This window comes from Mustela erminea, chromosome 17 (genome assembly GCF_009829155.1).
Source record: "Mustela erminea isolate mMusErm1 chromosome 17, mMusErm1.Pri, whole genome shotgun sequence".
NCBI lineage: Eukaryota > Metazoa > Chordata > Mammalia > Carnivora > Mustelidae > Mustela > Mustela erminea.
The window spans coordinates 35,693,795-35,764,520 of record NC_045630.1 but is presented as its reverse complement, the minus strand read 5'-3'; the positions used below and the strand labels follow the sequence as shown (position 1 = coordinate 35,764,520).

Genomic DNA, 70,726 nt, shown 5'->3' with positions numbered 1-70,726 from the left:
GGATCTGCTATTTAAAAATCCCCTGAAGGGCTCTGGCACCAGTCCTACAACTCTCTAGCATGAGGTGTGTTCTGGGCCCTTCCCTTCCGTTCGCCCTGCCATGATTCCTTCTCTTTGTCTCGCAGCTTTAGCAAAAGTGCAGCTACCGCCTTTCAAGACTGCCATGTTCAGCACAGCCTGGAAGCCTCGAAGTCAAAACTCCATCCTCATACCCTAATACCCTGCAGCTCGTTCTTCAGCTGCTGCTTGCGAACTTCCTTTTGTTTTTTGAAGATTATTTATTTATTTATTTATTTATTTATTTTATTTTTTATTTATTTGACACAGAGAGAGATCACAAGTAGGCAGAGAGGCGGGGTGGGGAGGGGAGAAGGCTCCCCTCTGAGCAGAGAGCCCAATGTGGGGCTCCATCCCAAGACCCTGAGATCATGACCTGAGCTGAAGGCAGAGGCTTAACCGACTGAGCCACCCAGGCACCCCTGCTTGCAAACTTCTGTTGACACTTAGATCAAAGGAAGAGAAAAGCATGCAATGATCCTTTGGAACGACCAAACTAATGCACTAAAAACTGTGTTCTGCTGTGAAGTTTTAAAACACTACCCAAACTACATTGCTAATACAGTTGAAATCTGGAAAACCTACTTCCCTTTCTAGCCTTGCTTCAGATTCACACCCTCTGTGTCCTGGCACCACCTGGCCTTCCCTGTCCTCTTTACACTCTGAGAGAGGCATCATCTCTCTGTTCCCTCCCTGTGGATGATACGGCAGAAGCCTTTATAGCAGCTCTTCTTCTGAAATAATAGCATGTACATGTTTTCACTCCCTTCTTATGAGTGTCTCAACATAGGGTAGAAGAGGCAGAATGTTACCTATACCCTCTTAGGGTCTCTGGCTAGACCCAAGAATTAAGTTGATATAGGACAGACGAACAGGAGAAAGGCATACAACTGGTATTATTTTTACATATATGAGACTTCACAGGAAAATGAAGACCCAAAAAGCAGTTAGGTCTAAGTGTTTATGTACTAGATTAAACTAAGAGTAGTAATTGTGGCAAAGTAACAAAAATATATGGGAAGGGTACAGGAAGATAAGGTTTTGAAAAGTTCCGTTGCACAGATTTCTCTTGGCTTCAACTCCCCATCTCTGGTGATAAGAATGTTCTTCTCCTTCTCCTATAGGGAAGGCAGCTTCCACATGCACACTTGATTTCCTGCTTTCAGAAAGGGAAGGGGAAGTCAGAGCACTCTCTTCCTGTGTCAGTTATTGTTGTTGTTTTAAAGATTTTATTCATTTGAGAGAGAGAGGAAGAGAGAGCACAGTCTGGAGGACAGGGAGAGGCAGGCTCCCCGCTAAGCAGAAAGCCTGACACCATGCAGGACTTTATCCCAGGATCCTGGAATCATGACCTGAGCCGAAGGCAGCTGCTTAACCAACTGAGCCACCCCGGTGCCCCGTGTCTATTGGTTTTTTTAAAAAACTCTTCTGGCTCAATATAATCAATACACAAAAGTGGCATTCTCTGCTACTCTCTGGAGCATACATTACATACTTAAGTAATTGTTCAACGTTTGTTGAATGAATTTCTCACCTTGTGCCCCTCTAACACTTATCTGGCTTCCAGTTACTCATGCTAATGCAGGGACAGGGGCTCAGGCTGAAACAGAATAACTGACAGTTCTGTAATTCCAAGTCCCTGATTCGAAAGGCTTTATATTCTCAGTAATGCAGTCACATACCCAGAACATAAGAGCACTGGCGTGGCGGACCTCGCTCAGCCAGACGCCTTTACATCACATTCCCTGTGGTCACCTGTCTCATGGTCACAGCTGCAGGCCAGCTGCTTCACTCCATTAAAACTTCGGGCGATGACTTACATCCTCCACGCCTTGAGACCGGTGTAAGCCTGGGAGGCAGAAGAAAGCAGAGGGAAGAAGAAAGCTGACCTTGCTTACCAGGAGGATCTTGAATGCCACATTCAGGAATCTGAGCTCGAGGAGCCAGGGACGGGGTTGGAGCAAGAAAGCCACACAAGATGTGGCTCCGTGAGGATCCTTGGACAGCCATGTGAAGGACGTGGGAAGCAGGGAAAGGCTACCGGGGAAGGGGTGAGCAGAACAAATGAAGAAGGAAATCTCTGAATGGAGGTAGAACGCATCTTCTATTAGAGCAGGAAGGGAAAAATGAAGAGTTGGTGGTAAATAAACGCAGTAAAAACCCCCTCAACTTTAACTTCTTTGTGGATGAACCTTCTGAGTTTTGCCAACTTGTTCTGCAAAGTTTTCTGCCAACTTCTTTTCTCACAATCTTCTGTAAATGTAGTAAACCCTTGAGGCTTTGCAGGTGATACGGTCTGTCAAAACTTCTCAACTCTGCTATTGCAGCGTGAAAGCGGCCGTGACGACTGGTAATGAGTGGGCATAGCGATGTTCCAATAAAACTCTATTGACAAAAAATAAAAACCAAACACCGTTGATGAGCAAGGACAGCCAACTGAAGCGAGGCCAGGGAAGCAGCTCATCTTAGACGGCCTGCCGTTTCTCCGGTAAGAGGGAAACCTGAGGAGAGGAGCCCAAGGGTTCGTCTTTGGGGGAGGAGTTTGGTTGGAAACCGATGTGGTGGGGAATCTGAGTGAGGGGCTCTTTATCCTGCAAGACTGGTACCTCACTAGCGCACCTGAGAGGCCGCTGCTTTGGAGAGAAAGGGAAAGAAGACAACGAGCAAGTCTCTGGGACCGGACAGGACAGCTGTAGGCATCTCTGCTGTACTTCATGAATGGCCTCTTTGTTTTTCTCGGTCTCTTTTCTGCTTTCAGTGACTCAGCAAGGACCGAACAAGTCCTAAAGTCAACCTTTATTCATTCAGTTCGTGTTTACAGGGACAGTGCCTGATATGCACTCTTCACTGTTCAAGGGGCCAGAGACAAAGAGTGAACGAGTCCCGTGAGTGAATGAATCCCGAATGGAACTTACACCACGTTCTCTTGGCGGGGACAAGCAACTGAGGAGGAAGAACAATAGAATCATTCTACTCGTTACTTAGTGCTCTGGAGAAAATAAATCAGGGCAATAGGACAGGTTTGGAGGAGGCACTGTTTGAGCTGGTGGTCAGGGAAGGCCTCTCGGAGAAACTAGAACTGAGCCAGTGTCTGGGACAAGAGGCTCCAGCATATGAAGACCCGGGGCAAGGTCCTTCTGGGCAGAGGGGACGAGTGCAGTGGCTCTGAGATGGGAATGAAGATGGAGAGCCAAGAGCTTGCCCTTTAGGGCTCTTCAGCTGGGCTGTTCTCCCCACTGTAAATACAACATAACATTCTCTGCCTACCTCCCAATGTCTGCTTATGTTTTCTGTTTTCTGCCTGTGCTCGTCTATTCTTTAAGCTCCAGATTAAACCCCGCTTTGCTCATAAAGCCTCCTTTGATCTGCATCTTCATTAAGTCCAAAACAGATTATTCCTCTCCGTTTATGAGTAATCACCTGCTATTCATTGTTTCCCTTTGTACACAGCTTAATCTTCCCAATGTCATTCTAACCTCTTAAAGGTGGTATTATTAGTCAGGGATCTCCAGAGAAAGAGAAGCAATAGGATATGTGTGTGTAGATACAGATATACATATAGTTACGGATATATAAATATAGATACATGGAAAGAGATTTATTTTAAAGAACTGGCTCACGGAATTTGTAGGGCTAACAAGTCTCAGTTCTTCAGGGCCAACTCTGCAGAGTTGATATTATAGTCTCGCTCTTTCTGTCTCTTTATGTTGTAGTGTTGAGTCTGAAGGCAGCCTGGCAACAGAACTTTGTCTTCCTTTGGGGACTCCTGTCTTTTCTCCTAAGGCCTCCAGCTGATTAGATGAGACCCACGCATGTCATGCAGAGTAATCTGCTTTTCTCAGTCTTTTTTGATTCAAATGCTCATCACATCTAAAAAATACTTTCAGCAACCTTTTAGAACAGTGTTTGACTAACAACTAGGCACCGAAGCTTGGCTAAGTTGGCACATAATATCAATCATAGAAGATGGAGTTTTATGAGTCTTTGTATTCTTCACTGAACTTAGCACAAATGTATTGTGTGCAGTAAGCATCTGATAAAGAATTAACTAAAGGGCTCTGATTAGTGCTTTATATGCATCCATTCAGCAAACTCTATATTTAATGAGGACCTACTTTGTGCGGCTGCTATTGTAAGGGCTGGGGAAATACCAATGAGCTAACCAATAATAATTAAATATGACTCTTTTTCATGCGTATGTTTAGCTATCTTGTAGACCCAGTTACAAGAGAGGGTTTTTTTTTTAAATAAAGATTTTATTTATTTATTTTGACAGACAGAGATCACAAGCAGGCAGAGAGGCAGGCAGAGAGAGAGGAAGGGAAGCAGGCTCCTCGTTGAGCAGAGAGCCCGATGCGGGGCTCGATCCCAGGACCCTGGGATCATGACCTGAGCCGAAGGCAGAGGCTTTAACCCACTGAGCCACCCAGGCGCCCCAAGAGAGGGTTTTTTTGATTGTAGTTTTGTTTTGTTTTGTTTTTAATTGGCTGGTTCTATAAAGTTATAGTAAGTATAATTCCTTGGTAGGTCTAGTCATCAAAGCTCTCAGAGTAGGATTCTAAAAAACCTCAGGCCTCTGGAGGTTAAGTAACTTGCTTAATTGTGTTAGAATATGTGGTAGACAAAACTCTAAAAAGGGCTCCTCAAGATTCTTGCCTCCTGGTTATTCATTCAAATACTAATTTTGGTAGTGCTGAGAAAGAATTTTGCAGATGTAATTAAAATCCCCAAGTCAGTTGACCTTGACATATGAAGGTTATCTAGGTGGGTCTGACCCAAAAGATGAAGCCAAGAGTTTTCTCTAGCTAGCTGCAAAAGAAGAGACCAGAGATTCAGAACATAAAGAGGATTTGACATACCATTGCTGGCTTGAAGAAGGAAAGGTCCATCTGTCAAGGATGTGGACAACATTAGGGAACTAAGAGCTTCTCCTCACCAACAGACAGCAAGGAAATTGGACCCAAGTCTTGCAACAATGAGAACCAAATCCTGCCAACAACCTAAAGAGCTTAGAAGCAGATTCTTGCCCAGGTCCCTTGATTTTGGCCTTGTTGTGTGGAAAAACCTGTAGAGATCACACAGACCCTCACCTACAGAAGGAGGAGCTAATAACAGGATCGTTGCTTTGAGTGATTTTTGTGGTAGTTTGTTACACAGCAACGTTAGAAGACTAAGACAGAGAATACAGCTAAATAGTGATATGGCCTGATTTCAGCTCTTGTTTTTTAAGGAGCTGAGACAGTAAAACTTTCTCATTTCAATTGTCCTTGACACATATTTGGATGAAAGAATTTTTTTGTTATGTGGTCAGTGGTACCTATCTATGAAAAATACTGCAAATCTGAGACATATCTGTTCTGTTTGGGTGAAAAAAGGTCTATGGTAAAGTATTAAGCTATTAATGCTAAAAGCAAAAGAAATTAATGAGGATCCATAAGCCATATCCACTCTCATTTGTGTAAAATATTTAGTATCATCTTTATCACGTGTTATGAGGATAAGTGATAATATGGTCAAACTCCTAGTGTTAAATACCCCAAGGACTAACAAACTTATGAAGGAAATGAATAATTTGTTAATGCTTTGGAAATGAGGGCTTTAGGCAAGCAGAGATGAGTTTCCTGTTCTTAATAAGTGTAGATGGATGTGTTTCATGATAATTTAATATGCCTGGAATAAACTCCCATTTTGCATCTGGCAAGTTTCTCCCTTTTTATTTATTAGATTTTTCCTCTAAACTCACTCATTCCCCCCAAACCTCTCAGAACCCACAATACACCCTGAAGGCAACCCAGGCCCAAATACTAACTATATGTAGAATGTGGGAGAAGGAAGGGCGTCAGAAAATGGTCTGGATTAGAACACCCACTATTCAGATGAGGAAATTGAGGCCCAGAAGAAGACATTGTCCAAGTTGCAGGACTTCGGTGGTGGGGTTGGGGCTAAAACTTTATATTTAAGATGGTGAATAGAGATATAAGGAAAAATGCCTAGATTGACTTTTGTCAGAATTAACTTGGTTAATGTGTATGAGCTATTTCTGACAAAATTAGAATAAGCAGTTTCAGTTTTGAATTCTGGACTCTTAAGCAAATATCACCATCTCTTACTCCTTGTCAACTGTAAAATGAATAAGCTTCCAGTGACAGGCCATCTTCTGTAGGTTGTAAAATGGTATTTGTGTACATAGCTTAAAAGCCCTGAGGAGTCCTGCAGGTTAGTTGATCTTTGAAAATAAGGTTAGCTTTGATGGAGAACAAAGAAGCAGAAAGTGATGCAGAAAGCCCCTGACCTAGTAATGGAGCCAGTGCTCTCGCCCTAAAATGACCCTTTTTCTCCTTCTGGATTCTGACCGTTAAATAATATATACTTATAAGAACCTCTAGGCAAAAGGGAACAAAAATATCAACTTTATTAGTGGCTTGGCAAGAGTGAGGATCTATGGTACAACTTAGAAAAGAGAAATCTGTTGAGACCTGATGTCAGAGTGGGGGCCTCTCACCTCCACGCTGGAATCTGGGCCTCAGGACGAGCCATCCCAGGGATAGGATGGGGACTTGGGTCTGAAGGGCGCTCACTCAACAAACTGCTACAGGGTTGAACCCTGGAGATCACACACACCATCATGACCAGGGTAAACCCGGTTCTCCTCACCACGCAGACAAGGGAAATGCAATGGGCTCTCCCTCACCCAGAAGGAAGAAAGATGTGGAACCGACGCCATATGACCTAGTGCGCCTATTCCTCTTTTTGAAGCCCGTAACCCTGCTCCTCACGAAAAGTCAGGAATTAATCATTTTTCCTTCACTGGGAAGGGATTAGCAGAAAGAAAAGACTCGGACAGGTGGTGGATGTCCTCCTCTAGGAGCAGATGAGAACGTAAGGAGAGTCAAACGAACTTCCCCTCCAACAGAAAAGGTTGTTTTCTCTTTAGACAGGATTTGAAACAATGTTGGTTTCAAAATTTCTGAGAACTCTGAACCCAGAAGAAGTAATGATAGAACTTCTGGGAAATTGATAGTCCCAGTCATGGTTCCTCAGCCTGGCCTAGTATTTAGGACGCCTCCCCAGCAGAACCCTGAGCAAGAGGAAAGGGTGTTATTTGGAGGAGGACTCCACTGTTCACAGGCTGTGTTCCCCTTGGAAGCTACTACCTTCTCTGTTTCTTCACTGATAAAATGCAAATCAGCTGTCTTCCTTAGAGATTTATTGGGAGAGTGATGGCAAACAGGGGCACCAGAGGGGCTTAGTTAGTTAAACTCTTGATGTCCGCTTGAGGTCTCAGGTCACAACTCAGGATCGTGAGTTCACTTATAACGTGTTGCGTTCCAAGTTGGGTGTGGCGCCTACTTAAAAAAAAAAGACGATAGCAAATAGTAGGCACTTGACAAAGGGCATTACTAATGTCTCTTGATTTTTCTATAGGTATGGATACTAAAAGAAAAAAACATATTCAAACTAACAGGGGAAGAAAAAATTCTGGCTAAAGAATGAAACTGTACACCCTCTGTCCAGAAAAATGAAGATTCTTAGTTGGAACCTATAGCTTTCTCTAGCCATATGCACAGGTATGTGCAGGAGTGTAGCTGCTCTAATAGTCCTCTAATTGTTCTAAGGCTACATACCAAACATACCAAAGTATTTAATGTGCCAGGCCCTCTGGTAAATATATGGATATTACTTTCTTTCTCCTAAGAACCTGGCAAATAGTGAAGACTCAGTAAAATGTTTATTCATGAAATGAATAAATGATGCTCTTAGGAACATGATAAGGTATGGTTTATCTCTATTTTGCAAGTGAAGAAAAGAAGATATGCAAAATAAGTCGTCCAAGGTCCATAGCTATCAAGGGTGAGAGCTAGGGTAGGAAACCAGTCCTGTATGATTTCAAAACCCTACTGTGCACACACGCACGTGCACACGCACATGTGAAGCTGTTCATATGACACCCACTCCTGATGTACACGTGCTTCTTTTATGAATCTGTGTTGTCATAGGGACTCTCTTCGTGCTGCTATGGTATGCTAGGTTTTTTTTTTTTTTTAAACCACTGTCAAATTTAATTTGATAAATAAGTAGATAGAAGTCCTACAAAGGATAAATAAGTAGACGGTTAATGTCATTTATGTGGCCTATATATGCCAGATAAATATTTATTGTACTAGGCCCCATGGAAAACACAAAGATAAATCAACCTGTGCATATTGGGCCTTTAAGGAGCCTCCAGTCTGGTGACGGAAATAAATTAAGTACACAGATATTTATGATGCAAGGTGGAAAGATATAAGCGCCTACATAGATATAAATACAGTGTTACAGGAGCTCAGAGATGAGACAGAGAGAGATCGAACACACATTAACCAGGAGGGTGAGATTTGACTTCATGAAGGAAGTGAAGCATGTCTTGAAGGACGGGTTGAAGTAAGATTTATGCGGATTTAGGAAGGGAGTCCCAGGGAGATGAAGAGCTGGAGCCAAGGGCGGAGACGGAAAAGCACAGGATGTGGACAAGAAATTGCATTTTAGTTTAAAAAGGGACAAGAAGCAACATGTAGAATGAAGATTAGGAAGATAGACAGGGGAGGAGGGGGGCTGGGTAGTGGGGAGCAGGGAGAGAGGGTGACACTTAGTTTAGATTTTGTGATGGGGACTAGTGAGGGATTCAAGAGTGACTTGAGCCCTGGGTCGAGTGCTGTTTGAGGACAAGAATGTGACATTGATGTGTACAGTGATGGGCCTGGGGAGAGCCTGGAGCCTGCTGGTCCAAGGAGAAGCCTCTCCCGGTGTCCTAGGTGGGCAGTGCTGAGGGCTGGCCAGGAATGGGGAAGTAGTAAGAGAGTCAGGGCAGTGACCACCACAGCACTTTCGGGTTCTACCAGGAGGTTTAGTTTAAGGCAGGGAGGACTGACGGTCTGAAGTCAGGCCGTTGTAGATGAAGCCATTTAGAGAGCCCAAAGTTTTTTCAGTAGATTGGTTTTCAAAAGCAAAAAATAATAGCTAATATTTACTGAGCACATACTAGGTGCTAAATAGTTCTGTAAGTACTTTATATATATTAACATAGTTATTCCTCCCAACCATCCTTTTAGGTAGAAACTAAGAAGTTTACAGAGCAAAAACGCAGGCAATACACAGCAAACAACACAGGCAGTCTCACCCCTAACCCCACTCTTAAATACCTCACTATAGCAAAGATGACACTCCTGTTTCGCCCATTTCTTTAATAGTTTTCCCAACAGAGGTCTCCATACTTTCTCATCAAGGCTGGCTTTTCTTAAGCTACTAATGATTTTACCAGGACTAGATAGATGGGCTATACTTCCATGGTCCTAAAATAGAGATGCTTCTGTTGCAAAGCTAATGGACTGCTAAAGGATCTCATTTGGCCTCATTAGTAAGATAACTGCTCTGTGCCTCAGTTTCTTTATCTGCAGAATGGAGGCATTAACTGCATCATAGGATTTTTATGAGGGCTAAATGAAGTAATACAACTCCTCAGTATATGGTTCGTAAATGTCAGGCTGTGAAAGTTTGTTACTGGTCCATGGGGAGACAAGTAGAGCAATTAAGAAAAATCATTTAGAAGCTTTTATGGCCATTTCCTAGAGTCATTTTAAATCTGTTAACCCTAACAGGAAAAACAAAACAAAACAAAAAGCAAACCAAAAGTTTAAAAAAAAAAAAAATCAAACACCTGACCTTGAATTTTGCTTTTATTTTTGAAATTTAACTTTTCTAGTAATTAATTTTTATTGATTTTTACAAAAGCATTTGTCCATGACAGATAGGAAATTTAAAAACATACCGACACGTCATCACAGACAATATGGGAAGAACTTAAAAAAGCTAGTAAATGCTTAATAAATGTCAGCTAATAGCAATAATAGTGAGTGCTGTAGTCTAACAAAATGAGCTATCTATCCCAAAGACATATGTTCCTGAGATTTATCTTCCATGTCATTTTAAAGTTCATCCTCAATTCTGTTATTTCTTTCCTATAGTGGGAGCCATTAAGGGAAGTGCTACTGTACTTCTTGTTCATTCATCATATATATCCGACACTGAATAGTTTAACAGCCAGTGTCTGCCATTGGTCCCAATGGGAGTATGACTAGCAACGTCCACAGCCATTCTGGTTCTAATTCTGCCACAAAAGGTGACACAGTCTTACATCAGGCCCCAGCTGCCGAGGGACCAGTCCCCCTGACTCATCGTCAGGCCGTGAGGAAAACCAGAGCTGAACAGTGGTCCAGTTCAAGTGGTCCAGACAGAGTTTATTCAGGATTGTTACAAAAAGAGAAAGGGACCTCCGTACAGGACCAGGCTCAATTCCAAATACAGCAGAGGCAAGTGGGAAATTTAGGATCAGGGTCAGAGTGGGTGGATGGAAAATTACTAACAGAAACATCAGGGTTGGGGGATTCTGACCGAATGACCTTACAGGTTTCCTGCTGAAGAAAGCCCCCCAGTGATCGGACTTCGCCTGGGGCATGGATGTTAGAGGATGAGGAACCTGATCAGATAACAAGGGTCAGGGGTTCTTGCTAAAACTGAATGTTACCAGGAAGTGCACAGATGGGCCTTGGAGAAGGTCCAGGAGCCTGACTAAATTTGATCAGAAAAGAATCATTGTGAGAGGGAGACCACCTCCTCACCCTTCCTTCACCACCCTTCTAGGTGCCCATGGCCCTTTCCTAAGGAATGGCGCTGTGTCATAGTCCGGACATCATTCCATCACTCTCCTTCAGGATCTGCGACCCCCTCCCTGACATTTCGGACGGCCTGTAAGTTTGCATATAGTGGCTACATGAAGTAAGAAGAAATTAACAAGTAAAAAGAAAAATTCACTCCATGCAAGTGGTCCCGCACATCTGAGCAGAGCCCGCTGCCTTCCCAGAACTGCCTGTTTCCTCCCTCCTTCTAACCTACTCTGTGCAGCCTCTCCTCCTTCCTCTCTTGAACCCCGAGACTCACGGCGCCTTGGTTTCTGAAACCCCCTTGTTTCCACAGGGTCCGACTCTAGCCCGCCTGCTTGTTCTTCCGAATGAGTGCTCTACGCCTTCTGACTCACGAAGCTCTGGAGGATGTCAGGATGCCCTTGAGGCTAACCAAAGCCACAACGAAGTATTGGAATCACAACACACAGGCCCAGGGCATATTTCCTAAAAACACTTGCTTGGCTCACCAGGCCGGGGACCAAACTGAAACTTCCCGTGGAACAGTATGCGCTGTGGGTCCTTTTCTCCAAGAGTTTTTCATCTGGAACAGGAGCCCTCAGAGTGCTAGGACACAGGGCTCACACATTTTTTCTCGAAGTGCCGAGGGAGGGCGCCTTACCCGCTTCATCATTCACATCATAATAAAATCTCTTTGCCCCGGAGGAATGCGGCTAGATTTCTTTTGTTAAAATCTCATTAAAGACTGCCTCAGCCGATAATAATTTGTTAAAAGATGGCAGTACTCTTTGGCTGCTGTTGGGTTTTTGTTCATTTCTTCTCGGGTCTCGTCACTGTTGCCTGATCTCCAAGGCATTTGGTTGTCACTGAAGTGTGAGAGTCGCTGTGTAGCCACTGCACACCACTCGGCAAGCAGCCCACAGTATCCGTGAGCAAAGAGATGTCTCATTAGTTCCTTTCCTTCCTTTTTCTACTTTTTACAATTCTTTCTATTCAGCTAAAAATGATGGCTTTTCTTATAAAGTCAGGTCAAATTCCCAGGTGTGGTCCTTGCTACTGGTTTGAGTTAATCCTCTCTGCCCATGGTCTCTCTCTCCAGCTGCATCTACACAAAATCACCAAAGCAATTATTTTCAATTTAAAAAGCTGTTTAATGAGTGTCCGTCCAGATGGTCACAAAGTGCCTCTCCAGATGCGCGTGACAGAGCCTGTGTGTGGGTGGGGACGGGTCACTGTGAGAAGCACACAAGATAGTGTCGGGGAGGGGGGAGCTTTAGAAACTGTAGCCCCCAGGGGCGCCTGGGTGGCCCTGTCAGTAGAGCATTCAACTCTTGGTTTTGGCTCAAGTTGTGATCTAAGGGTAATAAGATCAGGCCCCTCGTGGGGCTCTGCGCTCAGTGTGGAGTCTCCTTGAGGTTCTCTCTTCCTCTTCCCCCTCCTCCTCTGCCCCCCCAAACCAAATAAATAAAACTTAGAAAAGAAAAGAAACTGTAGCCCACAGGGATGGAGGGCCATGGAGTGATTGGCAGTACCATGGATTCTGGCTGAACTGTGGAAGGTTCTGGTGGCTTAAGCCCAAGCAGAGGCAAGAAGTGCTTTTACCCAGTGTCAGGTTTAGGAGGCCATGATTTCCCTTCATCAGACAGAAAGGAGGGTGGGGTGAGGAGGAATGGATTGTGTGTTTTCATTGGCACTGTGGTAACTGTCACCAGTCGGAAAACAAACACAACTGCCACCAGTCGGAAAACAAACACAACTGCTGAGTCACACAGGCTTCCCATACTCTTTCCAACGGTGATGGTCCTAAAATCCACGGAATGCTATAAATATTACTACTACTGCTGCTGCTAGTAACAACATCCACAGCTAAGATTCAGCAAGTGCCTACTCTCTGCCAGGCACTGTTCTAAGATCTAAGATTTTTACTTGTATTAATTTCTTTACTCTGACAATAACCTTCTGAGATAAAGTGTTGTTACTATTCTCCTTTTGAAGATGAGGAAGTTAAGGGTTAAGTGGTGAGCATTAGAACTCAAGCATTCTGACTCCAGAGACCACCTCTTTATCTATATAAGCTCTTCATATTAGCTCAGTTAAAGTGTATTTCCATTTATACTAGAAATCCAGGGTTGGTCCACCTTCATGATCTCAAGCCACTATAATGGACCTTAGCTGGAGAAAGTAGTTGAATTGTTCTGAGTTCTTGGACAGCTACATCACAATGACTGTTCTGCCTAATTTCAGACGTACCTGCTGGAGAGGGAGGCCCTCTTGTAAAAAAAAAAAAGACTTAGTAACACTGGGGTCAGTGAGTGGCAGAGGGTACATCATAAATAAGGCACAGGAGCATGAAGAAGTGTGGTTGGCCTGGAACATGGCAAGGGGGACTTGGGATGAGGCAAGGAGGGGTCTTTAGCGGAGATAAAGTTGGCGTGTTAAGCAGAGAAACTTTGGGAGCTACCTCACAGGCCATCCTAAGAAGCTTGGATTGTGTGCTGAGGATTTTATTTTTATTTTTTAAGTTTCTTTCTTTATTTAATTATTTAGTTAGTTTAGTAATCTCTACACCCGACGTGGGTCTTGAACTCATAACCTAGAGATTAAGAGTTGCGTGCTCTTCTGACTGAGACAGCCAGGCACCCCTGTATGGTGAGGATTTTAATCAGGAGGGTAACATGATCACATCAGTGGTAACATTGCCAAAAAAAATACCGGATCAAGGGCAACTCTTACTGTCAGCGCAATGCAAGAGAAAAATGATGAAAGCCTAACTAGGGTGGGAATGGGGAGCAGTAGTAGAGAAGAAGGGAGGGGTCAGGCACAGAGATGGTAAGAAGGTGTAAGATTTTGTGGGTACATATGGGGGCACACAGCAGAAGGAGAAGAAGCTGTCTGAGAAGTTTCTCAGGTTTGGGGTTTAAGGGATTAGGTGGCTGCTGAAGCCCGTTCAAAGTAACTCGGGCAGAAGAGCAGACTCTTGGGGAAGTCTTAATGCATCCTGTTTGGGACACGCTGAGTGGGTCCTGGACGGAGAACACTGCCGTGAGACTGCTGATCTGGCAGATGGATGTGGGGATTTCATGCTCAGAGAAAGAGTTGATTCCAGAGACGGAGACTTGGAAGGTCCAGCTAAAGATGGCTGATGGAGGGCGCCTGTGTGGCTCAGTTGGTTAAGTGACTGTCTTCAGCTCAGGTCATGGTCCTGGAGTCCCGGGATCGAGTCCCAACTCCATAGGGAGTCCGCTTCTCCCTCTGACCTTCTCCTGTCTCATGCTCTCTCTCACTCTCTCTCTCAAATAAATAAATAAAATCTTAAAAAAAAAAAAACAACAAAAAAAAAGATGGCTGATGAAGTGATATCGTGTGATTGTCCAGATCTAAAAAGAAAAAGAGGGCCAAGGCCTGAGCAGTAACAGGAGGGATAAGTTGGAGACTGTGGTATGGGACAGGGACCAGAAGCATGAGTAAAATTCTGGGGCCTTGGTGTTTACCCCATGTTTGTAACATCTTTGCAACCTGGCTGTTTCTTCCTGGTAGCAACTGGTTAAAAAAAGCGGGGGTGGCCTCTGGGTTTATCTTTGAGGATAGCAAAGGAGAGGGTAGCTGATGAGCTACTAAGCTAATCAGAACCTAGTCTTGAGGAGAAAAGAGGCCTGAGAAGTTGAATAGGCACGAGGGAAAACTGTGAAGGTGAATGAGGGCGAGCTGATCCCTGAAGGAGCATCTGGGAAATGCCAGAAGGGGAACCAGGGCCACCGGAGCGGGGCTGAGGGAAGTGCTTGCCTGGCAATAGACCTCTGTATTTTCTGAGCTGAAGGAATTGCCTTATCATCTTCCAGGGAATTTGAATATTTCATGAGATCACACAAAACTGACTGCTATAAAAGCCCAGTTGCTGTTAAGGGGGTCTTCTTCCTGTGCTAGACAGGCTATGGCTTGATAGGCTCATGGAGGAACAGGGACTCATTAGTATCACCTCCCCCAGGACTGCCTCAGGACCTCTGTATTGGGAAAGAAGAGGTGGGTTTGTCTCACCTCAGAATCTTCCCTTCATTTCTCCTTTTTCCTTCCGAGCTGGAGAAAAATACACCATGAAGACACTTCAAAGCCTGGCGCTTTGGCTTCACATTGGATGTCTAGGCTGCGTGAGATGTACTTTACAAAGTGTCCTAGATTTGTAAGCTCCCTAATGACAGAGATTGGGACCTCTACTTACTAAATTTTCTTTTGCAAGCCTCGAAATAGGCAAAACTTGCCTTCAAATCCACTTTTTCTTACCTTTCTGGAACTACTACTTACTATCTACCTTGCCTATAATTGCTTTCCTCTCTACCAGGTCCTCCTAAAGCCTACCAGTTTTGCACTGTGTGATTCCAAGAAGAATTGTATGGCATTGCCTAGTGAGATCTTTGACTGTCTGAGGACACAGCTCAAGTCAAGGAATGACCCTGAAATGGCAGGATTTTGGTCATCAGGGAAGCAAAAGAAAGATGTCTGAGCAGGACTGAAGGAACCTTCACCCAGTCCCTGCAATCCAGTAGGCAGCAGCATCTCCCAGTGGCCTAGATGGCTCTCTTGCTCCCAGTGTAACCTTACAGGCCATTAAAGTCGACCCTTGGCCACCGTTTAAAAAAAAAAAAAATTGGCCTTATTTTGAAAGACAGCATGTCAGCCATTTGCCCTGGGTTGCTCTCTCTGCAGACCTATAGCTATCCCCTCAACTAAGGTTAACTTTCCCATAGAGATTTTTTATATAAGGCAGAGTCATTTGTGCTCGTTGTGCTTGTGGGATTTTTCTACTTCTCAAGTAAATACGTTTGGTGAAATAGGTCCAGCTCTTTGGAATACAAATCCTTAGCTCGAGGTTGTTTGAGTGGAAATTTTTAACAAGCAGCTCCCTCAGCCACAGAGCCATGCAAAATGTGATTTCCTTAATGTGTGTGTTCCCACAGAAGCTAATAAATGGACATTACTCTGGTATGGACACATCCTATTACTCAGCTTGATCCTAATATCACTGGCAAAAAACCCATTTGCTGCTCTAGCAAACAGCTGAATTCATTATGTCCAGCTACATGAATAATCCCCAGACAAATTCTTGTTGACACAGACAGAACGCCAGTCTCTGAGGGACGACAGGGCTGCCAGGCAGAGCGGCCAGTGTTGCCGTGGTTCCTCCTGCTGCTCCCGTGGTAACCCACTAATCAGAAGTCACCACTTGCTGTTGATAGGGTGATGCATGGTAGACTCATGACATCTCGTTATTTCTGAGACAAAGAAAAAGAAAGGACACCAGGAAGGAAGGAATAATCTCTAGGTGTGGGGGGCGGGGGGGATGGCGATACACAGCAGAAGATGAAAGACTGCTGCCTTAACCACACCTGCCATCACTCAGGGAGCTGAAAAATAGGTCATCGTTATGCAGCCACTTGCCCTTGACAATCCAGGATTCTCAGGCTAAATGGGCTCCCGGGAAGGACATTTGGTGTCCTCCTTGCCTTGGGGCTGAATCATTCCCACCCACACCCACACCCTTCTGGGTTAGGAAGACTTTCTTGGAAGAACTTCATGGTTACTCCTGTCCCTCCTTCTGGGTAGGTACAACCCCATAGGACAAATTTCGGGAGGGTTCCTGGGTTCAAGGAATGACAAGCTTTCAGAAAGATAGTACCTGTCATCCCCTGTGAGAATTCCAGTGACCAGTGGAGATTTTGCTGAGAGGCTTTGTCCTGTGGAGCATGATGGGACCTATCAGGGCGGGACCCTGGCAATCCCTTCTTGCCCTGAAGCTACCTCCATTTTCCTGACAATTCCCAGACTGGTCAGAAAGAAGGTAAAATCATCCTACCTACCCACATATGTGCACATCTGAGGGTTCATTGTGACAGTGCTCATTCTTACCACGTGTTGTTGTTCCAGCTGGTTACGTTCCCTATGTTTTCAGCAAAGTTACTTTCCTCCCCAGTTGTCCTTGAGCTCCAAGCAAACAGTCCACTCTTTGTTGAAACCTTCTCCACAAGCTCTTTCTAGACCAAATCTTTCAACTTAATGTAGTTTTCTCCTCTTTTGTACTCTTAGAGCATTTGTATCCTATTATCATTCCATTCATTCTTTCATTCATTCAGTTAGTATCTATTGAGCACCTACTGTATGTAGACTAGGCATCATTTTGGGCAAGGATGACAGTTAAGGACAAGACAGGTAGTGTCCTAACCTCGTGGAGCTTACAGTCTAGCAGGAGAAGCTAGCCAGTAAACAAGTTCCACTATTGTTGCTCAGAGTAGGCTCCAAGATTTTTACAGCTGAAGAAATAAAACTTAGAATCCCTCCAGATTCTCTGATTCAGCCTGGCTTAAATTATAAGTATGGGTCACAGAAACGACCGACAAACCTAGGGTGGAAAGAATCTCTATCCTGATGAACTGTATCCTTACGCTTTTCAAAGTGCTTTCCTGAAGTTGCCCACCTCCAAACTTGTTGTATGATCCCCAATTCCCTACTTCTACTTCTCCAACCAGCATCTTCATTCTTATAGAGCAGTTGCTCAACAGCTGCTTAATGTACGAGGAAGGAAAGCATTTCTATTGAGTTAATTCATAAAGTGTGAACAATTAATCCACACACAATCTTCACTGTGTTTTTTGCTTCTTGTAAGAGACTCTTTACTAACCCTAAATAATATTTAGACTTTTCAGTCCTCAATATAAATTGGAAAAAAAGGCAAAACAAGAAGTTTCTATTAGGTTGGGAACTGTTGGTTCCTCGAGGATAGAGACCGGCTCATTTCTGGGTACTCAGTTACCTAGCCTGATCAGTTGGGTACCTAATCAACACGTATTGAATTGAGAAGAATTCAACATACAGAGAGAGGAAAGGAGGAGGGGGGTCAGGTGGAGGAAGGCTAGGAGGAGAGAGGTGGGAGGGAGAAATGGGAGAGCAGGGGAAGTGAAGGGAGAGAAAAGGTAAGAGGGAAAGAAGGAAAGAGGAAAGGGAAGAAGAGAGCAAGGAAATCACATGAGAGAGAAAGAGAACTAAACAGAGCCCAGACTGTGGCACAGTGTCTGATTCTCTTGCAGTCAAGGCCCTCACAGAAACAGTAGCAAGGAGGAATTTGTTCCAGTAGAAAGGGGGAAAACGTTGCTGCTTCCGAGTGCCAACAAGAGAATGGAGCCAGGAGATGCTGAGCCCTGAGGAATGTTATTGATCAAAACCATAAGTTTCTATTTTCCAGCACGACAGAAATGATTCATGACAGATGACTGGCCTCCATCAATTAGCCTCCCTGAGGGACCCCTGGCCCAGAGGAATGGGGCCATGATCATCTAACAGTCACAGGAAATCGGACTAACCCTGTTAGAGTTATAAAAATTGATCTCTGTAGAATCAATATAATTAACAAGGCTGCGTTCATCCATAGAAGGCTGCAGTGGAATTTTCCACTGAAACCAAACTAAAATGGAAACTTGAGAGAGAAGTGGAGATCAGAAGGCAGGGAGCCAGGACCACCAATTTTCTTCTGGGTCTCAGGAAATAAGAGAAGAAACTTTTTTAGATACTAAAGTAGCAGAGGCTGGCTACAGGAAACACAAGAGACCAAATGCTCCGGAATTTAGAGAGAAAGGGACTCGGGCATTCTGAGCAATGGAATCCTTGGGCAAGATTGGCCCAAGAACCAATGGGAATTGACATCATTTTTGCCAAGATATACCTTAGGGGTATAATCTGTATACTCTGTGATTAGAATGCCCTAGATAAGTATATCAGAAATGGTTCTGCTCAGTCCAGGGCCAATAAAATTGTATGCATTCTTTTTTTTTTTTGGAAGATTTTATTATTTGACAGACAGAGATCACAAGTAGGCAGAGAGACAGGCAGAGGGAGTTGGAGAAGCAGGCTCCCTGCTGGGCAGAGAGCCCAATGTGGGGCTCGATCCCAGGACTTTGGGATCATAATCTGAGCCAAAGGCAGATGCGCCCCTGCATTTTTTTTCTTTAAAGATTTATTTATATATTTGAGAAAGAAAGAGTGCACGTGGGATCTCAAGCAGACTCCCCACTGAGCACAGAGCCTAAAATGGGGCTCAACCCCAAGGCCCTGAGACCATGACCCGAGCTGAAATCAAGAGTGGGACACTTAACCAACTTAGCCAGCTAAGGGCCACAAAATTGTATGCATTTAAATGCTTGCTTCCATCTGTACCAACAATGCAACTGCTTTGCTGGATTTAGGGTCAAACAGACTCCTGACCTTACCATTCACTGGGTTGATGACCTTGGTCAAGCTACTTAATCTCTTCAATCCTCTGTTTCCTCATCTGTAAAGTGGAAAATACTTTCTCTCTTCCTCTCTCTCTCTTTACTGTTTCGTGAGTGTTTTCTATTGCCAGACACTACGCACTCTACATAGAAGATCTTTACTCTTCACCAGCACCCCAAGAAGTAGGTATTCTTACTGTCTTTTGACAGGTGAGAAAAATGAGGCTTAAACATGTTGCCACAATTTGTCCAAGGTCACTTAGCTGGGAAGTGTTAGAACTGGAACAGACACTCGGTGTACCTTCAAGAGCCCACAGTCTCAAAATGGGCGGCTTTGCCCCTCCAACTGTTCTAAACCATGGAGCTGAATGAAGGTGGAGAAACTCCATCCTTCTGTCCCAACAGGATGGAAAGAGCACCCTCCTTCCCCATCACAACCAGATCTGCAAAAAGGAAGCTCTCTCTTCCTCCCTTCCTTCTCTTGCTTATTTTTCAGTTACCAAATGGCAAAGGAGATTTCCTTGTTTTTTTTTTTTTGTTTGTTTGTTTTGGTTTTTTTCTGCCTTAGTGGTATCGAATGATCCTGAACCTACAGACTGGGAAACACAAATCTCAGCCCCCAGATCTCGAGTGAGCAGCTTTCGTATAAGGAACTGTCATTTACCAGTTTGCCTCGCTCGGTACCCTCCCCAGGGTGAGGGCATTGCCAAAACATGGTCCCTGTTTCTGTGGACTATCAGCTGCTGCAACCTTGGAATTCAACCTCTCTGGCTTATTAGAACAACAAATTACCCAACATGAAAACTGCAGTGAGCATTCAGATGGAAAACGGTCTCTTTTTTATGAAGTGATTTAATTAGGAGCCATTTTTGCATCAGCTCAGTTGTCAGAGCAAGGCTGGGGCAGCCCCTGAGAAGAGCGTTTGGCCTCTGCCTTCCTGGCTCCCTTCTATCTGCTGCTGCCTTTTGGAAGAGGAGGAAACGGAAACCCCGCTAGGAAGGAGCCGTTGAAGCAGGGAAAGGAGACAGATCAGGCCCGAGGGCCATTTTTTAAGATCTTCAGTGAGTCCACCCACGGTCTCGGTCTCAGGCTGTGATTCCTCAATTTGTAGCCTGAGTCTCCAGTACAAGGATTTTTTTAAAAAAAAACCTTTTGCTTCTTGTGCTTCTTCCTTCTGCTCCTTGCCCCTAGCTATGACCTCCTGCAGCCCCAGTGGTTAAGAACACAAAATGAATTTCAAAGGTATCCTCGCTGGGAGTGAAGGACTCTGAAGGGTGTTTTGTGGTGGAGGGCTAGCAGGAGGCTGAATCCAGCTGGGGCTGTGCTGTTCAGGGCTGAAGAGTTTCTAAAATTGCACTGGAAATCTAATTATTTATATTTTTTTAAAAGCCTGGGTCCCATTCTGGAGCAGCTTGATTTTGACATTTTGGTTGCAATCCTATTTTTAGCATTCAGATAAACAGAATTTTGATCTGTATGGATAACATGTCATTCTACACCATACATATGAGCTTCCATCCCCACTCCTAGATTTGGGACTATCATGGCAAGAGTCCCCCAGGTACCAATAAGAATTTTTTTCCTGGGGTGCCTGGGTGGCTCAATGGGTTAAAGCCTCTGCCTTCGGCTCAGGTCATGATCCCAGGGTCCTGGGATGGAGCCCCACATCTGGCTCTCTGCTCCACGGGGAGTCTGCTTCATCCTCTCTCTCTGCCTGCTTCTCTGCCTACTTGTGATCTGCATCTGTCAAATAAATAAGTAAAATCTTTAAAAAAAAAAAAAAAGAATGTTTTCCCTATTTTCCGAGAAGGAAAGGGGTAAGGATGAGGTTTATGATTAGCAATGGAATATATTGCAAAAATGCATATCCGCATTGAGAGGATCAGAGCTCGATGAGTTGAGACTAGAAAGAATTCATGGAGAAAGTGAGTTCTGAACATGGTTTGAAAATATTTGACAGATTTGTAACTCCCCTAATGCATATTTAAATTTTTTTCTTTTGCCCAAGAAAACCAAATAAATAGCTATAAATTCTTTCATGAAAAGTGGCACAGAAATGTAATCTTTCAAAGGGAAATATTTGTTCACATTGTTGTAAGAAAGCATTTCTGCCCATTTGGTGTATGGTTATGAAGGCAGATGAGTAACACTGTCCCCTTAAAGCAGTGTGTATCACAAACTGAGGTGGGCTGGAATCTGGAGTGGGTTGTGAAGTCAATTGAATGGGCCATGACCAGCACTTCAAACAGCTATAATTGAATAGAAGAGTAAAGAACAGAAAACGCCTGTTTGTGATTGTAGGTGTGCTTTTGCACACACACTGAACCACAATGTAAAAGGTGGTCCTTACTGCGGCTCACAGAGCTCTAACTTCGGCCTCAGAAGACCTCGGTTCTAATTTGCATTCTCCCATGAACTATGTAACCTTAAGTTCTTAATGTCTCTTTCCTAAACTTTCCTTTCATGGCATCTGTAAAATGAAGGGGCCTGGTAAAATCCCAAGCTTCTGTGATTCCACAAAATAAGAAAAATAAAAATTTACTCTTGCAAAACTGTACTATGTCCCAAATCAACTAGAAATGGGTTGAGAGTGTTTTGAATTAACTGCATCCACGTAGCTATTCGAAATTTGACTGAGAAAATCCTCTCCATCCACTAGCCATATGGTCAAGAGGACTTCGTGTTTACTGTAGGTTTTATGGAAAGGGTAGATCAAGACATGATGACATTTTAGAAATAAATATGTCAAAGACCAGAAGCTAGGCACAAGGACTTGCTGGTGGTAAAGTATCTCCTCCACCAATCTCCTCATCCTCCTGAAAAAAGAAATATAACAAGAAATACAAAGCTTTGTGGAGCTTGGGGCCATGCGTGTGAATGTTACAACACGGCTCTCCCTGGCGTTTCCCGTTCACATGGAATGTCCTGTGCCACGTTCCAGAACCAACGCTCTCTTCACCAGCTCTGCTCCACAAGCTACTCCTCACTTCTTTGCATGGGAACAAAAATCTGACTTTATAAAAAATGGCCACCCCTCCATCCTCAAGTGCACTCTGTCACAGCATTGCTCCGTGGACCAGCCCCCGTCTGAGTCAGAACTTCTCTGAGGGGTCACAGCCATCACTCCTCATAGAAATGCACTTTCCGTTGGCTCGCCCAGTGTTCTGTATAGACTACACATGTTACCCCGCAATGTCCTTGACCCTGGTGCTCTCTTGCACTTGAAATGGGGATGTAATGGGACTTAAATCTTAATAATTGATTATGGCACGATTATAGCAGCTATTGTAATGTTTTTGTAATTATGTCATTATTTGCATGCCTCTTTCACTACACCGCGAATGACCTGAGGTGTATGATTTAGTCATGAGTATTGTCAGATTCCCCAGTGGTATGGGTACCACCTGGCATATTCTAGGCCCTCTGTAGATGCTGAAGCTAAATATATCACTGGAGAAGAGAGAAGAAGTGTATTATCTAAAATAATGACTTAACTACCAGTGTTATAATATTTGGGATTTTCTATTTAAAGGTACTGTATGTGTACTATCAAAGAAATTCACTTCTAACCTAAGGAAATTATTGAGACTTTATGGGACTTTGGAGATCATCTAGACCTGGGGTCACAAACTATGGTTTATGGGCCAAATCCAGTCCACTGCCTATTTTTATAAATCAAGCTTTACAGAAACACAGCAATGTATTTTCTATAGCTGCTTCCATGCTACGACGGTAGAGTTGAGTAGTTGTGACACAGACCATATGACCCCACAGAGCCTAAAATATTCACTCTCTGGCCCTTGACAGAAGAGGTTTGCTGACCTCTGATCTAGAGAGAGCACCACTCTGATTTTATATGTGAGGTAAGTGAGGCCAGGAAGAGGAAGTGACTTGCCCAGGCTCATGAATGATACAGCTGAGAAGGTACAGTAAGTCCTCACTGTCCTGCTTCTCTTCTTGAATACCATCCTTTCTTCACCTGAATAACAAAAGCTCAGTCTGAAGATTTGATTCAGAAGAGCCAGGAAACCATCTCCTGGGATCCTCTGCTTTGCCAAGTCCATTTTCGTGAACTCTCTGTCAGAGATGAAAAACAGGCAACGTCCTGTTTTTCCATGCATGTCCCTTTGAAGGAGGGGCAGGGTCTCAGCTGGGACCTAAGCTTTGTTCCTCTTGCATTCAGGCATCTTGGGGCACGTTTGGAGAATCACGACATGGGCCTCCTAAGGGGCTGTTCCTGTGGGCCTTCAGGAAAGTGTTCACTTAAGGAGCAAAGGGTAGAGTGGCATAGATCTGGGGTCACGGGACAGGAGCCGAGAAATGCAGGCGGTCCTCCCTCCAGGCAGTAAGTGCCTGAGTCCTAGAGAGGGAGGGCTGCAATCAGGAAAGAGTGAAGACTCAGTGAGTTCAGCAGGGGCATCCACGGTCTAAGACAGCACAGGGGACTTGTGGCCCTGGTGCTGGTGGCTTTGGCACAATGCATGGTGTTCTGTGGTTGCTCCAGAGGACTGCTCGGGCATGTGGGACCTTTCTAATGAACCCAGCCCAGCAAGCTGGGGCAGGACTGGAGATAAACAGCAGATGCTAGTGAAAAGTCAGAAGACTATGCTACACACCCACCCGAAATGCTCGTTGGGCTCCCCTGGAACCAGCAGAGAGGACTCCGAGGGGGCTGGAGGGCTCCCAGTAGCAAATGGGGCTCAACAACAAAAATGTTGTTTGCTTGTTTGTTTGTTTTTCATCCCCAGCTGGAACAGCAGGTAGCAATGACAAGTGCCAATCCTCTCCCCGCCTCTGCCAGTTTGAGAGTGCCACCAAGGCGAGTCTGGGCTCGTCCCCAGCCATACCCCCAAAGGTGGACAGTTAAGCCTCCAAAGCTCTATTGCTGAGTTTATTAACCCTGGTTCAGTAGGGCAGGGATGTGCTCCAAGTCATTCAGCAAGCAATTCCCTCCCTGTCAGACATCGCCAGCCCATAAATACAGCCGCCATCGTGGATGGCTTTGGCACAGCCAACCTGAACTTCAGAGAAATAGCTTTTGGTTTCTGAGGGACAACACAAAAAGAAAACAAATGCTTGCTTAACAACTATGATTTGCGTTCACGCTAGGAAATACTGGCTTGTAAATCTAGGGCTTAAAATAAGTCAGAAAGGTAAATCTGTCCATTCCATGCAGGTGGTTGTTGCCCCGCAACTCAAGTACGTGGAGGAAGGTTCAAGATGGAGAAGTAGAGCAGGGAGGAAAAGCAGGCGTGGTGTGTGGTTTGGATGAGAGAACTTCTGACAGCCCTCTGCTAGTCTTACACATCATCCTGCATGGTGACTTGGTTACCCGCAAATGGTGGCTCAAAAAGAGTGAAGCTGTGTCTTAAGAAAAATCATCCAAGCGGCACCTTGTCCTAGGATTGAGCCCCGAGTCGGGCTCCCTGTTCAGCGGGGAGTCTGTGTCTCTCCCTGCCACTCCCCTTGCTTATGTTCTTTCTTCCTGTCAAATAAATAAACAAAATCTTTAAAAAAAAAAAAAAGAAAAGAAAAGAAAGAAAGAAAGAAAGCAAAGAAAAGAAAGAGAAAGACATTCAAAACTTGGAAATAAAACCAGAATTACTGTGTGTGCCCTTTGATGTCATGCCAACCCATTGTCTCGCAAGCCCACCTGAGTATCACCCACTGTGCCAGGGAGGAACTGGGATTTACTAATTGCTAATGCTGAAGGCCAGGGCTCTGGGAACTTAGATGTTACCTGGAGAACACCCAGAGTTGCAGATGACGTTTATTCAGTAGAAATGCAGATGAAATCCATCCAATAGCAAACATAACCCCCAAAGGGTCTGATCTTATCCCTGCTAGGATGTTAACTAGTTTTATCTAACATTCTTTCTTTCAGCAATCATAGAAAAGAATCTCTCCTATTCTCCCTTGATTTGGCTTTGGCATCCTGCTGGTTCCCTCACTAATGAATTGAATAAATCTTTGACTCCGCGTCTGTGTGAGAATCATATTTCTAATGTTTTACAGAAACCCCTCTTCTAAAATTCGCTGTGGGCTTCCCTGTCTGTAGTTAGCTATCTTATTTTCCATGCACCATAATAAACCGGACTCATCTGGCTTTCATTTCTCGGCTGACAGATTAGACAAAGTCTCCGTTTTAAAAAATGAAAGGTCCTTTCATTTCTACTTCGAAGCCAATTCACTTGAGCAAGTTGGCTGGTGACCTTTGGGGCCCAGCGTTGTGCTGGTTAGTCCATGAATAACAGAAGAAAGGTCACAGCCCATGTCCTAACATATCTTCCAGGCCACCTGGAAAGATGAATCACATGCATTTTTTAATAATAGTCATCTGTGTTGAGACACTGCCATGGTATGCTCAGACCCGTTAGCTTACCTGATTTTATTCTAGGATCTAGAAGAAAAGGTAGCAAGAAAGATGACTGTGGCTGGAACAAGTTTCTGCCTCTCTTGGCGCTCACCCAAACTAATCGGCCTGGGAGATTGATTTCCCCTCCAGCCAGCATCTTGTTCAGCATTTCTGCTCATCATGCTTCTGGCATCGCTCCCTCAGAGGACTGTCCATCATTCCTAAACTCTCACCGCCCCTCTTGATAAATTAGCAGACAGATGTTGGGGATGCAGAATGGAAATTCAGAAAATATACCCGATACACAGACTCATTCCTTTCTTCTTGTTACCTTTTTTCTCATATAAGAGAGAAGCATCGGGCAATATGGCTGTGAACCAGGAGGAGTGTGTGTGTGTGTGTGTGTGTGTGTGTGTGTGTGCGCGCGCGCGCTTGGGTGTGTGTATGTGTGTGTGCACACACACGTGTGTCCGTATGTGCGGGTGTGTGTGGGGGGAGCACCCAGAGTAAAAGGAAGAAGATTCCTGGGATGAGTTTGAGGGGAGAAAGCTCCTGAACAGGCCCATCTTTGAGGAATATTTGGAAGAATAATGCTGGTTTTACGGCCTCTTCAAGGTCAGAGGAAAAGGCCAGGGGATACAGTGTTAATAGAAAGAGACAAGGGGGAATGCCAGGGGTTTGGCACCTACATGTTTGTTTGGATAAGAGACTAAGAACTGAGTGGGCTAAAGTGGAGAGGAGGGTCAGAGAAGTCCACCACACTTCTGTGAAACTATTTCACAGATGAAACCCAGTTGGGGTCTCCCAACCCCTTCATATCCAGATAAGGTTTGTTTGAACTGTCTGGATGATTCAAAAGCTAGAGCCCTCTTCCAAATTTCTGTGAATTATTAAGGGATCAACATGATCTTGTTCCGCTCTGGCACCAATGTTCTGCCCCTCCTGAGTTCTTGCTCTCTGCGTTGTATCTTATGTCTGTTCCTTTCTTTCCACCCTGGCTTTAACTCAAGCATGGGAGATCTTGATCCCCTTTCCACAAAATAACCATTCACACATGGAGATGGAGGAGATTTATATGAAGCAATAGAAACAATTTAGAATCGAATAGTAGAAATGATGCTGGGAAAACTGGAAAGCTACATGCAAAAGAATGAACCTGGACCACTATCTTACACCATACACAAAAATAAACTCAAAATGGACTAAAGACCTAAATTTAAGACCTAAGATCATAAAATTCCTAGAGGAGAGCACAGGCAGTAACTTCTTTGACATCAGCCATAGCAACTTCTTTCTAGATAGGTCTCCTGAGGCAAGGGAAACAAAAGCAAAAAGAAACTATTGGGCCTACATCAAAATAAAAAGCTTCTGCACAGTGAAGAAAGCAATCAACAAAATTGAAAGACAACCTACAGAATGGAAGAAGATATTTGCAAATGACATATCCAATAAGGGATTAGTATCCAAAATATATAAAGAACTTTTAAAACTCAACACCCAAAACACGAATAGTCCAATTAAACAATAGACAGAAGACATGAACAGACATTTTTCCAAAGAAGACATATAGATGGCCAACAGACACATGAAAAGATCACTTTTCATCAGGAAAATGCAAATCAAAACTACACTGAGAGGCACCTGGGTGGCTCAGTGGGTTAAAGCCTCTGCCTCCGGCTCAGGTCATGATCTCAGGGTCCTGGGATTGAGCCCCACATCGGGCTCTCTGTTCAGTGGGGAGCCTGCTTCCTCCTCTCTCTCTGCCAGCCTCTCTGCCTACTTGTGATCTCACTCTGTCAAATAAATAAATAAAATCTTTAAAAAACAAAAACAAACCCAAAAAAACTACACTGAGATATCACTTCACACCTATCAGAATGGCTAAAACCAACAACAAAAGAAACATCAGGAGTGCCTGGGTGGCTCAGTGGGTTAAAGCCTCTGCCTTTGGCTCAGGTCATGGTCCCAGGGTCCTGGGATCGAGCCCCGCATCGGGTTCCCTGCTGGGCAGGGAGCCTGCTTCCCTCTTTCTCTCTGCCTGCCTCTCTGCCTACTTGTGATCTCTGTCTGTCAAATAAATAAATAAACTCTTAAAAAAAAAAAAAAAAGGTCCTTTGACCACTCTTGGGACACCTGAGTGTCATTAAGCCTCTGCCTTCAGCTCAGGTCCTGATCCTAGGGTCCTGGGATCGAGCCCCACATCGGGCTCCCTGCTCATCAGGAAGCCTGCTTCTCCCTCTCCCACTTCCCCCACTAGTGTTCCATCTCTTGCTGTCTCTCTCTCTGTCAGATAAATAAATAAACCTTTTAAAAAGCAAAGCAAAACAAAACAGAAGTCCTTTGACCACTCTGCCTCGTGGCTCTGCTCCCCATATGCTCTCGTTGTCTTATACAAAGGCAGGCGGTACAGCACTTAGGAGCGTGGAAGCCAACCCCAGGGTGCGTGTTCTCAGTAACCCTCCTCAGCTGTAAACCTAAGGTAAGCCACTTCACCTCTCTGTGTCTTATTCTTCTCATCTGTAAAATGGAGGTAATAACCCATGTAGGTCACGAAGTAGCTGTGAGCTTAAATACCCAAGCCAAGAGGCACACTGAAAGCTGTTCAGCACCATTAGTCGTGGAGGAGATGCAAATCAGAACCACGAGGAGAGGCCCCTTCCCACCCGCTAGGTTGGCGAGCATAAAAAATTGAGATAATAACAAGTGTTGGTGAGGATGTCAAGAAATCAGAACCCTCCGATTACATTACAGCAGAAATGTAAAATGGTGCAGCTGTTTTGGAAAACAGTCTGGCAGGTCCTCAAATGGCTAAATATAGTTTCCCTATGACTCAGCAGTTCCAGTCCCGGAGACAGGAAAACATATGTCCACACGAAAACTCCTACCTGAATAGTCACAGCAGCACTACTGGGGGCAGCCAGGAGGTAGAAGGGGTCACCTGCCGAATGGGTACGTGAAAGGCTGCCCTCCCCTGGCACAGAGCACTACTCAGCCACCAAAAGGAATGGAGTACTGATGACTGCTATCCTGGGGAAGAATCTTGTAAACATTATGCATGACAGAAGCCAGGCGTGAAAGACCACATGCTACACGAATTGGGCCGTGCGCAATGTCCAGAATGAGGCAACCTATAGAAAGTACATTAGTGGTGGTTAGGGCTGAGGGGCAGCCAAAGGAAATGGAATTTCTTTTTGAAGTGATGAAAATGTTCTAAAATTGACTGTGGTGACATTTGCACATATCTGTGAATATTCTAAAAACAACCGAATTCCAGCACTTGGGTGGCTCAGTCAGTTTAGCGTCCGCCTTCCATTCGGATTACAATCTGAGGGTCGTGGCATGGAGCCCCAGATCAGGCTCCCTGCTCCCCGAGCAGCCTGCTTCTCCCTCTCCCTCTGCCTGCCACTGCCCCTGCTAGTGCTCTCTCTCTGTGTGTGTCAAGTAAATAAATAAAATCTTTTTTAAAAATTAAATTGTATACTTTAAATTAGTGAATTGTATGATAGATACATTGTATCTTAGTAGAGCTGTGTTTAAAAAACAAAACAAAACAAAACAGAAGATTTATAACAATGCCTAGCACATAGGAAAGTTCAGGGTCCTGAGGGGAACAGATGGCATATTTAAATGAGTTGTTAAGGATAGATTAATTAAAGGTGTCTATTCACAAAGGTGTAGGCAGGGTTGGGGGAAACTAACAAGGTGGAATGCCCCAAGGGCAAGGGGAGGGAATCCAAGGAATGGGGTGCAGTAGAAGGGGGGCATGAGAGAAAGCAGCCACGGCCTACCCACGCCGAGAGGCAGGAATCAGAATGAATGCCTCCTGGCGATCACTCCTCATCTACCAAGACTCCCCATCATGAGAAACCACTGGAAAGCCTGAGCCGCCCACTGAGGAAGCATAGACGTAGTCCATACAAGTCAGCCCACTGGGCAGAGGCAATTATTATTCTGTGGGCCAGCAAGCCCACCCTATCTACTAGGGCCAGCTTTTCCTACTAAATGGTCTAACAAGGTATTTTCTTAAAGATCATTTGCTTATTCAGAGATTTGGGTGTTTTTATGTTGCAAAACATTTGCAGCCTTTGGCAAAGACACCCCACAAACATTTCCTTAAGGTAGATGGAGAAGGAGAACTAAAACATCAGAATGTTTCTCCCAGGCTAGTGGGAATGGGCGGGTGGAGACACACAGAGCTGACTTGTGGGACGACACCTTGTCTTCTAGCCGGCTGCTGGAAGTAACAACAGTGCATGTTCAATAGAGATGGATTATTCTGTTTCCTCTCTAGTAACCATACCTGCAGCAGCCTGAATTTATTCCTCCAGAAGTTAGTTCCTCCTGCAGGTGTGGCTCCCTCTTGATAAACTGGTAAATCCTTATTTGGATTAAGGTCTGAGCAGGAAGGGAGTATGGCTACCTGCTATGGGCCGAATGCTGGCTTCCCTGCCCCCAAATCCATACGGTGAAGTCTTAACCCCCAGGACTCCAGAATGTAATTAATTTGGAGATAAGGCCTTTAAAGAAGTAATTAAAGCAAAATGAGGTCATGAGGGTGGGCCCTAACTCATTATGATTTATGTCTTTGTGAGAGATGAGGACACAGACACAGAGGAGCGACCATGTAAAGACACAGAGGAAGTGAGCCTTCTGCAAGCCAGAGAGAGAGGTCTCAGAAGAAACCAACTCTGCTGACACAATCATCTTGGACTTTTAGCTTCTGGAATTGAAAATAAATTCTGTTTAAGTGACCTAGTTTATGATGCTTTATTATGGCAGCCCTAAGCAAATTAATACACTCCCCATTCCAGAATGTTGTCCCACTTTCTCCTCCAACTCATGCCCTTCTTCCCTTTAGAAAGTTGAGAAAAAAAAGCTACTCGAGTCCTACTTGGGGTTTTACTTCCCAGTTCTGACCTATGTTACTCCTGGGATGAGTGTGTGGGTAGTTGTACCAATATTCTGATTCCAATATACATCCTGTTCCCTAAAATCTAGGAGTATCCCCAACATCACATTTCATTTAATTTCTCTACAACAGATTTAATCTGTTCTGAACCTCATCCTTCTCTAGTTGGCCAGAAACTCAATCTCAGTCACAGGTAGGGGTCTCCTTTCCAGATTTGTGCAAAGAAACTGGGGGTCTTATAGAGTTATGATATTTAGGGGGAGGCCGTCTGATCTAGTCTTCAGTTACTCTGGTCTTTTGACCTGCTCATTTCCCAGACTTGTGTGAATGAACTGCTTAAGGAGGGCAGTTCTCTTGCTTTGATACTGTGCTTGGCCTGGTGGGGGTGGGGGTGGGAGGGGGTCTTTGCAATACCCTTCCCAGTCTGGAAGAAACAAGACCTCAGAATTCTTCCTCTTTGGCTGCCTCTGCCTCTTCTCCTCCAACCCTGGACTCAATATCCTTCACCTCCAGGATAAGTCATCGAAATTCTCTTCCTGGAAAATGCTGCTTCACCTTCCCCTACGAGCTCCCCACAGAAGGGGAACATCAAGGACTGGTTGACTTGGTGGGAAGCTGCAGGAACATCTATAGCAATAAAAACAGAACCTAAATTAGCATCACCCGGCTTTGTTTTGATGAGCATAAGGAAACTACCACACTCCTTTCACTCACAGAGCCATATTTTTATCATGGTACAGCTGGAATTCTGTCATGGAAGGAGCTAGGACAGGATTCAGCCGGCATTTCCTCTAAGTTCAGATTCCTGTGGCGGACAAAGGCAGGTACAGATGATGGCTGCTGGGCGACCTTCCCTTCCACACCCAAGAGCCTCAAGCTGCTTTTCCAACGAGGGGAGCTAAGTCAGCACAACCAGATTTAGTCTTTGCCTCAGGTTTCATAACAGATAGAACAAAACTGAGATCTCTCCCTGCCCACTCGCTGTGGCTGGGGCGAACCCGGTGACAGCTTCTACACACCCAGCCCTCCTCCTGCCGACCTCTTTGCACCTCGTGTGGCGATGCACAGGGGGAAAAAGTCAGAAACTCTAGTTCCAGGCGCAGAGTGGCTACTTTCTGGGAAATGATGAGGATCCCGGAGAGAAGCTGCATTCAGAGTCTGAGTATCTGATTAAAAAGCATGAACTTGCCATCATGGTGCCCAAGCAGTGAGTGATGTGGGCGGCGGTAGGGCTCGCCTGGAGCAGGATTCCCGGCAGCCTCACTCAGCCCCCGCCTGCCTTTGATGGACAAGGCCTTCATTCCAGGGGCTCTTAGAAATACAGCCGCCTGCAAGAAGCCTTCTTGGGCCTGCTAGAAAATGTAGGTTTTCCCCTCCTAACCACTGCCTTTCGTTGCTACCTCTAACACACACACACACACACACACACACACACACACACAAACACACACAGTGTGATGTTTCATTCTGTTATTTGTTTGAAAGTTTGTTCATTTGGCCCTACAGAGTTCCAGGATGCCTGCCCAGTCCGGTCCCTCCCCCAGTGCTCACTCTGAGGATTTGCCACTTGGGAACTGGCACATCAGGTAGTTGCTTGGCGTGATGGTGTCAGTGTTCCTCTTCAGAATATCCGAGTAGCTTTCCTGATGGACAGTGGTTTGAAAAATGCAACAACGAACAAGATAAAGTATTGCCCTCAGCCTCACAGACAGATTTGGACAACTTTAGGGAAGTCTATAGGATTAAGTGTGATAGCAAACTGTGATTTCACAAAGATGATCATTTAAAGGGGGGCTTGAAAAAGGAGCAAGAGTTCAGCAGCAGTAGAACTGGGGACTGAGCAGGGGTAGAAGTGCGGACTGGGCATTCCAGGCAAAGGAAACGGGGTGGCCAAAATCTCTATCTTTGCTTCATTTTCTTCCAGCATTTAGCACCATCTACATTTTTATGTAGCTTCTGATTGTTTACTTCCTGTCTTCCCCATGAATCTCTCAGAGTGCAAGAAGCATGTCTGTCCCATTTATTGTTGTGTCCTAAGTGCCCAGAAGCATTCCTGGCCCAGCGTGCACGCTCGTGCATAGCAGTTGAATGACGGGATCCACGGGCAGTCCATGTGAAAGGGAGAGGGGAACTTCTATAAGCTCCACAAATATGCATGTGGTTTCATTTCATCCTTAACAATATCACTCCCCCCAAAAGACATCCCTATCTGCACCCTGCAAATAAAGAAACTGAGGTCAGACAAATGTAAGCAAATTTCTAAAGATCTTACACCCAGAAAAAAGTAAGATAGGGACTAAAGCCTGGGCCTTCAGTTTCCAAAGTCTGGACTATACCAGGAAAAGGGTAATAGAGGCCTGAATGAAGTAAAACTGTGGGAAGGGAAGTAGAGGGGAGAGCTCATGCTCAGGAGGCACTGCACTGAGAAACCTGCCCAGCCCGGGCTCAGACGGAGAGGGAGAAATCCCCGTGCAGATTCCTCTCTGTCCCAGAAGCTGGTCCTGACCGCTCTCCTGCCTGGAGCCGATCACATGGGGAGGACAGAAAAAACATGTGGCTTTGGCCATTTAACTGCTGTTTAACTTTGGGAGAGCTACCTAAATTCTCTGAGTATCTGTCCCCCTCATCCCCCCAAATGGTGATCGATACCAGCTTTAAGGCTGTCATGAGATGGTGTAGGTGAGGCACCCAGGACAGCTCCTGGCCCATAGTAAGTGTTCAGTCAATATCAATTCACTTAGCTTTTCCTGTGGCCTCCGGACGTCATTTGACTTGGGCAATACTGTTCCCGAGAAGACCAAAGGAGGAGGAGGAAGTGTTAAGAGGCCATCTGCCTTGGTGCGGGTGCTGTAATGGACAGTGTCAGGAAGGAAGTGAGGGACAAGCTAGGCCTGGGAGAGGTGGATGGACAACAGGCTAGGGAAGTACGCAGCAGGGAAAACATCCTTCTCTGGGAGGCACTCTGGCACCTCTTAGATGAGGGTTCAGGCAAGCACCCAGAATTCTAAGTCTGTGGCCAGTCTCTTCACGGCTGAAAAGGTGTTGCCAGAGCCGGGTAAAGGAGAACCCGGGTCCTGGGATCGAGCCCTGCGTCACGCTCCCTGCTCGGCGGAGAGCCTACTTCTCCCTCTGCCTCTGCCTGCTGCTCTGCCTACTTGTGCTCTCTCTCTAACTCTCTGTCAAATAAATAAATAAAAGCTTTAAAATAAAAAAAAAGAGACAGACCGATCGACTGACCTGGGTCCCTGGGTCTCTCCAGCTCACAGCACAGGCCTGCAGCCACCTAGAGGCAGCCAGAGGGAGGAGGAAGCGCCTGCTACTGCGTTTGTTTACAGCGCCACCTGCTGTTCATAACTCCTAAAAACTCAAGTTGCTTCATCCTTGAGAGCTGAAAATTAGAGTGAAATCCTCACAGCTCTCTTCTGAAGCATTCTTTCTCAAAATCTCTTCTTCATTTACTTGACAAGGATGAGTCTTATAAGCAATAATAATCTAAAGTAACAGTTGATGCCCCACTATTTTCCTTCGTGTTTGTTTAGCTCTGTGATGTGGAAGGGAAGGTCTGAAATGCAAGACTGAGGACTATGCCAGGCTGTGTTCTAGCTGCCCAGCATGGATTAGTAGCTTGGTTACGATAACAACTCTAGAGAAAGGTATTACTGTTATCATGCCCATTTTATGGATTGGCAACTGAGGCACAAAGAATTTAAAGAATTCACCAAAAATCACACAGCTACAAAGTAGCAAAGCAGTGGTGGCCAGGTGGCTGTCAGTTAAGTGTTCAGTTCTTGATCTCAGCTCAGGTCTTGATCTCAGGGCTGTGAGTTCAAGTCCCGCGTTGGGCTCCATGCCCAGGGTGGAGCCTCCTTAAAAAAAAAAAAAAAAAAAGTATAGTAGCAAAATTTAAACCCCGGCAGGTTTGCTACCATGTCTATGACGTCTATGATTTTAACCACCATTATGCCAGTTTTCCATATAGGTGGGTGTTTCAAGAAAATATATCTTAATTTTTATTTGTCCTGATGTTAAAAATTTAATTTCTCTGTGTAAAGCTTGGTGGACCAAGAAACAGAGCAGCAAAGAAGTTAAAAATATGACTTCAATAATCATCAGCTATATGAGACATTAAGCTTTCCAGAAGGATAAAGTCCCTTTTAGAATGTCATGTAATCCTGGGATGCCTGGGAGGTTCAGTCGGTTAAGCAGCTGCCTCCGGCTCAGGTCATGGTCCCAGGGTCCTGAGATGGGAGTCCTGCATTGGGCTCCTTGCTCAGTGGGGACCCTGCTTCTCTCTCTGCTTCTGCCTGCCACTCTCCCGGCTTGTGCTCTCTCTCTGACAAATAAATAAATAAAATCTTAAAAAAAAAAAAAAAAGAATGTCATGTAACCCAGAAGGATAGAATATGAAACAACTTAATTAATGTTTGTTTATAATAACCTCCTCCCAAGAAAACATAATCCCCTCAGTCCTTTTAAGAATTCAACAATTCACAAGATCTCTCCTTAAGAGTAATAATAATTGGGATACTATTTTTTGAGTGCTCGTTTTTCATTTTGGAGAAGCAGTTATCTATAGTCCCTGACCTACAGTGGTCTGACTTACAATTTTTCAGTTACTATGAGTGCGAAAGCCATATATGTTCAGTAAAAACCATACTTCAAATTTTGTATTTTGATCTTTTTTGAGTTACCGATCTATGGTATGATACCTAGTTGTGATGTGGGGCAGTAGCACCAAGCCACAGCTCCCAGTCAGCCACACGATCACAAGGGTAAACAGCCCATATACTTATGGACCATTCTATACCCACACAACTATGCTGCTCTTCAGTACACTACTCAGTTACATGTGACATCCAGCACTTTATTATAAAATAGGCTTTCGGTCACGTGATTTTGCCAATGCAGGCTAATATAAGTGTTCTGAGCACATTTAAGATAGACTATATCTTTGGCTATGATATTTGATAGCGTAAGTGTCTTAAATGCATTTTTAATTAAAGAACTTTCAACTTATGATGGGTTTACCAGGATATAACTCCATTCTAAGTCAAGGAAGATCTGTAGTGAAAAACAATGTAAGTTTTGGGATCACACTACCTGGGTTCAGATCCTAGCTGAGTTACTGACTAAGCAAGTCACTTTACATCTCCAAACTCCGAATTCCTTCACAAAACAACAGAGAAGGGGCCTGGGTGGTTTAGTCAGTTAAGCAGCTGCCTTTGGCTTAGGACATGATCCCAGTTTTCTGGGATCCAGCCCCACGTCAGGCTCTCTCCTCAGCGGGAGCCTGCTTCTCCCTCTCCCTCTGCCTGCAACTCCGCCAGCTTATATTCTCTCTCTCACACTGCCAAATAAATAAAATCTTTAAAAAACGACAATGGGGGGCGCCTGGGTGGCTCAGTGGGTTAAGGCTTCTGCCTTTGGCTTGGGTCATGATCCCAGGGTCCTGGGATCGAGCCCTGCATCAGGCTCTCTGCTCAGCGGGGAGCCTGCTTCCCCCTCTCCCTGCCTGCCTCTCTGCCTACTTGTGATCTCTGTCAAATAAATAAATAAACATCTTTTAAAAAAATAAAAAAGTAAAAAACAACAACAGGGAAAATAATGGTGCCTACACTTCAAATAGGTATATGAGAATTAACTGAACTTCATACACGAAAAGAGCTTAGAAGAGTTTGGGCAAATAATAAGAGCTCCAAAAAACTGTCACCTTGTAGTATGATATGTCAGGCACTGTGCTAAGCAGATTATAAAAACAAAATAAAACAAAACAAAAAATAAAAAACCCTTTCAGTGCAAAGGTCACTTTATAGAAACTGCTGGCTATAAATAATCTTTCAGAAAACAGTCTAGGAGGAAACATACCAAGGTAACAATAAGTTATCACCAAGAAGGTATAGTTTTGATTTTGTATTGTTTTTCACTGTTCTACCTATTTTTGCTGGATTCACATGGGTTTTTTTTTTGTTTTGTTTTGTTTTGTTTTGTTTTGTTTTTATCAAGACTGAAAGTACAACACTTTCTTTTGAAGGAAAAAAAACTATTGAAGGAATGAAGAATGATTTGGAACTACGAAGTCTTGGAGAGGACAAGGCGGATGTCTTCAAATAGAGGATTAACAAGTGGAAGAAAATCTTGTACTGTGTAACACGGAAATGGAACCAGGACTGATGGATGGAAGCTTCATGAACTCTTCTGTTTTGCATCAGAGCTCATAATAAAATCCATAGTGAGAAGTACCTCCTCCTTGAAAGCATTTGCACAGAGGCTGCAGACTGCCTCTCAGAGAAGATAGACAGATGACACACGAGGCAAGTGGCAGAATGGATCACAAGACCTCTGAGTTCCCACCCAACTGGGGATCTGGATTCGTTACCTCGAAACATGGCAGAACACATAAAAAGCAGATGGTCACCAGCTTTCAGAGAGTTGAAGTCTGAATTCCTGACAATTATTGTTTTGCTACTCTCAGTTTCCACTAAATGGCAGAATACTCGTGTCCTCCCTCATTCTTATGGACCCAGTGTGGACGGCATGTCACAGCACCCCAGTGCTCTCTCCCCACTGTCATCAATAGTCAGGAATTGACCCTGAAGTACAGACCCTATGTCGGATCCTACAGAGAACAGAAGAAAGAAGGGGCAAAGTCTCTAGACTTCAGGACTCTGTGATCCCATTTTTGTCCTCTGTATCCGTTAGGAATTGCTAATAAAAGAAGAGGCCTGGACTCAGAAGCTTAAACAAATTAGATTTAGGTTTTCACCTAAAAGTGCAAAGGGAGGGGGCACCTGGGTGGCTCAGTGGGTTAAGCCTCTGCCTTCGGCTCAGGTCATGATCTCAGGGTCCTTGGTTCGAGCCCCAGGGTCCTTGGTTCGAGCCCCGCATCGGGCTCCCTGCTTAGCAGGGGAGCCCGCTTCCCCATCTCTCTCTCTCTGCCTGCCTCTCTGCCTACTTGTGATCTCTCTATTTCTGTCAACTAAATAAATAAATCTTAAAAAAAAAAAAAAGTGCAAAGGGAGGCCACATATGACTGGTACGGCACCTTCGGAGTATGGCCAGGAAAGCAGGCCACTCTTTATCCTCCACCATCGTCTGTGCAAAATGCCACCCTCAAGAGCTTCAGCCATCACTTCTGTGTTCCAGGAGGCAAAAGGGAAGATTAAGAGACATTGGGGTGTTCCTCTCAAAGAGCTTTCCTCATGGGGCGCCTGGGTGGCTCATTGGTTAAGCATCTGCCTTAGGCTCAGGTCATGATCCAAGATTCCCAGCATAGAGCATCCCCCTCATCTACCCCTTCCCTGCTCAGCAGGGAGCCTACTTCTCCCTCTCCCTCTGCCCCTTCTTCTGCTCATGCTCTCCTCATGCTCAAATAAAAATCATTTAAAAAAAAAAAAAAAACCTCTCCTCAAATGAGCAATGGTTAGTGCTTAGATCCCTGGCCACACCTGCAAGGGGGACTGGGAAATGTAGTTTTAGCCGGTCATTCTGTCACCCCAGTAAAGCTCAGGGTCCTGTTAAGGAGGAGGAGATTTCAGGGCAAACGGCAGCTTCTCCCACTGCCTCTCATTCCCCTGTGTCAGGACAGTGGGATTCTTTCCTAATTTATAAAGAGGAGAAGGCTGAAAAGGGGCAGAGGTCCCACGCAAAGCCCCAGTAGGTCAGGGGTGATGCCAGTCTCAGCGTCCCGCTCAGGGCCAGCTTTGAAAAATGAGAGAGAACGCCAAAAGCAGGAACGCATGCATGTCTGTGGGCCAACACCAGCTGTGGGCCCAGGGCCATCTCTCTGCAGGGAGTCCCACTGGCCCGGGAGACGGGCTGCAGGACACTAGTCTACGTGTCATTCCCTGGGTTGGCAAGAGATAGACAGCTTTGGCCCTGGCTCAGTTGGGAGAACAGATGGGCAAGAATTCAGGGCAACTTCCAAATCAGCCAACTGGCAAAACTGCCTTCCCTCTCTCTGTCAGCCGCAGCTGGGTCCCACCTAGTCAGAGGCAGCTGCAGAGGCCCAAGACTGAAGACCACGCCCGCTGGTCTTCCAGGAGCAGCCTCGGAATGTGTCATCCCTCGCCTGCGTGAGGGGCTGTCATGAGGACAAGCAAGTGCAGCTGTTCGTCCCCAACAGCGAGGGGGACACCTGGGGAGAGCTGCCCACCAGCAGCGGGTTTCTCTGTGTGGGGCGAACGAGCCCTGACTCCTTTGTGGAGCCCAGGGCCCTCACTATTGAGAGGGCCAGCCTGGAGCTCTGTTCTTTCTCGCACCCTCACCTCCCACAGAAACCATGGCGCTGTGGCCAGGGAGGTAAGAGGAACCCAGGAATTACATTGCAACGCATGCAAGGTGAGCAGAGGAGACTCCTCACATCTGAAGAAAGCAGAGTCCTCACAGAAGGGAAACAGAAACAAAGCAAACTTGATGAGGGGACAGAACCACGTGTTCAGTTTCAGAAAACAGGATAGAAAATGCTGAGAATTTTATTGCAACTCTGATTAGAGCATATGGTATAGGAGGAAGAACTGGAAGTTTTTAGAAACTCTTTCCTCCGTCAGCCGAACATGGTGGGGTTCACCGGAGTGGGAGTGGACAGGCCCAGAGGAAACGAGAGAGCTCTCCTCTTTCTTTTGCCTTCCGAAGACTGCACTAACTTTGGATTATCTGTGTCTGTACTCCCAATTCACGGACTCGAATTAAAAGCTGACTGAAATTTGCTCAGAATTCTATTTAGCTAGGCTTCCAGAAAAGCTTTTTAAAATAAGTTTGGAGCAGAAAACATAATAAAGATCACGACCGTAAGTCTTTAAAGACAGAGAAGTTGGGGAAGAGACTGGAAGGACAGGGGTTGGAAGCAGGGGAGGCTAGCTGCGAAGGCTGCGCCCCCTCAGAGGGTGCGCCCTGAAAGGTGAAGTCGATGCGTTTCCAGTCCTCTCGTCTTTGGCAAGCTGCTGGCCCCTCACAGCCACCTGCAGGTTCCACGACGAAGCTCTTCAGATAAAGAAACTTCCAACTCCTATTCTCTCACCCCAGGCCTTCTCTCATCTTGAGGCCCTCGACTCATCAAATCGGAACTCTGCAGCCCAGATCTGCTCATGTGGCCTTGGGAAGGCTGGGCAGAAGGCAGCCGGCAGGCTCCCGCACCACCTGCCTCCGCCCTCCACCCGCAGCAGCCTAGAGCTCCTCGTTCCCACGAGGGCACGATCAGGGCCAAGAGCCTTCGTGAGCCCCTCTGGCCCTCTGGGGTGCAAGGAGTCAGCAGGGACACACTCCCCATCCCGCCGGGGCCATCTGCACCAATTATAAGCCCTTTGGAAGCCAGCAAAGGGCTGTTTAGCTGCTGGTTCTCTATGATTAGCTAGTTCTTGTTTTTGAATATTGCATATGGTGCGGCCAGCTGTACGAAGCATTCATGATTCAAAGCTTTTTTTCCCTCAAAAAAAAAAAAAAAAAAGTGCTAATCTAGTTGTTATTACTATAGGGAAGGAAAACTTTTAAGTCTTATTCTGGATAAGTTCCTTTCCCTATCTTATAATTCTACCTCTTCCCAGGATTAGGATCATTTGGATGATTAGGACCATTTCTATAAGCACCAGCTAGGCACTTGCTTACTGTAAATGAGCCTTGTAAATGTAAAGAAATATCAAGATAGGGATGCTTGGGTGGCTCTGTCAGTTAAACATCTGCCTTCAGCTTAGGTCATGATCCCAGCGTCCTGGGATCGAGTCCCCTGTCAGGCTCCTTGGTCAGCAGGAAGCCTGCTTCTCCCTCTGCCTGCTGCTCCCCCTGCTTGTGCTCGCTTGCGCCCTCTGTCTCTTGAAAAATGAATGAATAAAATATTGAAGAAAAAAAAAAAAGAAGTATCAAAATAGTATGTAATTCCAGCTCAGGCATTATTATCCATAGTCCAGTAGACTCTCTTCTCTCCCTTATTTTGTGTATGTGAGAGCCCTGGTGTTAAGGCATCCTCTTAATGAAACCATTCATTCCAGATAATCAACTTTTTGCAATCAATTCAGAAGCCAGGGCCAACTGCTGAGGCTTACCTTCTTTTGCAGGTGCTAAGCCAAGAACAGAAGCAGTACTTGTTCACATTTGAAATCCTCAGTGTTTTTACAGGCAAGAAGCAGTTGGCTGGCTACAAGCCAGCACTACAATCACCAGGGATGCTAAATACAATGTAGACTTCCTGCAGCTACATCATGGACTTGAAATCCAGGTTCACACCTGTGTACGGATTCAGAGAAGTTGGAGATCTGGGAGTCTCATGAACAGTTATAATGAAAGTGATGAAATCAGCTACAATGCACAGGGAAATGAACACGGAAACAAAAGAAGGGGTCCCCTTTTTCCTCCTATCTCTGAACTAGGCAAGTGAACTCATTTTTCTCATCATCTACAGGCTCTATGGTAAACAAGAGCACAAGTAGGCCAATAAACACAGGATACTCTATGACTATAAAAAGTCCTTTGTAGCATGGGTTCAGCCATCTTGACGGTCACCTCAATTTTCAGAACTTTAGGAACCCAGCTGTATATGGAATGAACTTCTATGTTGAGTAAAGAGAGAAATAAAAATGCCTATTTAAATATTCAGCAGGACGACTACCCCAAAAATGATTTTACTCTTTTTTAATAAGCAATTTTAAGTAAGTTCAAGTAGAAGAAAATCTGTACCAATTATGGCTTGTTTCACTGAGGATAATGGGAGCTACACGTCTCGCTCTGAGGAGTTACAACTACAGAGAGGGAGAAAGCGAGAAGGTATCTTGTGGCGTCAGACTGGAATCAGAGGTATCATATGAATTCATGATTTTCAGTACGTGGATGCAGAAATAAAATTTAGATGCTGTGTGTGTATACATGTCCACACCAACTATAATGGATTATAACCCACGGAACAGAAGGCGAAACTACAAGTCCATACTGACATAAATTGATAAAGAGGAAAAGAGGAACTCCATACTGGAAAAGCCTGGCAAACACTGCCTTAAACAAGCAGCTGGCTCGGTCGGTAGAGGATACACCTCTTGACATTGGGGTTGTTGAGTTCGAGAACCCCAGTGGATATAGAGATTACTTGAAAATAAAATCTTAAAAAAAAAAAAAAAAAAAGCAAAAACAAAAGAAAACCCAGTCATCAGTTAGCATCATGCGTGACGGGGCAAGAGGAATGGTGTGCCACCCGAGGAGATGCAGTGAGGACACAGCAGTGCATCAGTGTTCCCGCCGATGATGCATAAACTAAAGCTAATCAAAGGGAAACATTAACCAAAATAAACAGCCTGTTGTCTTCAAAAGTGTCAAGGTCAAGAAAGCCAGGGAAAAGCTGGGGTACTCTTCCAGATTAAAGGATGCTACAAAGACGTCACAATTAAAGGCCGTATGTAATTCTGAACTGCCTCCTTTTGCTATAGAGGACATTATTGGGGCATTTGGCAAATGGGGTGCGAGGATGAGATGGCTATAGGTATTAATGACAATGTCCAGATCTGATGTTTTTTGGTTAAACAGAAACAGGTCCTTGTTTACAGACAATACACAATAAATTCAGGGGTAACTTTAATGAGTGATAAGGCCTATCAAGTTAGCAACTTACTCTCAAAGGTTTAGGTTCGGTACTTGTAATTTTCTGAGAATATTTCAAGATAAAAATGTTTTTAAGGGGTGCCTAAGTGGCTCAGTGGGTTAAGCCTCTGCCTTCGGCTCAGGTCATGATATCAGGGTCCTGGGATGGAGCCCTGCATCAGGCTCTCTGCTCAGCAGAGAGTCTGCTTCCTCCCTCTCTCTCTGCCTGCTTCTCTGCCTACTTGTGATCTCTCTCTCTCTCTGTCAAATAAATAAATTTTTAAAAAATCTTTAAAAAAAAGTTTTTAAAAGTGCAACTTCCCCATCATTTTAGTTGTTGTATGACCTACAAAATGACTACAGTAAAAATGAATACAGTGATATTAAAGATGACTATTTCAACACCAAGAGTTTCAAAAATTCTTGAAATAGAGATTATTTTAAATAATCTGATTTTAAGTGTGTGTTTTTTAAAAAATATTTTTATTTATTTGACAGAGAGAGAGATCACAAGTAGGCTGAGAGGCAGGCAGAGAGAGAGAGAAGCAGGCTCCTTGCTGAGCGAAGAGTCCAATGTGGGATTCAATCCTAGGACCCTGGGACCATGACCTGAGCTGAAGGCAGAGGCTTAACCCTCTGAGCCACCCAGGTGCCCTGAAGTGTATATTTTAAGTACAACATTTACTGTTATGAGTTAAAAAAGATTAGTGGATGTACTCTTCTAGGCTGAATTAAAATAAAATGTTTAAGGTTTAAAAAAAGTTTTGCTGGAGAAAAATAATTGTTTTTGCAAAACCTGTGTGATCCAAAATTAAGATGATATTCAGCAGCAAGAAGTATTGCAATTTCTCATAACCAGTTCCCAAGCAATGACATGTATGCCTTACTTTAAGAAAGCGTCAAAAAGAAATAGGCAAATCTGAAAGAATTTACCAAGTGTAATAAATTAAAGAATAAAATAACAATAAAAGAATTTATGGCTTACAAAGAGCTTCAAGTAGAAGTTTTTCCTCTATCAACATCTCGGAGTTTATCAGCTCCCTCCTGATCTCTGTCAGAGGTGACCAAAATTTAGTTTACAAAATTTAGTTAACTTTTCAGGGACACATGACCTAAAAAGAATCATCCAATATGACGCTGCCTGGTGCTCCTTCCTTATAGCAGTCCTTCTCTCATGTAAGTGATCAGAACTGGGTCCAAGTGGCACAGAAGTAAGCATTATTACCCCACCAACACCATTTCCTGTCCAACAAAGTTTCATCTTTCTCCAGTGATAAACAGGTGGACGTTCTTCTTGGACTGCAGCATCTGTGCAGCCCGCTCCACGCCAACCACAGCAGCCAGCCGCTGGGCATCATACTTGGAGTAGAGGACAGTGCAAGTCCAGGTGGCTTCCTCTCCTCTGCTGGTGGCTTTCAGCATGTTACAGACTTCACTGTAGAAGTGGGGATACGTTGGCAGTTCATAGAAAATCAGGTTCCTGATCCCTTTAATGGTATACCTATTAGAAGGGGGAAGAGAAGAGTATCTACTTGAGAAAACGTATGGAAAAGCTACTTAAAAGAGTTCGACAGGGGCAGAGCTCCCTCTTGCTGCTCCATCCTCCAGGAGGAAGACAACGGCACACACAACCAACAGAGCAAAGGTTATTTTGAGTTGGAAGGACTTATTTTGTGACAATACATTTGAATTACTAAAGTTTGGCTTAAGACCATGATAAAGTAAATTTTATCATGATCTGAGGTAGACTAGGACTGAAGATCTGTCACAGAAAGCTTAAAAAGCAAACACTTAACTTAACATTACCCTTAATATAATAAGCACAACAGAAAGTTCTATAATGGAGAGGAGGTCAGATCCAGTACGTCAAATAAACTGCAAAAACTGTAAATGCGTTCCCATCAGTCTTTTCTTGTCACTCTGTAGACATGTTAACTCCATGGCAGATGTCCCAAGTTCATCCATTTACAAAATCCTGCCTGAGGACCCATTAGGCATTACGGAAAAGCAATTAGTTTCAACAGCTTATGCACTTCCTTCCCTGCTGCAGTGCAGCACAGTGGTGGTAGGGGGTGGAGACCCTAGGGACTCACCGTATGGTTCGGGTCGAGGTCAATTATTCCCTCTGGGGCCCCATAACAAAAGATTTTATGGTTGACAAGTTCCGATTTTTCCTGTTATAGCTCTCTCCTACACTGTGATGTAGACTCCCTTGGGAATTTTATTTTATTCACAGAGAATAAGCTTTCCTTGTCTTCTTATCTCAGGATCATCCTGACCTCTGAGACGATCCTCGTCTTCCAAACCAACTGCAAACTGCTACTTGGTTCACCTTTAACATTATTATAAAAAAGAAATTCTAACAGCTAATGACTTGAAGAAACTATTCTACCTCACTAGTTATCAAAATAAGCAAAAATAAACATGGAGGTCCGCTTCTGCTTAGTATAGAGTAAACTCAAGAGCATACTGCTTTTACACTACCAAGAAAAAGCCAGATAACCTATAAAAGCATTCCTTTTCTTGAGCCTAGACAGCTGATGTCACAAGGCAACCAAATGAACTGATTCAATGGTGCACTGGTGAATGCTTAATAACTGGTTCTCACTGGGGAAGAGAGAGTGCTGATTTGAAGCAACTGCCAATTTCTGTGGTGTAAATACTCCTGCCATGGCCAATTTCAAGCGACCAATGTCATGTTGCTAAACTCAGGAGCTGGGAAGAGACATGCAACCAGATCTCAAAAGCCAGACCACCACTGACTGAATTCTGAAGAGTGGCAAAGCCCTCTGCAGACAGACAGAAAACAAGAACTACTTTACTCTTAAAGGAGCACAGGAGTTAAGAGAGCAGCTACCAAAAAAGTGGGTAGCAAGAGAACAGCTATACTTTTAACAAATTCTGAAAGGGCAAGGGTGGGCCTGTGTGACGGTTCAGAATCCCTGGGATTTGTGGGTGCTCCTTCTCACACTCACTTATGAATTCTTTTCCACAGGTCTCCACTGGGAGTCCTTGAGAGAGATGGGAGGCAAGGCAGAATACATGAGAGATCCCTTTGGTGAAACCTCTCACTTCCCAGACCCATATCTGTATGAAGCAAAACTCTGAAATTGAGGAGAGAGGGGAAAGGTTAATTGTTGGCAGGGTGGTAAAGCAAGTCATCTGGGATGGTAAAACCCCACCTCATCCTTCTTCATCATAAGACTTCCACCGAGTAGAAAGTAACAGCCGACTACCCCTGAGGAAAGAGCATGAAATCTGCTCACCCCAAATCCTGCAGTAACATAAGCAGAGGTTTGCCACCACTATGGGAGAAGAAGGAAACTCTTTCCCGCCAAGACCCCTTACAGATACCAGGCAGGGTTCAGCTGCCATGGAGTGTGCTACAGGAATGCTGAGAAGGCCCCACCTCCACAGCCCAGAATGAACAGGGCCTGCCTAAAACCAAGCTGCACCAAGAGAACCCCAACCCCAAGCCTCAAGCCTCACAGGGAGTAACAAGCAAGAGCAGCCTGCTGCTGGGGGAGGGGCTGAGTGGGGAGAGCTCCCTGCTCCGGCACGGGGCTACAAGGCTTGGTGAAAGCTGAGAGAAGATCAGGACACTGAGAAAAGACCCTCTAGCACTCCAGTCCCCACACTAAGCCACTGTGTAGTAGATGAATTTGAAGTCTGTGGAGCGTGGAAGATTAGCTATAGTAATAACCAAATCCTGACTAGATTTACAACTCCTACATGAGTGGCCTGACAGAGTAAGACATGTGTCTGGGTTAAGTACTACTTATTTCAGCCTCTACATACAATAGACAATTATTAAAAAACACAAAATTGAAAGAAAAAGACATTAAAAACTGAGGTATCATTTTGGCTATCAAGTCACCAGCAACAAGTGGGGTTTTGCAGAAATAGGCCAATGGAGTACAAATTATCAGGTGTGTGTATTTTGGGGAGGGGGAGACAAAATATGGGGAAGACGGTAGGGAGCAAATAAGCAGCAATGTATAGTAAATTTTTCATTGTGTACAGATTTTAAGCTAACGGGTTTCCCTCCCCATATTTATCCTGATGAAATAACAAGCAACGATGCCATCAACTATGTATATGGATATTCTTGGCACTGGTGCACATAATAGCAAAACAATTTTTTAAAAAAACCTATTTACCCATTAAAAGGAAACTCAGCTAATTATATATCCATACAACATAATACTATGTAGCCATTAAAAATGATGCAATAATGTGCTATGGTGAGTGCTGTGAAGTGTGTAAGCCTGATGATTCACAGACCTGTACCCCCGGAGCTAATAATACATTATATGTTAATTTCTTAAAAATGATGCAATACACACCTCATAGATTACTTACTAATAGAAAAGGAACCTTTACAATGGAGAGATCTAGCAGACCCACCTTGACCAAGTGATTATATTTAGCATCTCCAAATACGATATAAACAAACATTATGTGCCAAGACATGGTGGGAAGTATACAATATCCTCTATATAGAGTTTTATCAAAGATATTTAACCTAAGTCCATGATTCCCACTTCACTGTATTTTGAATCACCTGTCTGTGTAGATGAATTATCCATGCTTCATCCCCACCCCCACACACAGGGATTTAATTGGCACTGGGATATGACCTAGGTATCTGAATATTTAAAAGCTCCCCAAAGGGATTCTAATGTATAGCAAAGTTTGGGAACCAATGAACTAAATAGTAATTAAAATAAAAACAATTAGACAATCTAGATTCTGGGATATTCTAGAGGAAACTGGAATGAACTCTTAAAAAAAATGTCAAAGAAAGAAAAAGGCAAAAGAATTATTCTAGGTCAAGGTTTCTTAACCTCGGCACTACTGACATATCGAGCCAGGTAATTCTCTGTTGCAGGGCTATCCTGTGCACTCCAGGATGCCTAGAAGCATCCTTGCCTCAACCCACTAGAATCACTAGACCACCAGAATAACCCTCCAGTCTCAACAACCAAAAATGTCTCCAGAAAAACTGCCCCCAGCTGAGAACTACTAAAATAGACTAAACAAACATTAACCAACTGTAATGTATGATTCTTAACTGAATCCTGGATTAGGGGATGAAACAGCTATAATGGTCAATGCAGAGACAACCAGGAAAATGTGAACACGACTATACATATCAGATGATATTACTACAGTGATAACAGGTGGTATGACAATGGTGTTACAGTAAAATAAAAGTTAGGAACTACACACTGAAAGATTTAGGGGTTCAGTGTCATGAAGCCTCCTGCAGTTTCCTTATACATCGTTCACAGGAAGGAAAAATAAGATGTGAACTGACAGAAAGAAGGAAAGAAAGAACAGGGGTATGTGCAAATGTGGCAAAATGCTAGCAGCTGGTGAAGTCCAAGTGAAAGGAGTTATAGAGGTTCACTATTAGTCTTACAATTTCCTTTGAAATGAAGCCTTTCCAAATAAAAAGCTAGGGAAAGGGAGGATATGACAGGGCTATATATATCAACTTTAAAATGGACCCATGATAGACACATATATATGCCAAAGTGTTAACATATTAAAACTGTTTTCAAAGAGCCTGGGTGGCTCAGTGGGTTAAAGCCTTTGCTTTCAGCTCAGGTCATGATCCCAGCGTCCTGGGATCGAGCCCCGCATCGGGCTCTCTCCTCAGCAGGGAGCCTGCTTCCTCCTCTCTCTCTGCCTGTCTCTCTGCCTGCTTGTGTTCTCTGTCTGTCAAATAAATAAATAAAAATCTTTAAAAAATAAAAAAAAATTAAAAGAAAAACCTGTTTTCAGGGGCTGCCTGGGTGGCTCAGTGGCTTAAGCCTCCGCCTTCAGCTCAGGTCATGATCTCAGGGTCAGTTAGTGCTGATTCTCCAGCACTGAGCCCTGGGTGCTCAGTAGGTTGAGTGTCCAACTCTAGCTTTCAGCTCAGGTCATGATCTCCGGGGTCTTGGAATTGAGCACCCCCCATAGGGCTCCATGCTCAGCAGAGTCTGCTTGTCCCTCTCTCCCTTTCCCTCTGCTCCTCCCCTCGCTCGTGCTCTCTCAAAAAATTAATAAATAAAATCTTTAAAAACAAAACACACAAATATGACCAAACAGCTGGATGTCCTCAGACTAAGGACATAGGACAGGCCAGATGTCGACCTCACCTGCCAACTGTGAAAGATAAATGAGGCGCCCACAACTGATTTGAAAGGCGAGCTCCTCCACCTTATCTATAGAGATGGTCTGCTACTTTTAGAACTGGGATTCTGAATCTGAATTTTGAATTCAGAATTTGAAATTCTGGGATTACCACAAGGGCTGGGGATACTCGGAACACGCCAGCAGCCTTTTCCAAACCCATAAATCCCACCTCCAGAGTTTCTGACTTGACCCCTGGTTGAGAATCCTCCTGTTGTGACAATCCAGGGACAATGTGCAGGGAAAGAACTGTGAAGCATCCCAACCTCAAGCAGACCATCATGACCAAAGGCCTGTCCAATCTTAATTCTACTGATTTCATCCCCCAATCCCACAAAACATGACTAATCTTCATGCTGAAAATGTTTTGCTAGCTTGCAAATCAGCAATGATATTTCTAACACTGCCTACTTCCACAGCGAATATAAATAATGAATTTCAGAGCTGGATATTTAAGCTTTACATGTACCTCTCCACAGAGGCACTGCAGATAAAAGCACCTATCAGCACCCTGGTGACCTCTCAAGCAAAAAAATCTATAGTTGGAAACTCTGAGATAATTAGCAGTCACAGCACACTGAAGCACATTATTTCTATTCATCTTAAATACAGAATATACCAATTAACCTGGCCCAGCATAGAAAGTAGGTGGTACATGCTAAGTTTGTCTTTCAGTGATTTGGGGGCAAAAGAATTTGGTAAATTCAGTGATGTAAGACAGGGGACTGTCCTGCCTACTTGAAACATCATGCCCTCTCCTTGAAAAGCTGCTCTTTGAGAGAGTCTTCATCCCAGCCTAATTCATACTTGCTATAAACAATCACACTGGGAAGTTTTCCAATCCATCCACTTCACTTAAAAGGCTTGCTTTCATGTATCAAGCTGACAGAAAACGAAGGGCTCTTAAAACCTGCTGAGTGCAAACTTCCCCCAAATATCACTTTCCAACATGAATGAAAACAACAACTTATTGGAACAAAGCAAATAATGATGCCAACAAGCAGGCATTCATTAACACTCTTTGGCCAAGCAGCCCTGTGTAGATGGCCAACAGTGGAGCCCAGGAAACACAAGTGCAGCCATTTCTCATCTCTCCACTCTTGGATCACCCAGTCAGCAGAACAGCCAAGGAGGTCATGTCATGTCAGCCTCCTCTGCTGTGGCAGGCTGTTGCATTCCTCCCTCCCCATCTTGGTAACAAGAACATGTCTTAGGGAGCACATCCTAACATCAACATAAACTAAAAGGCAAAGCAGTGCCAACATGTATCACCGAATATCCTCCAAAGCCTGAAAGATTTCTGGCTTTGGTGTCTGGGGTTCTCTAAAAAAAAATGTGCCGCTCAGTAGTATATATGACTGAGAGTTAAACAATAAAGGCAAAACGTCAATTCACTGAACATTACTGCACATCAGGAAGGAAAAGATAATAGGATGCAACTTCCATCTCTCTACAGGTTAAGGGTTTAAAAAGGGCCTTTTCATTTGGCAGCAGAGACACACTTGGCAAAACAATAAAATACCTGACTTCTGGGGGCACAAGTGGTTGCAAATAGTAACAGAAGGCTTGATATTACTAACGCTCTAATTGGAATGTGTTTCTAAAAAGCAAATCTAATTTGTTTTGTCAAAATCACATAATGGGGAAGCTAAGCAAATACGGAAATCTTTAAATATTCAACCCTAAGCCCCTCACCTTTTGCCTCCCCCAAACATGGGGCCCCTCGGTCCTGGTCTCCTTGTAAGGAAGGGTGTGTGCCCCTCCTCAAGACATACCATAACTCTCCGAACATGGACCGTGTGCTCAGCCTCTGAGTCCACAAACCACACGGCCCCTGATACTGTGTCTATGCTTTCACGACAGTTCCCTCTCCTTCCTAGACTCACTCCAGTTGTGCCTACCTCGAAGTGTTCAACTCAGTAATGTCTTTCTTGAGGTGTAAAACCACAACTACATGAAGTAGTGTGGATACACTCCACACCTACACACAGATTACACTATAGTCACTCATTGGTCCCTACCTTTTCCAACAATATCCATGTTGGGAAGAGCCCAACCAACCAAGTAGAGTCTATCCAGTTCCAAAACCCTCTGGTTTCTCCACAGAAAGTAGAGTGAAAGAGGACCTTACGGCACCACCAAGCCTGCCATGTACTCAGAAGCAGGCCATGATTTTCACGGTTCTCCCCTCCTGAGAGGATGCTCCAAACCCAGCACTGCTTTACCTTTTGTAGAAATGGAAGCGCTCTGTGAGGAGCAAGAACTGCTTCTCTCCTTGAAGGAAGAAGTGTCTGGCCCTGGAGATACCGGACTTCTGAGTGTACTCGCAGATGTGGGTGAAATTCAGTTCCTCCTTCTTGAAGTAATTCCGGAGCCGCACAAAGTCAAAGTAGGAGGGGACGTAGATGAGTGTGTGAGACATCACGGCATCACGGTACTGAGGCAAAATCTTGTTCACAAAAAAGTTAAACCTGATTTGGAAAAGCAAAGGGCAAAGTCAATGATTCGGAGATTAGCCCACAATGTCACCACTAACTAGGTTACCCTGGGCAAGTCACAATCTCCTTCTACTTTCCCCAAAGAGGCCAATCTGACGTCATCACAAAGAGATTATGTAAGGATGAAAAAATAAGTGCTAACTCAATTCACTGTTAATAAATAGATGTGATGTCAGTGTATCCCAGAGAACTATTCTAGAAATAGATAAGCACACTACTCATTCATTCATTCATCCATCCATCCCATGGTCAATCAATCACAATTACTGAACACCTCCCACATGCAAAGCATCTTTCTCCTACCATGGGTCTCCCAATGAAACATAATGAAGAGACAGGGAAAATAGAGATTATTAGAAATACTGGAACCTTGGTATTTGTGGGAGGCAAAAGGCGAAGAGCTTAGAGTTGAATATTTAAAGGTTCCAGTGTTTGCTCCTGGGCATTAGTTCTGCCCTAAAGGCCTTATAATTAAGTTGTTGACGTGGAACATGTAGCAGCATTAAACAGTGTAATGTAATTAAGAAATGCCATGATCTTGTGGGAAGAACCCCTGATTTACAGTACTAATGCTGCCACTAACTAGCTAGGAGAACTAGGACCTCTCCAGGCTTCAGTTTCCTCCTCTGTCAATATGACTGGGTTCAATGATCTCATATCATTTGGTAAACGACTGTCAGTAAAGTCAACATGGAATCGAATTCTAAATTCATATGCTGCAGCTAAATCCCTCTCTGTGACCCCCAGGTGTCTAATGGGACTAGGCAGGGATAGGTACCTGGCATCAATCACTGAAGCTAGGTTTTCAGCTTCCAACCTCTGGAAGACATGTGGAAGCTGCACCAGGACATGGCTGATAGAGCCTGTCATTGGGACATTCCTCACAGCCACCTGCCAGGAGTCAATGAGAATGTTAGGAAGCGAGCCATCCTCCGCTTATGCCTCATGACCCAAAAAGTACACAATGCTTCATGAAGATCCAAAGAAACAAGGAGAAAACCCACCTGGCCTTGCAGATTGACGCAGTACTTGTTGAACACAGAGTTGACTTGGGCATCCTGCAGGGCCCCAAAAAGCAGTGTCTGGCGATAGTACTTAGACCAATTATTGAGGCTCCACATCCTCACTCGAGAGAAATCCACTCCATGTGAATCCAAGGGCAGTAAGTTCATATGGTTCATCAAATGCTTTGAGTAGAAATAACACTACCATTCATTTTTACTGACAATGTACCTGTTGGGCACACTAAGCACTTTACAAGTCTGCCATCTTACTAACCCCATGGAGTATATGCAGCCAAATTCCAAATCACACCAGAAAAATCAAGGCTCAGATGGGTGTGAATTGCCCGCTTAGGTGAACACCCCTGGACAGGAAGGTAACCTAAAACAAGCTACCTCTTAGACCTTTCAAAACCAATCAAAATGGTACCTACAGGAATATTCCTTTGATAGAACTTCTGAAATGCCATCCTAATCACTCTATGGGTTCCTCAGTCCCAGAGTTGGACAAGAAAGGAAAAGACATGGAAAACAGAGCTGGTGCTCTTCACTGACCTGGTTCTCAAAACATTAGGATATCCCCAGAGCCAGTACATATGCCTTTCCCTCAAATTACAGAATATGACTCAACCATCAACATGCTTTTTCTATCTTAATTATATTATGTTATATATTATATACATATAAAATATATGTTAAAGAATAGCAAGTATTAAAAGATCCTCTTTATTTGCCCCAACCTTACTAGGTCCCTACAAGCTCTGGGACTGTAGAAGTAAGTTCTCAAATGCTTTAAAAAACCAAACCTATGGTTCTATGACAAGGATTGTTCCAAAGCACAGCTGTTCAATCCTAAAATGTACAACACTGCAGAGTATGTGGGGAAGGAGGAAAAAAATTATAGCCACAAGCTACACTAAGAGGATAAGGACATACTACATTTCTCCGTAAGATAAGATCACACATTCAGAAATCCTGAGCAATGTTTCCACTGAAGGCCAAAGAGAAGAAAATGAGGATAAACTGTAGGAGGAATTATATTAGGTAAAGACATTCCTGGTCAGGAGCAACCAATCTACCAACCAGCCACACTGAAGTGGTCTATTAGCAGAGATGACCTTAAGGAGGAAGAAACCTTTTCTGGAGATCTGAAATATTGGTAAAAATTTTTGCTCCTCTACGTAATTATTGTCAACCTGTGGGTAGAAGAGGGCATAAGGGTGTTTTCAAGTTGGAAAATGTAAAATATTCCCATTTCCAAACTGAGTATTCATTTGGCATTAAATAACCCTTAAAGACTTAAATTACTGAGCTGCTTCTCTCTCTAAATGTGAATGACCATCATTACCAGGACATGCTCCCAGTTCTGCATCAGGTAAATGTCAGCTTGATCAATGATGAGCAGCTCAATTGAAGACAGAAAGTCAAAATCTCTCTTCTTCTCTCCTTCTGCACCAATGATGGTCCTCAAGCCCAGCGGGGAGGCAATGAGGATGTCAGAGGAGTAAAAGGGGGCATAGAGTCGGATGCTTCTCTGAAGTATTGCCACTCCTACAGGAAACAGCCAAGTACACACCCGCTGATTAGTTCCTGCCGAGCCATTAGCTTCAGTACTAGAAGTTCAGCACCTTTCACTCACTCACCGAGCATGCTGTACCTTCACATCTTTCCCCTTAGTAAATGACCATGCTCCAGCTGTTTTCCTTCCTAAAATAATCATCTCCCTTTGCCTCTGTGGTCCTGTCTAGCTCTCATTCTCTTCCTTTTGGCTCAAACTTTTCCAGAGAATGGTCACCCACCATTTAGAAATTTCCTACTCATTCCTCAGTGCATCACAATCTGGCTTGATTCTCAGGACTCCACTGAAAGGACTCCTGCCAAGATCACCAATTTAAGGATACTCACAAATGCATAAAGAAATATATTGAGCACATCCTCCTTGAAATATTCTTTTCCTCACTGGGCGTTTCCATTTCTTTAACACTCACTTCTGTTTCTAACCCTGACCCAGACTATAAGCTATCTTTCAGGATCTAAACTGCTCTTCCACAAGTCCCTGATTCAGCTAAGCTCTAAGTTCCACTCACATCCTATTTAAGTTTATGGTAATAAATGGATAAATTTATTCACTAACCACAGCTTAACACCACCTCCACAAAGATCTGTATTTCCAGCTCACATCTGTTTCCTAAGCCCAAAATTGACCTATCAGCAGCTTGCAGGACACCTGCATGTTTAAAACTAAACATCTACTCTCGTCCCTTTGCACCTGACACCCCAGCCACTCTGAAGCCTATGTAGCTCTTAGGTCATTCTCAGCTTATTCAACCCAATGCCTCTGCATGTGCGGTTTCCTGTCTGAACCCTTTTCCTCCATTCTGACCACCCCTCTTTGTAACAGACTAAACCCTAATCAGGTCTCAACCTTCCATAAATGGCGCTGCCACCAGGCCACCTTCCCGAACTATCCTGTCCCTGTTTTGAGTACAGAAATTGCTTTAAACACTCCCAGAACATCACTGCATCCTCTAATCGGCACTTATCATTCTGTACTGTTTTCCCATTAGGCTGGATTTCCTTAACAGCAGGAAGCATAACTTTTATTTCTGTATCCTCAGCTTCTTAGCAGTACCTGGCACACATTAGATGCTTAATAAATGTTTTTCAAATGAGCCTGTGACTAAAAGACATTTTCCCAAAACTTTATCAATATAAAACCAACCAAGTATATAGGAGTTGAATAAGAGACAAGCAAAGATGTGACAAGTTGGGTGGCACTTGTGAGTGGAGACAACTCAGGGGCAGGCACGCTACATGGCCGGTAGGAGGGAGGTCCACCATTATATATAGATACTGTCTACTCAACCTCCCCAGTGACCCACTCAGCCCCTGTCACTTCCAACTCCCCCTGTAGCAGCAGCTACTAGCTACGGGTATGCAAGGACACTTTTGCCGTCAATGCGCACGTGTCTTTACATACAGCTTCAGAGGTGATCCACCCTGAGCCAAGTGTCCACCCCATCAGCCAAGCAAGACTCTCTCCCCTGGCAGACACCATGTCCCAAATACACCCCGGTCCTGTTAGGAAGATATCTCACCCCACTGAGAGAATGCCTAATTCCAGGTTTCTAGCTTGCAGCCATGTGAACCTCACATTATAGATCCTTCAGAGTTTGAGTTCTGACGGAAGGAATTACCGATCCGAAAGTGATCATCGATGTTGCCGACAAACACAGCTTCGTAATCCTCGGGCCTCTTGAGGTTGGGTGGTCTCTCCTCAGGATCTGAGCCATACTCTCCCTTAAACCTCTTTTTGTTGCTCACAATTATTTTCTTCTTGCTGTCACCCTCGAGGAGGCTGATGAAGAGCTGTACCACTCGCAGAGCAGCTTCCCGGAAGGGTACCACTATTAGCACCTGGGAAGAAGCCACGGCAGCCTCGATGAGCCCAGGGGAAGGACTGACAGCTGCATGTCAGCCTGCTGGGGACATGGAGCTAAATAACTCTCCATAGAGCAGCAGGCCCCAAAAGGGCTCACATCTCGGTCACCCCCTTAGTCAGGACCTGGCTCAGTACTAGAAGTTCAGCACCTCTCATACCTAAAACTATGTCCTATGGACCTTAATCTCATGACTCCACAGGAGATAGTTTCTCAAACAGAATGTGGAAATACCTTTCAGGATATTTGACAGGTGTCCACTATCAAAAATCCAATATAAACATAAAAGTGGCATGAAATGTTACTCATTTCTGTCTCCCACAGAATTTAGTACAGTATTTTTATGCATAAGCCCCAAGGGATAAATATATGCTAAATAAATAAATAAATTAGGGAAAATTTTTAAATAATAAAACGAAAAGTAAATGAATTAGCTATAGTAAGTTGAGAACAAATAAAGCTGGTAAGGAAAAGACAGGATTAAGCTGGTAAGGAAAAGAAAGGATTAATGCATCACTACTTTTCTAGTATGCTCCCTCGCACATTTTTCAGAAATGATGAGAAAGCATTTCTGAAATAAGATCATATCTCAATGGGAAATGTAGGACTCAGTTTTCCAAACATTTCCAAATATGCTTGAAGTTACAACTGGTGAAAATGAAAATAGAATATGCTTAACAATGATAAATTTCTAACTACCCTTCTATAAATATCAACAATGCAAAAAACCTCTGTCAGATTCCACAATTCATCAAATTCTAAATGTGCTTCAAGATTCTAAATCTGACTTATTCTTTTCTACAACTCTAAAAGGAAACAGATAACTTACAATCCTTATGTTCAAGACTCTGAGATAGTTTCCCAGAAAGCAAACCAGCACAGCTGGAGACGTGCAGTGAGTCAGCCTGGTATAGTGCATCACTGAGGGCCCAAGACTGAAGAGGACCAAGTTACTGTCCCAGCTCCAACACAAAGTGTCTAGGCTTCGTGTTCCCCAGCTATCACATGGGGGTCTGGATCAAGAAATGTCTAAGAGCCACAACAGTACTAAACCCTAGAATCCTATGAGACTTCTTCAATATGGAGGGATACAGGCTAAGGGGGAATGGGGAAAGGATAACACACAATGCAGCCACATTAACATAAAAGACATTTTCTACCAAAGCTCCAAACCCATTGGAATTTAAGCTTATGAGCCCAAATAAATGTAATCATCACTTTAATCAATAGTTAACTGTATAATGGAAAAATGGGAATTTCTGTTTCCCCAGGTTTACTTATGTGTGTGGCTCAGTAAAGAGAACCCTTGGCTCTATTCCCACCTCTGCTATTCCTTCCCTGGGGCTCTTTAGCAAGGTCCTCTACAAATCTGGGTCTCTGTCCATAGCTGTAATATTTAGGGACTGGATAAAAGGCTTGCTAAGGTTCCATCCATTTCTGACAACCAACAAGAAGAGATTTACAATGGAGTTGTCATTTATGTATGTTCAGGGTTATCTTTAAACAGCGTTATCAGAGAGGTACCTCTGATTCACAAGCTTCCAATTCCACGGTTAGAAACAGTCCACTGAGCTGTCTGCTGCACTGCTCTGGCACTGTCTGGCCCATCTAACCTGCTCACTCTTAGACTCATTCATTATTCCAGTATTCATATCATTAAAATACCTGAGTACCTGCCAAGTGCCAGGCACCTATATGGCAGTGACTTGCAGCCTCCTGGAGGACAAAGCTCTCCTGCTGCCACTCACCTTGGGCCTTGTTAGCCCTTGGTCTCTGAAGTCATCATCGTCACCCACCCCAAGTTTCTGGCTGCGGCGTCTGCTATTGTTACCAAGCACCCGGGCATTGGCTTTGAGGACATGATTTATTACATGTAGGCAGTACACGTGGCGGATCTCCTCCCCATTCTTCAGGGCAGTCCTTTCTGGGTAGAACAGGTCCCGGTAAGAATTCATAATTAAGAAGAGCTCTTTCTGGAGTGGGGTGAAGGGGCCACTTGATTTGGAGGGACCAGAGAGGAACTGGCTGTTGGTCTTGGTCCAGGTGGATTCCAGAGGCTTCTGGAGATGAAGTGACTTTAAATCAATGTCCTTTGAAGGTTTAAAAGTTTCCAACTTCTGAAACTTGGAGGAGAAGACAAGCTGGCCCAATATTGGCCACTAGGAAAGAGACAGATCAAGACCTAAGTTAGAAGTGCATTATAAGGGGCGCCTGGGTGGCTCAGTGGGTTGAGCCGCTGCCTTCGGCTCGGGTCATGACCTCAGGGTCCTGGGATCAAGTACCGCATCGGGCTCTCTGCTCGGCGGGGAGCCTGCTTCCCTCTCTCTCTCTCTCTGCCTGCCTCTCCATCTACTTGTGATTCCTCTCTGTCAAATAAATAAATAAATAACCTTTAAAAAAAAAAAGAAGTGCATTATAAGGGGCGCCTGGGTGGCTCAGTGGGTTAAGCCTCTGCCTTTGGCTCAGGTCATGATCTTAAGGTCCTGGGATCGAGGCCCGCATCAGGCTCTCTGCTCGGCAGGGAGCCTGCTTCCCATTCTCTCTCTGCCTGCCTCTCTGCCTACATGCGATCTAATCTGTCAAATAAATAAATAAAATCTTAAAAAAAAAAAAAAAAAGAAATGCATTATAATACATTGCATTCACACAGTAATTTCTAATTTACCAAGCTGTCTGTGATTTACCAGATCACCTAATTTAATCCTCACCAACAACCCTGCAAGGCAGACAATATAATGCTCATCTTACAGTTCAGGAAAGCAGAGGTTCAGAGAGATTATAGGATTCAGACAGTCTTGATGACCCAGGAGAGAAGAGAGCTGAGAGCTAGGGCCCAAGGTTTCTGACTTCCAACCTGAGCTCTTCACTATGTCAGTGTGTCCCAAACTATTTTGTGGATTGTGTTCTAGAATATCAAAATTCATTCTAGGAAAAAAAAAGGGCTCCACAGTCAATAACTTTAGTAAACATCACAAAAGCTAATCCCCCTCAGGGAGAATCACAATGTATATTAGATACAAAATGTTTTGATGAGTCCTATGATAAGAGCTCTATTTTACTGCATTTCTCAAGTTTTCCAAATTTACTTGGGCATGGAATACATTTTTTGAGATACTGTTATTAAAATCATAAAGTATGTTTTTATGAAATACCAGTTTGGGAATTTTTGTGTTCTAACAAAATTGCTTATCTCAGGAGGGAAAAAAAGGATGAACTCAGCAATAAAAAGAAATGAATTACTGGGGCGCCTGAGTGGCTCAGTGGGTTCCAATTATTGAGGCTCCACATCCTCACTCGAGAGAAATCCACTCCATGTGAATCCAAGGGCAGTAAGTTCATATGGTTCATCAAATGCTTTGAGTAGAAATAACACTACCATTCTTCCGGCCTTTCTACGCTGTGCTCCCCTATCAACTCACCTACACTGGCGGCTATCATACATTCAAGGAGACTGCTGAAACCCAACACCATTGCTTTATGTGGAGCTTCACTCTGTTTGTGATGGGGATGACCAAGCAATACTTACTTTCAGCTGGTGTGTAGTTTTGGGATTTGTGGCAACAGCTTGAATTTCTTCTTCCTTCAGTTCTTTGCTCACATGTTGTAGAAATGGATCTAATTCAGAAATCAAGAGTATCAGAACACTTTTGGTCTTCCCTCTAAATGAAACACTCTTTTTCACAATGTTAACTCATCCTTCCTCTCACCTACTTTCCCCATCCTCTCTCTGAGCTCAAAAGTTTCTAACAGGTTCTCTTTCCTAAAGCATTTCTCTAATCACATTACTTCTCAGCTCAAAAACCTTGAAGAAACTTCTCTGTTTGAAATTTGGGGCACTCTAGGATGTATACTTCCAATCAACCTCTCAAATGTAATTTTTCAATTATATGGCCCTCAAATTCTTCTGCCTCTGTGGATTTCCTTCCTTCATTTAAAAATTCTATCCTTCCTTTCACCTCATTTTTGTATGTCCAAATACTATCAGTTTAATGTTATCTCCTGACCTATAATAAATATTTCCCTGGAGCCCACTCTGCCAGGCACAGTGCTGATTCCACTAAAAGGCTATCCCCGGATCCCTCCAGACAGTTCTCTACCCTGCCTCCACCCACCCACTGCAACACTATAAGATCCCTGAGAGCAGGTTCCATGCCTGAATGCACTGCAGGACACACAGAAATGCTCAATACTCAACTCGGGTGAACAATGATCCAAATGGTAGTACCTACACTCAGGGTTATCTTCAGTCCTTTGAGCTGGCCACCCAACCCTCCTTCCAGTCCCATCATTAAGGAGAGAAAAGTTAAATGGCCTACACAAGGATCCGAATGGTAAAACTTCAAATGCAGTGCACTTTGTACTAAACACCTAAGAGTGGACAACAGGATATAAGAATTCTAGGTGCTGATATATCTACACAGGCAAAACCACCAGAAGAATTTTAGGATAATCAAGTACTGTTTCCTCCATGGTTCTGATTTTTTAATTTCTTTTTTTTTTTAGAGAGGGAATGAGGGAGAGAGAGAGTGTGAGGGGTGGGGAAGGGCAGAGGAAGAGGGAGAGAATCTGAAGCAGGCTCCATGCTCAGCAGCAGAGCCCGACACAGGCTCACACAATCTGAGATCATGACCTGAACAGAAATCAACAATCAGACGCTTAACGAACTGAGCCACCCAGGCACCCCTCCTCAAAGGTTACTTAAGTTTTAATGGTTTGGAATGGCTTTGGTGCCCAAATTCTATCTGCTACTTCTCTTTCTCCAGCACAACAGCCAACAGAACCAAACGAATCAAATAAGGATTAAAATTTCAGCTTCTTTAACAGTACAGCTAGGGTAAAGATGGACAATGGGGTCAAAAATAGTAGTAAGAATACAAAACAAGACTAACCTGACTTAGCCTCCAGGCACAGGCTGAGAAAGTGGACCTAAGAGAGCAGAGACCTGCCTACACCTACCATACAGAGGCAGGCCTTGTACAAGCCACTGCAAATGGAAGAGAGGCAGGACCAAGAGGCTCAGAGAGACTGGAGAGACAGAATGGCGCTTTCAGGCTTCAAAGGTGCTCCCTGGTAATGAGGACCAATGAAATTAGCCTGTCCTGGGGCGCCTGGCTGGCTCAGGGGGTTAAGCCTCTGCCTTCGGCTCAGATCATGATCTCAGGGTCCTGGGATCGAGCCCCACATCGGGCTCTCTTCTCAGCAGGGAGCCTGCTTCCCCCTTTCTCTCTGCCTGCCTCTCTGCCTACATGTGATTTCTGTCAAATAAATAAAATCTTAAAAAAAAAAAAAAGAAAGAAAGAAAGAAAGAAATTAGCCAGTCCTGAGTCTTACAAATCTGGAAAAATTCCTACTGTAATAATAAAGAGCAAATGAAGGTAGAAAGAAAAATATAAAATATTTTTCTCCTATCTCTTCCTTCCCTGCTTGGAGAGAAAATCAGAAGTCTTCTCCTGACCCCAAATGTGGAAACATGAAGTGTGGGAAGATGGCCTTCCCTACTATCACTCTTTGGTTATTTGTCCTACTAAATAGTCTCCTGACTCCCAGCACAACCTAACCACTGAAAATCACAAAACAGCTCTGAGAATTATTTCTTCCCAGCTCTAGATATAGCTTCTAAACAGTTTCTATTGTTGCTCATTCCAGTAATAGGAGATTTAATGCATATTAGCAGACAAGTCCCCATACTAAGCACCTGGTGAATGCAAACACACACTGCTCTGACCTTGTGACACTTTTAGAGAGCATGTGCCTCCACTTTCCTCTTCAAGAAAATTGGTTTCCAGGCTGAAAAGTGACTCATGTTTTGCATCTGTGAACTCCTCAAGGGATTCTTGTGATGTGCCAAGTGGTCCATCCCCACCTTTTCCTTCAGGGTCACCAGGTAAATCCGTACCTGTGATTTTGAGAAACACTATGTAAAATTATTTATGCACAAATATCATTATATTTCTGTGGACAAGTAAAATTTAATTCCTTAGCCTAAATCAACACTGATGTTCACTGCTATTATTTACATTTAAGCAAATTCAGGTAGAAGACTTAAATTTCAAAATTAAGCCTGATGGTTGACCCAGGCTTAATTTTCTAGAAACTTATTTTATGATGATAACTAGACAAAGCACACTAAGAGGTACATGTAAGGATGTTCAAAGCAGCAATGATTATGATAAGAAATAAATGGAAAAATTGATTTCATCCTTTTCTATCAATGGAGTACTAAATTACCACATGTCATTTACAATGAAACGTCACATAATTAGGAAGCTAATATGAATCCATGATTATTAACATGGAAAAGATCTACTATTAAAGAAAAAGTAAGTTACAGAAGTGTATGAGCTCATTATGCACACACACACGTCCATATATGTATATATATGTATATTTACATGTAACATCCTTGCACTCACACGTGTATCCATAAAAAGTAAGTAATGGAAGGTTCTATAGAATGTTCAAGGTGTTCATCCCAAGGTGGTGGAGATATAGGTTAACTACACTACCCTCTTAAATTTTTATAGTAAGTATGTATCACTTTAATAATTAAAAGAAAAAAACTTTTCACTTCTAAAAATCTAAAACAGGAAATAGAAAACAAAAAAAAAACCCCTAAGTCTGAGGCAATGAACTTTTATCCCAGTAAAACTGATGAATTAAAATACTAAGAATGATGTATGACACCTTAAAGTATAGAGAAAAAAATGCAGCTACAAGGAAAACAGGCATTAAAATAGTAAGATAAAAATAATTACTCAGACACATTGACAATGAGATATGGCTTCAGGAATATAAAGTCATGAATTACTAATTCATGAACAACACAAAGCAGTCACAAAAAACATGAGGAGCCAAAGAAGCCAGACACAAAAAGGTGCGTATTTTACGCTTCCATTTATATGAATTTCTAGAATAGGCAAAATTAATCTTTAGTGAAAGAAAGCAGATCAGTGGTTGCCTCATGCCAGAGGGGGAAAACTGACTATAAAAGGGCAAGAAGACACCTTCTAGCAGTACTGGAAATGTTCTGAATCTTGATTTCGGTGATAACAACATAGATGTATGTGTCAAACTCACTGAATTGTATACTTAAAACAGGTACACTACATTGCATGTAAATCATACCTCTATAAAGTTAGTTTTAAAGTTAAAAAAATCCCCTAGAAGTCCCAGTGAGATAACATTCCTTTAAGCGTTCAATCTCAGCTGTTCTCTGAAGCTCCCCTCCCCCCATTTACTCTGGCAACCAGGTGGAATCTCTTCGATGCCTTACAACTAGCTATTCCATACAAATCTGCTGTTGAAAATTTTTTTATACTTTGTCTTCCATTAAACTTGGTTTCCCTAAGGAAAGGAGAGTGATCTCTTTAACTGAGACTATCCCAGAAACAGCATTATGTTCCCTTTCCTCTGAATCAATTACGTACGATTGATGAAGTCCTGGAAATCATAAGCAAAAATATTACTTCTGTATTTGTCTGGCCATAGGGTCTGGTTTCATCAGATTCTCAAAGATATCACTGAACCAACAAGGTTAAGAGTCTCTGCTTTGGATCCATGTGCTTTCCTCCAACTCACACAGTATAGGGCACTGTGCTCATAGGAAAATCTGTCCTGACAAAGATGATGAGCCCACACCAAAGACACTTACTCTCCTGCACTTTGGTAGACTCTCCTGTTGTTTCTTTCTCCACACTGACATCACTACCACCATCTTCACTGTTCATTTCCGCCTCATCTACAGCACTGTCTTCTTCTTCGTCTTCCTCTTCTTCTTCATTCTCTTCCTCCTCCTCCTCATCTTCTTCTACAGCATTCTTTAATGTGGCAAGAAGTTTGTGGTACCCAGAAACTTGTTCTGGTTCACTCTCTGCTTCACTTTCAGAACCTGAAGTATCTGAACTCTCTGACTAAAAGGAAAATGGGAAATTTGATTTCTTTTTAAAGATTTTACTTATTTATCTGAGCGAGAAAGAGAGAGCATGAGTGGGAGGAGGGGCAGAGAGAGAAGGAGAAGCAGACTCGCCACTGAGCAGGGAACTCTACATGGGGCTTGATTCCACGACCCTGGGATCCTGACCTGAGCCAAAGACAGACACTTAACCAACTGAGCCACCCAAGCGCCTTGGAAAATGGGAAATTTTAAAACGGAAACGTATTATTCTTGTTTCTACCCTATGATTATCATGAGGCCAAAAATATAACTGGTTCCAACTTTCATAAATAAAAATTAGCTTTTCTATAAATATACAATCTTATCTATTCAATGATGCCCAGCAACAAAGTTATTTTAAAAAGCTAGTCTAGTGAGATGCTTGAGTGGCTCAGTCAGTTAAGTGTCTGACTTTTGATTTTGGCTCAGGTCATGATCTCAGGGTCGTGGGATCCAGCCCCAGGTTGGGCTCTATGCTCAGTGTGGAGCCTGCTTAAAATTCTCTCTCCCCCTCCCAACCCTGTGCATGTATGTGTCTTTCTCTCTCAAAAAAACAAAAAACAACCCCCCCAAAACAAAAAAAAGCTAGTCTAGCTATGATTCTAGAATATTTTTGTCTTCTTTGAACTGCTAATGTTCTATATGGGAAGAAAGTGGACTAAAAACAGGGCTTTTGGTTATAAGGAGATCTAATCTGTGTGTCAGATACTTTGCATGCTGAAAGGAGCAATAGGAAAACTGCAATACAACAAAAGAACGTAGGGTTGTTGTTGTTGTTTTTTTCCCAGTTTGTTGTAATGAGTTAGGACCTTTGTTCAGTCTGCACTGTTTGTGGCTCCTTTTATGTTAAGTAAACAAAATACACCTTTAGGATTTACCAAGAGCCCTCTGGTAAGCCTCCTTGATAGGTTCTAATAGGCTAATCTCTCAGGAGAGTTTGAAACTCTGGTTACTATATTAGTTATCACAATGGCATTATAACAGACATCTGCATTCAACAGTAAGCAGTATTACTAATAGCTTACATCTAAAATTGAAAGGAGTGGAAATGTAGCCAGGCTTTATTACTGTTATATATAATCTTAAAATTAAAAACCGACAACCAACTCTAATTAAAAAAGGTATAAGGTATTACCAGTTGATAAATCTGTGGTTTTGCCTCCTTTCCAGAAACCCTGAGAAGAAAGAAGTAATATTAAACTCTAACTACTAGCATGTAGCAATTAATAAAAAAAGTCTAATGATAACTTTAAATGAAAAAGGAAGGGCATTCCATTATAAATGCATTATAACTATAGCCATGTAAAAGCCACATATGCACTTGGACAGGGATTTTAAGAATATAACAAAAGGATAACTGACAAAGGAAAAGTTTAACAAGGTCACACGACAGAGTTAACTGGCTCTCATCGGAAAGAAGTATCACTTTAGCAAATAAAAGACATTTTCTAGCACATTTCTTAATTATAACGCATCTAATTGCTGATGAAGCGGCCCAAAGGGGAGTGGCGGGCGAGCACTAAGACCATAACTGAGAGTCTGGACGCTTAAAGAGGACCCCACAATTACGGATACACAGGTTTCCTCATTGTAACTGGATAAAACAGCGGTATCTGAGGGCCGAGACAATTCTTTAAAAACACACAAAACCACAAAAACAATCTTAGAAAACTGGCGGTAGAAAAACCAGCATCCCACCTCCGCAGGGGGCGTTCGGTCTAACTTGAAGCTAAGGGCTCAACAAAAGCAAGAGGACCCACAAAGAACCCCATCTCGGACGGGATGCCACCGGCATCCTCCCAAGCCCAGCGAGCTGGAGAAGGGCGGGAAGAGTGGTGAGCAGCCCCGTCCCGATCCCCAGGGAGACCGGCGGCTCCAACCCGGGAAAAGCCACGAGCACCGCTGGCCCCGGCAGTGCCCCTCCATACTTGTCATAGAATGGATGCTCCTCGCCAAAATCCCGAAGATGCTTCTTCTGCTTCTTAGTCAGGGTGGTGAGCAGCTCGTTCTGGCTCCGGCTCCCGCGTTTGCCCATAGCAAAAAACGTCAAAGTCTCCCACCTCCAAGAGACGCGTTTCCCACCACCAAGTTGTCTAGTCAACTCACTCACGCGGGTCGCCCACAGCGCTTCGCGACGGAACCAGGTTGCCATAAAGCAGAGCCGTTTTACGTCGTGCCTGTGCGACAGGCCTTAGAACTTCCTGGTCTCGATTCTGCTCTCTAGTGAGGCTCTTTGGAAGCGCATGCACGTGTATCTGTGGGTCCTCTGAGATGCGGGCCGTCGGCGGGCACGCTTGGGGCTTTCAGGGTGCGCGTACTTTGTGCTTCCGTTTGGGTGTTGGGAATCCTCCCGCGTAAGCGTGTCGTCGTGGAGTTGAATGACCCCACTTTATTTTGTGATATAATAAAAATACCAACCAATATTTAAGCGTGCTGACACATCTCACGTCATTGTCCCACACAAAGAGGCCCTGTTCGTAAGCCCAGTATTGCAGAAGAGGAAGCTGATGCTTAGAAAGCATTGCACACTAAAAAAAGAAGGAAAGAAAGAAAAGGAAAACGTTACACACTAGCCAAGAGAGGATGGGAAACCTTGATGCCACCAAGGTCTTTCACTTGCTAGGGTGGGTCACCTGCGTGTGCTATATCAAGAACGAGGACACAAGGCTGACACACCCGCCCTTACCCCACCCCCTCATTTTCAGAAAGTAATGGAAGACCCCCCCCCCCAAACAAATCTATTCTTACACTCATCAAGTTATAGGAGCAGGAACTCATCCAGAGAAGGAAAGTGAGTTTCCCCAAATCACCCAGAGTCAAGGTTAGAGAATGCCATAAAACTGAATTAAGTGTCTCAAAACTGCACTCGGGCAAAGGGGGATGGGAAAACTTTTTAAGGTGTTGTCACAGTTCCAGATCTTGCTGGTGGCAGTGGTTTCCCCTTGCACACCACTACCAAAATTAAACTGTACATTTAAAATTGGTGAATTTTAATGTACAGAAATAACCTCAACCCATAAAGAAGAGAAAGCACAAAACAAAATTAGACTCAGTATTTCAGGGACATGTACCGGTGTGTGGGGCTTCTTGAGTCCATGAGATAAACACAGCGAATTTTTTCACCAATAATAGCATAATATCATGTTCTATAAAAACAAAGTGCTAAATCATAGATTGCAGAATTCATCTGAACATTTAAGGTAGAACAGGAGCCCTCTTTGGCTCTGCTGTTAGGGGTGCTTCTTTGGGAAAATCTGAGCTTGGACCAATGCCATGTCACTCACGGAGAACTTATACTAGAACTACTTGAATCCTATTCCTGTTGGCTCTAGTGACCCAATCTGCACCTAATTAGATTCTGGGAACTTGGGGTGGGGTGGGGAATGCAGGGGAAGGACTATCAAGAAAATATGCAAATAGCTGGTGGTGTCAGCACCTGGCCCAGCCAAGGAAACCATACAAACACACATCTGTCTTCCGTGTAATTTCAAGATAAAAGGTACACTTATGTCAACAAAAGGCTGTTTGCAAAATGTCATCATATATTTTAAGGCACTAACCGCAGTATAATCTGGCTGAAACAATAAAGCCATACTTTATTTTTCCTCCCACCCTGTCCCAAGTGCTCCAGCTTCTCTCCCCAGAGGCAACCAGTATCTTGGTGTTCTTCCAGAGATCTTCTATAAAAAGCTATACTCTTGAGCACTCGAGATGACTCCTTACTCTCTCCTGGTTTCCACATCCTTGCAGTCTTGTGGACAGGTCTAGACGGTTCTCAGGCTCAAGCAAAACCGTGCCTAGCCCCACCCCAGCGGTCTCATCATTGGCTCACTATACAATGAAAAAGGAGTCCTTCTCCTCCTAAAAGTATTTATATTAGTCTTTAACAACACAAAAGGAAACCCTTTGTGAAATTTTAACCTGAGAATCCAGAATTTAAACATTTTTTTCATGCCTCCAGAGAAAGTTCTCTCAGTAAAACACACACAAAGAAGATGCATGTGCCAACTAGTGAAAGCCCTGGGAAAATTGTCATGAAGGCCAAATTCATTCTTCCTTTCTTCTTCTCACACCCAGCCCTTACTTTTCCCTCCTCCAAGGGTTTCTTTCACTTTTATCCTCAGGCACTCAGTATTCTCAGAAGTAAAGATGGCCCAGGAAATAATCTTTTAACTAGTGTGCAAAGATATTAATGAATTAATGTAACTTTTCCTAGGATATTTGCAATTCCCCGGAGAGTCCCTTGGATAATGATCTCAAAAGATGGGAGAGAAATAATTGTGCCCTAGGACAAGAATATCAGAATATTAAGGAAGTGTTAATAATTTAAAAGAAAAAATCTTTTTCTTTGGAAAATGTCAAGAAGTAGAGAAGTAGATAATATGGAGTAATGCACTCCCCTGTACCCATTACTCCTCTTCAGCAATTGCCAACGCAAGGCCATCTGGTTTCATGTATACACACCCACCCATTGCCCTGACCTCCCCTATCCCACATTATTTTGGACGCAAATCCCAGACATTATACGATTTCATCTGTACATATTTTAGCACACATTTCAACACGATAAGGATTCTTTCTTGAAAATAGCCACAGTGGCATTATTTCTCCTAAAAAATGTTAAGTTGCTTAATAACATCATGTATCTAATTGGTATTCACAATTTCTCATTGTTTCATAAATCTCATCTTTGTTTTCTTTACACTTTGATGGTTTCATGTCTTCTCTTTTCTATATTGTTACAAATAGGTTGCTGGATCTAGAGCTTTGGTCAGACTTCATTATAACTGGTATTTTGTACTTCCTACAGGAGTTGTATAATGTCTGATTGTCTTTTATTTGTGATGTTATCAGTCACTGATGCTTAATGTCTAAATTCATCAATTCACTAGAGGTTGTGTTCTAATTGGGTCACAAGATTATCTCCTAACTCTATTATTTTGTCTTCACTCACTTACTGAACTATTTCTATGAAGACAAACTTCTCCCTTATTTAAATTTGAACTACCCAGTAATATAATTTATATAGGGAAGGCAGAATAAATGCTTGATTCTCTCCCTTCATTTACACATTTTCAACACAAGGAGTCAATTTGCTATCTTGTAATGGTGATTAATCAAGTTTTTGTTTTGTTTTTCATATCATTATGAACTCATGGAGTTATACAAATTGATATGTTTTCATTCCTTGCAAATATTATGGTGTATATGTTTGAAAGAGTTGATTTGATGTATAGAAAAGATAAATAAATATACCACTTTGAAAAGTGAATAAATATACCACTTTCCAATGCAAACTGCAAAAAGTTAGCAGGAGTCTATCTCAGATTTGCAACAGAGGGGGAGGCCCGGGGTGGGGGGGTTGGGCAAGGGGGTATGTGGGGAGGTGGAGGTGTACAACTTGAGGCTACAGATCAGATACTGAAGATATTTGAATTCTGAAACTAATGTGATAACTTACATAATAACAAGGTTACATGGGTTCAAGATACGTTGACAGGGAGCCTTATGTAATCCAAAGTTATGACTGTCTAATAATGGAAGTTTGGACTCCTCAGCTACTGTTCTGGAGAAGGTTCTTATATGCACACCCATGCATTTGTCTGCTCTCCTCCAGACGTCTTAAATCAGTTTCCACATCCAATACCAACTCCCCCACCACGTGTGTACACACGTGTTTCTATACACCCCAAAGTAATTCAGCCCCTCCCTGAGAATGCTGGTAGAAATAGGTTATCTCCAGATCCCTTGCTGGCTCAGTTGGTTAATGGTCTGCCTTCAGCTCAGTTCATGATTCCAGGGTCTTGGGATCGGTATCAGGCTCCTTGCTCAGCGGGGAGCCTGCTTCTCCGTCTGCCTACCTCTCCCCCTACTTGTGATCTCTCTCTCTGAAAAATGAATAAATAAAATCTTAAAAAAAAAAAGGAATCAGTATCTCATTACCCTTATAATGAAATGAGTATTTATTCATTAAAAAATGCATATACTAAACACTGTGTACCAGGTGCTAGGCTAGCAGCTGAGGCTAGGAGAAAGAACAAGACCCATGATGGCCTCTTAAAGGAGTTTGCCGTCTTGTTTAGGTAGGCACAAGTATGCAGATTCTTGTAATACACTGGAATAAGTGCAGAAACTGTAAATGCTAATGCTAAGGAAGCAGCCAGAATGGTTGTTTGGGGGCTTGGGTGGGTGGGGGATACTACTGCCCTTGAGGATTCATCAGTCAGTCACTTTCATTGAACATGAGGACTGAATTCCAAATTAATCTAGATTCTAGATCTTTGGCTGTATGAGTTGTTTTAGCTGACTTCATGAACAGCGTGTGTTTGTGTGTTCAAGACAGGATATGAGAGATATAGGACAACAGGAAATTAGAAAGCTGTGTAGTCATCAGATTCCATTGCATTTATTGTGTAAGGGGCAATAAATTTTTAAGGCGGAGCACATTTTAGAAAATGAGACTCTGTGGGGCACCTGGTTGGCTCAGTGGGTTAAAGACTCTGCCTTCGGCTCAGGTCATGATCCCAGGGTCCTGGGATCGAGTCCCACATCGTGCTCTCTGCTTCCCCTCCCCCTTGCCTGTCTCTCCGCCTACTTTTGATCTATGTCTGTTAAATAAGTAAATAAAATCTTTAAAAAAAAGAAAATGAGACTCTGAGAAAAGAAAGGCTTCGTAATGCACTTCAGTGCACTCTATATAACTTAGAAATGTAAAATATCAGTATATATAGTTCCTACCCTTTTTGTTCATCTGGACCCATAAGAAGCACTCATTGTCAAAGAGTCTGGCATATAGTGACTTTTAATAAATACATTTTCTTCAGGTTTATCAGAGATTGATTTACATTAGGTCAAGCCTAAAAATGAAATAGTTTATCAAATTATATTATCTGATTGAGATGGAGCTTAAAATGCTTTGCTAGAGGGGGCAAAGCTTTACATTCCTCTCTCCAGTGGACTACTGGTATAATTATACTTTACTTTTCATATTTTGGGGCAGGGCTCAGTATGCATACATTCATTCATTTATCAAACAATTACTAAACAGTCACTGTGTTTCAGGCATGACACTAAGCATTAAGGATTTTTAAATCTTCAATTTTAGGCTTTTCCCTTGAAGATCTCATACTCTAATTGGGGAGGCAAAGCAAGTAATAAATAATAACAATGTCATGGGCTAAAATCTCTATTTGGGAATGCCTGGCTGGCTTGGTTGAAAGAGTATGTGACTCTTGATCTTGGGTCATGAGCCCCACGCTGGATTTGGAGATTACTTAAATAAGTAAATCTTTAAAAATATAAAACAAAACAAAACAAAATATGTATTAGAAGAATGCACAAGGGGTTCTTGGAACACAGAGTATAAAGAAACTCATTCTTCTGTAAACGGGAGGGTGAGGGTCATAGGGAACTGCACAGAGGATATGCCAAGTCAGGGTTTCCCAAGTGAACAGTAGGGAAATAATATTCCATGGAGAGGAAATGGCATGAGCAAAAGTGTAAAGACGTGTTTGGAGAAGAGCAAGTCCATGTTGCTGGGGTGGACGGATGAGAGAGGAGGGGTTGGAGAGTCCAACAAGTGAAAAGGCTGTCAGCTGAAGGCCTTGTGTGCCTTGCTGGACGGAGGGGGGGGCAGGTGTTGGTTCAACCCTAACCCCTCATGAGGTGAGAAACTGCTAAAGAATTTTGGGCCAGGGATGCCTGGGTGGTTCAGTTGGTGAGCGTCTGCCTTCGGCTTGGATCGTGATCCCAGGGTCCTGGGATCAAGCCCCACATTGGGCTCTCCGCTGGCAGGAGGACTGCTTCTGCCTCTCCCACTCCCCCTGCTTGTGTTCCCTCTCTTGCTGTGTCTCTCTCTGTCAA

At 43.7% G+C, this 70,726-nt stretch overlaps 1 protein-coding gene across 4 annotated transcripts; it reads right to left on the bottom strand.

Moving 5' to 3' along the window:
- Positions 1-31,705: 31,705 nt before the first annotated feature.
- UTP25 (UTP25 small subunit processor component) lies at positions 31,706-65,032 on the bottom strand. Of its 4 annotated transcripts, XR_004280102.1 has the most exons (14): positions 64,792-65,032; positions 63,999-64,038; positions 62,582-62,840; positions 60,656-60,826; positions 58,457-58,545; positions 56,679-57,089; positions 54,688-54,907; positions 52,839-53,041; positions 51,494-51,676; positions 51,268-51,380; positions 50,217-50,462; positions 42,794-43,309; positions 40,287-40,467; positions 31,706-32,468 (listed from the first exon to the last, which is right to left on the bottom strand). XR_004280102.1 is itself a non-coding variant. In XM_032318393.1 (12 exons), the coding sequence occupies exons 1-12, from the start codon at positions 65,013-65,015 to the stop codon at positions 43,066-43,068; spliced, it is 2,403 nt and encodes an 800-aa protein (XP_032174284.1). In that variant the 5' UTR covers positions 65,016-65,032; the 3' UTR covers positions 42,729-43,065. The 4 variants fall into 4 exon arrangements, 2 of the variants coding, with proteins under 2 accessions (XP_032174284.1, XP_032174285.1); XR_004280103.1 differs by lacking the exon at positions 40,287-40,467; XM_032318393.1 differs by lacking the exons at positions 31,706-32,468; positions 40,287-40,467 and having other exon boundaries at positions 42,729-43,309.
- Positions 65,033-70,726: the final 5,694 nt, after the last annotated feature.

Coding starts and splice junctions, on each gene's coding strand:
- UTP25 (XM_032318393.1), bottom strand. CDS start 65,015: ATGGCAACCTGGTTCCGTCGCGAAGCGCTGTGGGCGACCCGCGTGAGT. Junction 53,042..54,687: donor CGATGATCACTTTCGGATCG/GTAATTCCTTCC, acceptor TGTTTCCTGTAG/GAGTGGCAATACTTCAGAGA. Junction 51,381..51,493: donor GCGTCAATCTGCAAGGCCAG/GTGGGTTTTCTC, acceptor GACTCCTGGCAG/GTGGCTGTGAGGAATGTCCC.